A 72,089-nucleotide genomic window follows, 5' to 3' on the forward strand; every position below is an offset into this window, starting at 1 on the left:
ATACACTATCATTTCTTTCCATAATATGTTTTGCTTTCTTCTACAAATTTTCTAAACAAAATTTCTGAGTAGTTACATAAGGCATCGTCCAAATATTTTTGGATTAGTATAAATGTGCCTACAAATAAAAGTAGAAAATGACGATAAAATGTTTTCTTAAGAACGAATGAAAGAATTACAGGATTTATATTCAAAAGAATTACCCTTAACTCTGTAGCTTTCCAACGATCAATATGGTCAATGCTCCGAGGGCGGCGGGTGAATTCTGAAGGTACCCAGGATGATGATAATTCCAAATAGATTGATATTAATTTAACTTTTCCTGAATTTAACCGTACTTCTAATGGACCTTTCAGCCATGAATGGAAAAGTCTACGTGTAACGCCAAGGAGTATTAGGTGCATATAATCGAAGGGAAGCTGGGAAACTAGTCCAAAACCTAACTGAACTAATGGTGAAATCCCTGTGTGATGATCTTCTTGACTGCGATTTAGAAAAGATTCGTCGGTACGGGCTAGTGCATTAAGTACAGGAAATACCATTCGTCCTTCATAAGACCCCTCAACACAACATTTCTCACACCCAAAGTATGAATTGTGAGGTTTGATATGTTTTACAAATGAACGAGCAGGGCATCACATACACACACACACACACAAAAAAAAACATTTATGCATTAACAAAGTATATCGTTTACCATCAACTACAAACTCATCTTTAACCAACGACTTTAACTCATGAACAAGGCCACACAAATATTGATCAATATTATGCGGCTTGGAATGACCGTAAAAAGCTGCTACAACGAAAGGTACACAAAGCAACTTTCAGTTATTAAGCACAAAATTGATCAAAATTGACTTCTGGAACGTTTGGTAAGTGGGATTCCATCAATATTAAGTTTCAGAGAAATGCTTCTACTACAGGGCGGTTTCAGTCCAGCACGAATTGCAACTTCAACTCCTTTTCAAAGCCCTTGTATTTGTGCACTACATAGCACAATTTGTGCTCGCACAGTTAATAAGATACAAGGCTTTAATAAGAAGTAGAGAAAAATATCAAAATTTCACCGAAAACCTTTCCTACACTTGAGATAGGAAATTAATGCTTGCGAAGGAAGTGTCTCTCGATGTTTATATTTGTGCAGCACAAAGCAGAATATGTGGTAGCACAATTACCTAGATACAAGGCATTAAAAAAAGAAGCGAAAAATATTTAAATTTCTGCGTCCACCCATTCTATACTTGAAAGAGGAAATTAATGCTTGCGATGGAAGTGTCTCCAGATGCTTGTATTTGTGCACCACAAAGAAGAGTTTGTGCTTGCACAGTTAAGTAGATACCCGGTATTAATAAAAAGTAGAGAAAAATATTAAACTTTCAGCGCCCACTCTTTCTACACTTGCAAGAAGAAATTAATGCTTGGGATGGATGTGTCTCTCGATGCTTGTATTTGTGCAGCACAAAGCAGAATTTGTGCTAGCACAGTTAATTAGATACAAGGCTTTCATAAGAAGTAGAGAGAAATATCAAAATTTTAGCGACCACCCTTTCTACACATGAAAGAAAAAATTAATGCTTCCGATGGATGTGTATTCATATACTTGTATTTGTGCGGCACAAAGCAGAATTTGTGCTCACACAGTTAAATAGATACATTGTATTAGTGAAAACAGAAGGAAATATTGAAATTTCACCAACCACCCTTTCTACACTTGAAAGAGGAAATTAATATTTGCGATGGAAATGTCTCTCGATGCTTATATTTGTGCTGGAGAAAGAAGGATTTGTTCTCGCAAAGGTAATTAGATATAAAGCATTAAAAAAGAAGCGGGAAAAATGAAAATTTCAGCGAGCACCCTTTCTACAGTTGAAAGAGAAGATTAATGCTTGCGATGGAAGTGCCTCTCGATGCTTGTATTTGTGCAGTACAAAACAGAATTTGTGCTCGCACAGTTAACGAGATACAAGGCATTAATAAAAAATAGAGTGAAATATTAAAATTTCAGCTACCACCCTTTCTACACTTGAAAGAGGAAATTAGTGCTTCCGATAGAAGTATCTCCCGATGCATGTAATTGTGCAGAACAAAGCAGAATTTGTTCTCACACAGATAAGTAGATACAAGGCATTAGTGAAAAGTAGAAGGAAATATAAAAAAAATTAAGCGACCACCCTATCTACACTTGAAAGAAGAAATTATTTCTTGGGAATGAAGTGTCTCTCAATGCTTGTAGTTGTACAGCAGAAAACACAATTTTCGGTCGCACAGTTAATTAGATACAAGGCTTTAATAAAAAGTCGAGGGACATATTAAAATTTCAACGACCATCCTCTCGACACTTGAAAGAAGTAATTAATGCTTCCAGTGGAATTGTTTCTTGATGCTTGTATTTGTATAACACAAAGCAGAATTTGTGCTCACACAGTTAATTAGATACAAATCATCAATAAAAAGTAGAAGGAAATATTAAAATGTCAGCGACCACGCTTTCTACATTTGAAAGAGGAAATTAATGCATGCGACAGATGTGTCTCTCGATGCTTATATTTGTGCAGGACAAAGAAGAATTTGTGCTCGCACAGTTAATTAGATTCAAACATAGCAAGAAAAATGAAAATTTCAGCAACCACCCTTTCTACACTTGAAAGAGTAAATTAATGCATGCGATAGATGTGTCTCTCGATGCTTATATTTGCGCACGACAAGGAAGAATTTGTGCTCGCACAGTTAATTAGGTACAAGGCATTAATAAAAAATAGAGCGAAATATTAAAATTTCAGCGACCACCCTTTCTACAGTTGAAAGAGAAACTTAGTGCTTCCGATGGAAGTGTCCTCCGATGTTTGTATTTGTGCTGCACAAAGCAGAATTTGTGCTCGCACAGTAATTAGATACACCGTATTAATAAAAAGTAGAGGGAAATATTAAAATTACAGCGACCACCCTTTGTACACTTAAAAGTGGAAATTAATGCTTACGGTGGAAGTGTCTTTCGATTCTTATATTTGTGCAGCACAAAGCAGAATTTGTACTCGCACAGTTAATTAGATATAAGGCATTAATAAAAACCAAACGGAAATATTAAAATATGGGCGACCCCCCTTTCTACACTTGTAAGGAGAAAATAATGCTAGCGATGGAAGTGACTCCCGATGCTTATATTTGTGCAGGACAAAGGAGAATTTGTGCTCGCACAGATAAATAGATACAAGGTATTAGTGAAAAGTAGAAGGAAATTTTAAAATTTCAGCGACCACCCACACTACGCTTGAAAGATAAAATTAATGTTTGCGATGGAAGTGTCTCTCAATGCTTATATTTGTGCAGGACAAAGAAGAATTTGTGCTCGCTTAGTTAATTAGATTCAAACATAGCGAGAATAACGAAATTTCAGCGACCATCCTTTCTACACTTGAAAGAGTAAAATAATGCTTGCGATGGAAGTGTCTCTCCATGCTTGTATTTGCGCAGTACAAAGCAGAATTTGTGCTCGCACAGTTAATTAGATACAAGGCATTAATAAAAAATAGAATGAAATATTAAAATTTCAGCGACCACCCTGTCTACAGTTGAAATAGGAACTTAGTGTTTCCGATGGAACTGTGTCCCGATGCTTGAATTTGTGCTGCACAAACCAGAATTTGTGTCCGCACAGTTAAGTAGATACAATGCATTATTGAAAAGAAGAAAAAAATATTAAACTTTCAGCGACCACCCTTTTTACACTTGAAAGAAGTAACTAATGCTTGCGATGGAAGTGTATTTCGATGCATGAATTTGTGCAGGAGAGAGCAGAATTTTTGCTCGCACAGTTAATTAGATACAAGACATTAATAATAAGTAAAGGGAAATATTAAAATTTCAGCGACCACCATTCCCACACTTGAAAGAGGAAATTAATGCTTGCGATGGAAGTGTCTCCGGATGCTTGTATTTGTGCAGCACAAAGCACAATATGTCGTAGAACAATTACCTAGATAAAAGGCATTAAAGAAAAGAAGCAAAAAATGTTTAAATTTCAGCGACCACCCTTTCTAAAGTTGAAAGAGAAAATTAATGCTTGCGATGTTAGTGCATCCCGATGCTTGAATTTGTGCAACACAAAGCAGAATTTGTGCTCAAACAGCTAATTAGATACAATTCATTAATAAAAAGTAGAGGAAAAATTAAAATTTCAGCGACCACCCTTTGTATGATCTGTCAGGAAAGTAAATGTACACCTATTTTTCGAGTCTGGCATTCCTGCGCTCCATCCGTGGAGAGTATGAGAATTAAATCAATCAAATATTTACTGAGAGGCAAAAAGAAAAGTTTAATCTGAATAAGACATTGCAGAGGGGCACAAGCTGTGAATACGAATAGTGCATTGTGTAAATAAAGGACGACACCGAAAGAGAAAGCCAGATACAACTGTTAAACTTAGAAAAAAGAGTAAAAACTGTCGAAGTGGGAACAAAAAAACGCAAATACAAAAATACGCCGACAACTAAACATTCACCATGCCATGAGCTTGGTGCAGTTGTTAAGGTGCTGGCTTACAAATGCAAAGGACGCAAGTTCGAATCCTCGGCAAGGACATTTTAAAAAATTTTTGTTAATAATACATACAACTCATGAGAGATGGTAAAAGAGGTCGTATTTAGTTTTTCGTAGCAATTATTATTGGTAATGTTTAGTACTGATAATACTTTTTGTCTTTGCGTATTGCTTTTGTTCTTGTCTTCATTTCGAAAGAGAAGAATATCCGAACAAATGCCACAAAAATTCCTCATATTTTGAATGTAAACGCCATTTGCAATTAGTGAAGAATAAAAATTGAACGTTCCGATGTAGCTGCAAAAAGTAAAAAGAAAAAGATGGAAGTCGACCATTCTCATGGTTACTAAAAATACAATTTCTACATGCCTTACACCTCCCGACCACGTTTCTACGTTAGCAAGTAAGAGGCTTGTGTTTAGGTTAGGCTCGTCAATACGTTTTGCAAAGGGGCCCGGTTTAGTTCTGACGCACCACAGGTGCGAGAAGGGAGAAAAACACTTTTTCTCTCTCCCTCTGTGTGTCTATCTATCTGCATATATATATAACGCTATTTGTGAATGCCATAACCACCCTAATTTTCAGCGGACTGAGACGAAACTTGGCACAAACATTAATTGTTGAAATATCTTGATGAGTTCGTTAACCAGAATAATCAGATGAAAATGTTCAAAATGGTGGCCCTTCAAACTCTTAAAAAGTTCCAAGGGAACCAAATTTCGCCCATAAATAAGTATCCAAAAAGTTTGAATAAATTTTCCTCTTTTACTGAAATATTTGTGTGCAGGGACTTATTGAAATATTGGACCCGATTAATCGCCTAAAGAAGGTTCACGCGCTTTCGCTACGATCAGTTTTTTTCTTTTTTTCTTTTTTTTTGCAGGAGGGGTTATTTTCCTATCGGAACAAGATGATTGTTAGTGATGATATGAAATTACACATTGAAAGTGAAGTAACTTGTGTAACGTGTTATTTGAAAGAATAATATAATAAATGTGCTTTCCTCTAACACAGAGAACTGTAAATCATGTATTTCGAGTTCGGGAGCCTGAATGGCGAGGAGTGTTATTTGATTTGCTTTTTAGTAACACATTGCATTGCAAATAGGCAACATTAGTGGTAAGTAAAATAATAATAATAATAATAATAATAATAATAATAATAATAATAATAATAATAATAATAATAATAATAATAATAATAATAATAATAATAATAACAGGTGTTGTTTGTGGCAAGGCAATATCTTCCTCAGTTCTTCAAACCTAATGATTGTAACGCCATATCTCCCTTACAAACAAAATATTAGCAATTTATATCGAGAGAACGGGAAACTGTAGAGCGATGGGACCAATGTGTGACAGTATGCACTCATAGTACTCAGAAAAGTAAGCGATTTCAATGCAAAAGGAACGAAGAGTCATTGTCATGGGTAGTCATGGAGCCACGGCAGAGCCCTCTTTAGACAAAATGTCGATAGCTTATATCGAGAAAACAGGAGGTGATAGTGGGATGGGACCAACGTTGGACACCGTGGACCCATAAGGCGCATCGAAAAAATTAGAAAGGCGGGCGCTAGCCAGCCTTACTTATTTCCACATAATAATATAAAATTATATTGTCGAAATACACACACGAGTTAGCTACTAATATTTCATATTATTATTATTATTATTATTATTATTATTATTATTATTATTATTATTATTATTATTATTATCTACAGCATCTTTTCATTAAGTGAGCATGTTTGACATGAAACCAAAGAAATAATCCATCCTGTAGCCAAAAGAAACAATACTTTCTCTCAAGTGGATAAAAAATCAAGCCGAGATTGATTCGAACTCGCATGGACGGCGCGAAAAGCCAGTACTTTGTCCACTATTTTTATAACTGACTCACCGAACGCGTTTCAGTAACTTACTTATTGCTAATTTTACTTGCTTCACTCGTTTAACTTGCTTTTTCTAATAACTTATAACGACAGGGACGCGAACACAGAAACATCGAGAACAGTTAAAAATGATAGATGCTCTCCCGCCGAGAATCGAACCCGGGACTCCATACACCCAAGGCTCACGTGCTAGCCTCTAGACCAGCGGCAATGGCAACGCTCACTCCCTGTGTCGTTAGGGATTACGACCACTGTATTGCCAGCTATCACTTCTGTGGGTTGTATACTATGATCACATGTTTCTTTTTTGCTGGAAGAGTAAAACCTACATTATATGTAATACATGAGGTATTTAGACCTACATGCTCTTCATATAATGTAATAAAAGGGTCATGCTGTCGGATTTTAATACATGACGTATTGCAGGATACAACATGCTTTGCATTACTTGTTTGTTTGTAGACAGCTACTAGCTTAGTGTTCTGAAAGGTTGTGTATAAACTAGGGATAGCCCGTTCCGGAATTATTAGTTTTCGGACTCCCGAAAGTAAAGCCGAACAAATTCCGGAATTCGGAAAATTCCAATTTTGTAATAATTTCGGAATTCGGAAAAATCCGGAATTTAGAAATTTCTGATTTCGTTAACATTCCGGAATTCGGAAAATCCGGATTTTTTCGAAAGTCGGAGTTTTTCTCAATTCCGGAATTTTCTAAATTCCGGATTCTTTCCGAGTTCCGAAATTCTTCTGAATTCCGGAGTATAACTGAATTCCATAATTTTGCGAAATCCGGAAAGTGAAAGTTCCGCTTCCGAAAAATGAATTTATTTTGGTTAATATGAATCGTGGCGGAAATAAGTCTTTGACCAGGTAATGGCGACTGCTTTGAAAGAAATGGGGAGTATGAGAATTCAATCTGTCATATTTGTAGTTTCGTGTGGAGAAAGAACGAACTTGTGAACCAGTGGTTTAAGAAAAACTCAAGTTATTAATGAAAACTTTGCCGACTTCAAAAAAGAAATACGAAAGACATTTTGAATCGAAAAATATAACATACAAGTTTGCAAGCGGAGACAAAGAAACCTAACGTAACCAGACTAATGACGAATCGTTTACCGCGTAGCGATCGCGGTTCAGTGGTCAAGGTGCTTCTGCGAATGCACGTTGCAATTTTTTTTTTAACTTTAGAATTTTTGATGGCGATTGATCAGCGATAACATACGTTTTATTATATTCAGATATTTGAATACTCGGATGTTTCAATACTTGAACTATCAAATCTTCAGGAATAATAATAGTAATAATAATTATTATTATTATCTCGTAGAAGATTAAAAGCTAGAAGCTAAATTATCGCTCAGGTCATACCATTACAAGGAGAAACGTGACATTTGGAAAGAATATTTCGGTTTGGTTTAATGTTGCTCACGAGAAGAGGAGTTTCTCATCTCGTTTCTAAAACAAATAAAATAACATGAGAATTAACATTTTGCATTCGAGACGGGTCAGGGCTAAATCAAAATTTTCGTCTCTCTTTGGAGATGAGAATCGAGACGAGACGAAAAGTATCGTAAACATTTCCCGTCTTGTCTCGATTCTCGAAATAGTGTATGTCCATTCTTTAAGTAACAATTGCTCTGTAGACTGAATCTCATAGGCTATTTCGTTACATTGTATTTCAGAGCTCATTGAATTATGCTCTGTGTAGGTATTTTTGTAGCAAAGCTTTTATATTTACCTCTGCATATTCTAAAAATTAGTTTATTATATGCCTTACAGTCGCGTGATATTCAGTTATATTTATTACAGTTATTTTCCACAAAACATACTTTCTACATGAAACTTCAATGAAAGGTTCTAGTTTAAAATGTTGGTAGTTGCAGATGTGTGTCTTGAAGGTACGGAACCCTTTCCACGAAATCTCTATTTTTAAGTAAGTTTTGCCAAATTTCAGGGCAAGTTTAAAACTATTATTATTATTATTATTATTATTATTATTATTATTATTATTATTATTATTATTATTATTATTATTATTATTATTATTATTATTATATCAACACCATGTATAATCTTTAAAAGATATACGGTTTGTATCTGAATAGTAAAAGCTAATTGACTGTCGATCTCGGTCGTCTGGAAGTCTTCAGGAGGCAAGGACATCGGTCACGTTCTGGGTTTGAGTTCCGAAGGGGCAAGTATTCGGGCTCGAGCAAAAAATTGTTAAAAGTTATAGGCTTCAGCCAAACATATTCAAAACAGCTGGGACCGGGTTTGGGCTTCTCAACGGCTCGAGCGGCTCGGCTTACAGCTCATTCAACATCGAACCGAATCGAGAATTGAGCCGAGCCAACAGCTCACCCAACCGAGCCGATTTGAGCCATCGGCTTAGTTCAGCTGAGTCGAAACGTGCTGATGAACTAGTTTCAACTTAGCTGGCTCGAACCGGTTCACATGAGCCGAGTAGGTGACCCATCCCAACCGAGAAAGCTGGAGCCATCGGCTTAATTGAGCTGAGTCGATGGCTTGTTCCAACTAAGCCGGCTCGGGTCATCGGCTCATCCCAACCGAGCCGACTCGAGCTGTTCGCTCAGTTGATACGAGCCAAGCCGGTTGATATCACTACCCGAGTTGGTATTCTGCTTAGGCTCAAGAATTCGACCGTGCAGATCTCAGCCTTGATTTTAAGAACTACAGTATATACTTATATTGGTGATTACGACATTGAGGCTGTCTCGTAATAATAATAAAAAAAACTCTTGTCTTCTCGTTATCTAGACGAGACGAGATACACTAAAATTGCCCCACGAGATGCACTAAAATTACGAGATGAGACGCACCTCTGTCGTGAGCAACGCTAAAAGTATTCCACATTACTGCTTACATTTCTCATGGCTTTTGCTTTCCATCTGATCAGGCCAATATTTCAAAACGAGTTAAAACGAGCTGAACGAGCGAGCGAGCCATTATCAAACTCAACTCAACTCGAAACTCGACCTCGAAAACAGCGACTTGGCTCGGAACTCAATTCAAGCAAATTACCTTTGACTCGACTCAAATTGTACTCGAGTCGAATTGAATTTTGGCTCGACTTGTGCTCATCCCCATTCGTGTTTGTATTTTATGTTTCCACTTCAACAATGTCTACTCTTTTTTCTCCTTTTACCTGTTGTTTCTGGATTTCTCTTTCGGTGTCGTCCTTTATTTACACCGTGCACTATTCTTATTCCCAGCTTGTGACCCGCTTCAATGTCTTATTCAGTTTAGGCTTTTGTCCTTACCTTGACTACACATGTGATTGATTTAATTCTCACTTTCCGCGCAGGACCGATGAAAATTTTTTATTATTATTATTATTATTATTATTATTATTATTATTATTATTATTATTATTATTATTATTATTATTATTATTGGTATTATTATTATACTATTGAACTTGCACGGCGAAATTACTGTATAATACGATATCATTTCTGTAATTTTACTCCATTGTATGTTATTTAGTTTATTAATGGGCACTAAATTGTCTCCAGATCAACGAATAAATTAACTACGGCATGCACTTTGATGGAAATATCATTACAATAAGATTATTGGTTCGTTCCAAACATGTTCATGTAATGATATTTCCACCAAAGTGCATGCCGTAGTTAATTTATTCGTTGATCTGGAGACAATTTAGTGCCCATTAATAAATTAAATAACATACAATGGAATAAAATTACTGAAATGATATCGTATTATACAGTAATTTCGCCGTTCAAGTTCAATAGTATAATAATAATAATAATAATAATAATAATAATAATAATAATAATAATAATAATAATAATAATAATAATAATAATAATAATAATAATAATAATAATAATAAAACATTTTCATCGGTCGTGCGCGAAAGTGAGAATTAAATCAATCACATGTGAAGTCAATGTAAGGAGGAAAGCCTAAACTGAATAAGACATTGAAGCGGGTCACAAGCTGGGAATAAGAATAGTGTATGGTGTTAATAAAGGACGACACCGACAGAGAAATCCAGAAACAATAGGTAAACGAAGAAAAAAAAGAGTAGAAATTGTTGAAGTGAAAACAAAATACAAATACGAATAGGGATGAGCAGGAGTCGAGCCAAAATCCAATTAAACTCGAGTACAATTTGAGTCGAGTCAAAGGTAATTTTCTTGAATTGAGTTCCGAGCCAAGTCGCTGTTTTCGAGGTCGAGTTTCGAGTTGAGTTGAGTTTGATAATGGCTCTCTCGCTCGTTCAGCTCGTTTTAACTCGTTTTGAAATATTGGCCTGATCAGACTGGAAAGCAAAAGCCATGAGAAATGTAAGCAGTAATGTGGAATACTTTTAGTGTTGCTCACGACAGAGGTGCGTCTCATCTCGTAATTTTAGTGCATCTCGTGGGGCAATTTTAGTGTATCTCGTCTCGTCTAGATAACGAGAAGACAAGAGTTTTTTTATTATTATTATTATTATTATTACGAGACAGCCTCAAATGTCGTAATCACCAATATAAGTATATACTGTAGTTCTTAAAATCAAGGCTGAGATCTGCACGGTCGAATTCTTGAGCCCAAGCAGAAGACCAACTCGGGTAGTGATATCAACCGGCTCGGCTCGTATCAACTGAGCGAACAGCTCGAGTAGGCTCGGTTGGGATGAGCCGATGACCCGAGCCGGTTTAGTTGGAACAAGCCATCGACTCAGCTCAATTGAGCCGATGGCTCGAGCTTTCTCGGTTGGGATGGGTCACCTACTCGGCTCATGTGAACCGGTTCGAGCCAGCTAAGTTGAAACTAGTTCATCAGCACGTTTCGACTCAGCTGAACTAAGCCGATGGCTCAAATCGGCTCGGTGTGGTGAGCTGTTGGCTCGGCTCACTTCTCGATTCGGTTCGATATTGAATGAGCTGTAAGCCGAGCCGCTCGAGCCGTTGAGAAGCTCAGACCCGGTCCCAGCTGTTTTGAATATGTTTGGATGAAGCCTATAACTTTTAACAATTTTTTGCTCGAGCCCGAATACTTGCCCCTTCGGAACTCAAACCCAGAACGTGACCGATGTCCTTGCCTCCTGAAGACTTCCAGACGACCGAGATCGACAGTCAATTAGCTTTTACTATTCACATCAGGGGCGGATCCAGGGGGGGGGGTGATCGGGGCGATCGCCCCCCCCCCAGAAGAGGAAACTTTTTTATTTTATATATAAATAAAATATACAGTTTATTTTTTGACGCTCTTAAAAGTAGCTCTAAGCAGCAGTATTACAACCCACCGCCCCCCCAGAAGTCCGTCCTGGATCCGCCCCTGATTCAGATACAAACCGTATATCTTTTAAAGATTATACATGGAGTTGATATAATAATAATAATAATAATAATAATAATAATAATAATAATAATAATAATAATAATAATAATAATAATAGTTTTAAACTTGCCCTGAAATTTGGCAAAACTTACTTAAAAGTAGAGATTTCGGGGAAAGGGTTCCGTACCTTCAAGACACGACTCTGCAACTACCAACATTTTAAACTAGAACCTTTCATTGAAGTTTCATGTAGAAAGTATGTTTTGAGGAAAATAACTGTAATAAATATAACTGAATATCACGCGACTGTAAGGCATATAATAAACTAATTTTTAGAATATGCAGAGGTAAATATAAAAGCTTTGCTACAAAAATACCTACACAGAGCATAATTCAATGAGCTCTGAAATACAATGTAACGAAATAGCCTATGAGATTCAGTCTACAGAGCAATTGTTACTTAAAGAATGGACATACACTATTTCGAGAATCGAGACAAAACGAGAAATGTTTACGATGCTTTTCGTCTCGTCTCGATTCTCATCTCCAAAGAGAGACGAAAATTGTGATCTAGCCCTGACCCGTCTCGAATGCAAAATGTTAATTCTCATGTTATTTTATTTGTTTTAGAAACGAGATGAGAAACTCCTCTTCTCGTGAGCAACATTAAACCAAACCGAAATATTCTTTCCAAATGTCACGTTTCTCCTTGTAATGGTATGACCTGAGCGATAATTTAGCTTCTAGCTTTTAATCTTCTACGAGATAATAATAATTATTATTATTACTATTATTATTCCTGAAGATTTGATAGTTCAAGTATTGAAACATCCGAGTATTCAAATATCTGAATATAATAAAACGTATGTTATCGCTGATCAATCGCCATCAAAAATTCTAAAGTAAGAAAACAAAAATTGCAACGTGCAATCGCAGAAGCACCTTGACCACAGAACCGCGATCGCTACGCGGTAAACGATCCGTCTTTAGTCTGGTTACGTTAGGTTTCTTTGTCTCCGCTTGCAAACTTGTATGTTATATTTCTTCGATTCAAAATGTCTTTCGTATTTCTTTTATGAAGTCGGCAAAGTTTATATTAATAACTTGAGTTTTTCTTAAACCACTGGTTCACAAGTTCGTTCTTTCTCCACACGAAACTACAAATATGACAGATTGAATTCTCATACTCCCCATTTCTTTCAAAGCAGTCGCCATTACCTGGTCAAAGACTTATTTCCGCCACGATTCATATTAACCAAAATAAATTCATTTTTCGGAAGCGGAACTTTCACTTTCCGGATTTCGCAAAATTATGGAATTCAGTTATACTCCGGAATTCAGAAGAATTTCGGAACTCGGAAAGAATCCGGAATTTAGAAAATTCCGGAATTGAGAAAAACTCCGACTTTCGAAAAAATCCGGATTTTCCGAATTCCGGAATGTTAACGAAATCAGAAATTTCTAAATTCCGGATTTTTCCGAATTCCGAAATTATTACAAAATTAGAATTTTCCGAATTCCGGAATTTGTCCGGCTTTACTTTCGGGAGTCCGAAAACTAATAATTCCGGAACGGGCTATCTTTAGTTTATACACAACCTTTCAGAACACTAAGCTAGTAGCTGTCTACAAACAAACAAGTAATGCAAAGCATGTTGTATCCTGCAATACGTCATGTATTAAAATCCGACAGCATGACCCTTTTATTACATTATATGAAGAGCATGTAGGTCTAAATACCTCATGTACTACATATAATGTAGGTTTTACTCTTCCAGCAAAAAAGAAACATGTGATCATAGTATACAACCCACAGAAGTGATAGCTGGCAAGACAGTGGTCGTAATCCCTAACGACACAGGGAGTGAGCGTTGCCATTGCCGCTGGTCTAGAGGCTAGCACGTGAGCCTTGGGTGTATGGAGTCTCGGGTTCGATTCTCGGCGGGAGAGCATCTATCATTTTTAACTGTTCTCGATGTTTCTGTGTTCATGTCCCTGTCGTTATAGGTTATTAGAAAAAGCAAGTTAAACGAGTGAAGTAAGTAAAATTAGCAATAAGTAAGTTACTGAAGCGCGTTCGGTGAGTCAGTTAAAAAAATAGTGGACAAAGCACTGGCTTTTCGCGCCGTCCATGCGAGTTCGAATCAATCTCGGCTTGATATTTTATCCATTTGAGAGAAAGTATTGTTTCTTTTCGCTACAGGCTGGATTTTCTCTTTGGTTTCATGTCAAACATGCTCACGTAATGAAAAGACGCTGTAGATAATAATAATAATAATAATAATAATAATAATAATAATAATAATAATAATAATAATAATAATAATAATAATAATATGAAATATTAGTAGCTAACTCGTTTGTGTATTTCGACAATATAATTTTATATTATTATGTGGAAATAAGTAAGGCTGGCTGGCGCCCGCCTTTCTAATTTTTTCGATGCACCTTATGGGTCCACGGTGTCCAACGTAGGTCCCATCCCAGTATCACCTCCTGTTTTCTCGATATAAGCTATCGACATTTTGCCTAAAGAGGGCTCTGCCGTGGCCCCATGAGTACCCATGACAATGACTCTTCGTTCATTTTGCATTGAAATCGCTTACTTTTCTGAGTACTATGAGTGCATACTGTCCAACGTTGGTCCCATCGCTCTACAGTTTCCCGTTCTCTCGATATAAATTGCTAATATTTTGTTTGTAAGGGAGATATGGCGTTACAATCATTACGTTTGAAGAAGAACTGAGGAAGATATTGCCTTGCCACAAACACCACCTATTATTATTATTATTATTATTATTATTATTATTATTATTATTATTATTATTTTATATTATTATTATTGTTTTACTTACCACTAATGTTGCCTTCCTTTATTTGCAATGCAATGTGTTACTAAAAAGCAAATCAAATAACACTCCTCGCCATTCAGGCTCCCGAACTCGAAATACATGAGTTCTCTGTGTTAGAGGAATGCACAATTATTATATTATTCTTTCAAATAACACGTTACACAAGTTACTTCACTTTCAATGTGTAATTTCATATCATCAGTAACAATTATCTTGTTCCAATAGGAAGATAACCCCCTCCTGCAAAAAAAAAAAAAAAAAAAAAAAACTGACCGAAGCGAAAGGGCGTGAACCTTCTTTAGGCGATTAATCGGGTCCAATATTTCAATAAGTTTCTGCACACAAATATTTCAGTAAAAGAGGAAAATTTATTCAAACTTTCTGAATACCTATTTATGGGCGAAATTTGGTTCCCTTGGAACTTTTTAAGAGTTTGAAGGGCCACCATTTTGAACATTTTCATCTGATTATTCTGGTTAACGAACTCATCAAGATATTTCAACAATTAATGTTTGTGCCAAGTTTCGTCTCAATCCGCTGAAAATTAGGGTGGTTATGGCATTCACAAATAGCATTATATATATACAAATAGATAGATAAGTAGACACACAGAGGGAGAGAGAAAAAGTGTTTTTCTCCCTTCTCGCACCTGTGGTGCGTCAGAGCTAAACCGGGCCCCTTTGCAAAACGTATTGACGAGCCTAACCTAAACACAAGCCTCTTACTTGCTAACGTAGAAACGTGGTCGGGAGGTGTAAGGCATATAGAAATAAATAGAAATTGTATTTTTAGTAACCATGAGAATGGTCGACTTCCATGTTTTTCCTTTTACTTTTTGCAGCTACATCGGAACGTTCAATTTTTATTCTTTACTAATTGCAAATGGCGTTTACATTCAAAATATGAGGAATTTTTGTGGCATTTGTTCGGATATTCTTCTCTTTCGAAATGAAGACAAGAACAAAAGCAATACGCAAAGACAAAAAGTATTATCTGTACTAAACATTACCAATAATAATTGCTACGAAAAACTAAATACGACCTCTTTTACCATCTCTCATGAGTTGTATGTATTATTAACAAAAATTTTTAAAAATGTCCTTGCCGAGGATTCGAAATTGCGTCCTTTGCATTTGTAAGCCAGCACCTTAACCACTACACCAAGATCATGGCATGGTGACCGTCTAGTTGTCGGCGTATTTGTTGTATTTGTGTTTTATGTTCCCACTTCGACAAATTTTACTCTTTTTTTGTAAGTTTAACAGCTGTTTCTGGCTTTCTCTTTCGGTGTCGTCCTTTATTTACACAATGCACTATTCGTATTCACAGCTTGTGCCCCTCTGCAATGTCTTATTCAGATTAAGCTTTTCTTTTTGCCCCTCAGTAAACATTTGATTGATTTAATTCTCATACTCTCCACGGATGGAGCGCAGGAATGCCAGACTCGAAAAATAGGTGTACATTTACTTTCCTGACAGATCATACATTTGAAAGAAAAAATAATGCTATCGATGGAAGTGTCTCCTGATACTTGTATTTGTGCAGCACAATGCAGAATTTGTGCTGACACAGTTAAATAGATACAAGGAATTAGTGAAAAGTAGAAGGAAATATTGATATTTTAGCGACCCCCCTTTCTACACTTGCAAAAGGAAATTAATGTTTACGGTGGAAATGTCTCCCGATGCTAATATTTGTGCAGGGCAAAGGAGAATTTGTGCTCGCACAGTTAATTAAATACAAAGCATTAAAAAGAAGCGGGAAAAATGAAAATTTCGGCGAGCACCCTTTCTACATTGGAAAGAGAAAGTTAAGGCTTGTGATGGAAGTTCCTCTAGATGCTTGTATTTGTGCAGTTCAAAGCAGAATTTGTGCTCGCACAGTTAAGTAGATACAAGGCATTAGTGAAAAGTAGAAGGAAATATTAAAATTTCAGCGACCATCCTTTCTACACTTGAAAGAAGAAATTAATGCTTCCGATGGAAGTGTCTTCCGATCATTGTGTATGTGCAGCACAAAGCAGAACTTGTGCTCGCACAGTTAATAAGATACAAGGCATTAATAAAAAGTAAAAGGAAATATTATAATTTCAGCGACCACCCTTTCTACACTTTAAAGAGAAAATTATTGCTTGCGACAGAAGTGTCTCCAGATGCTTGAATTTGTGCAGCACAAAGCAGAATTTCTGCTTGCACAGTTAAATAGATACCCTGTATTAATAAAAAGTAGAGGGAAATATTAGAATTACAGCGACCACTTTTTCTGCACTTAAAAGAGGAAAACATGCTTGCCACGGAAGTGTCTCTCAATGCTTATATTTGTGCAGCCCAAAGCAGAGTTTGTGCTCGCACAGTTAATTAGATAGAAGGCTTTAATAAGAAGTAGAGAAAAATATCAAAATTTTAGCGACCACCCTTTCTACACTAGAAAGAGGAAATTAATGTTTGCGATGGAAATGTCTCTAGATGCTTATTTTTGTGCAGGACAAAGAAGAATTAGTGCTCCCACAGTTAATTAGATACAAAGCATTAAAAAAAGAAGCGAAAAAATGAAAATTTCAGCGAGCACCCTTTCTATACCCTAAAGAGAAAATTAATGCTTCCGATGGAAGTGTCTCCAGATGCTTGTATTTGTGCTGCACAAAGCAGAACTTGTGCTCGCACAGTTAATTAGATACAAGGCATTAATAAAAAGTAAAGGGAAATATTAAAATTTCAGCGACCACCCTTTCTACACTTGAAAGATAAAATTAATGCTTGCGATGGAAGTGTCCCCGGATGCTTGTATTTGTGCAGCACAAAGCAGAATATGTCGTAGAAAAATTACCTAGATACAAGGCATTAAAGAAATGAAGCAAAATATATTTAAACTTCAGCGACCACCCTTTCTAAAGATGAAAGAAGAAATTAATGCTTGCGATGTTAGTGCATCCCGATGTATGTTTAGAACTGGAGCGTTAATAGTATGAAACCATAACAAGTGATATCGAAATGTGTATGATTACCAAAGCCCAAATGTTTTCACTACCCTCGCTTACGCGTATACCCACCGTCGCTGACGTACTTGTTCCCTTCGAACACCCCCCCCCGCGCGGGCCCACCAGCGTTGCCCTGCTTGACTCAGTTATATAGAATTCGTGGTTTTTAGTGGCCAACTAGCACCAGGGGCCGATCCAGGGGGAGCGATCGGGGCGATTGCCCCCCTTCCAAATGAGGAAACTTTCTCATATATAAATAAAACCCATTCCAGAGTTTGGAGTACTCAAAAGTAGCTCCAAGTAGTAGAATTACAACCTCCCCCCAGAAATCCGCCCCTGACGAGTAGAGGTTGGTTTGTGTTTTTTGCACTGTAGTTTTTATGCCCCTAATCTAATATAAAGTAATCGAACGTAACTTAATCTAATCCAACCAAGTATAACCGATCGGAGTACGTTTTGCTACTTTTTTTTTTCGATTTTCAAATTGGTTCTGCGATACAACAGTAAATCCCTAAATTTAGGTTAGGTTAGATTAGATAATTTTTAGATTAAGTGCTCTGACGTACTACTAGAGGTGATAGCTTGATTTTGTCTTTTGTGAATAGTTGTTGCATAATAGAGTGAGAAAGTGACCCGCAACATTTTCTTATAGCTAAAATACTTAATAAAGCGAGGTGGTATACAGGCTGCACTTTTATAATACAATCAAAGGAACGTTATTTCCAAGCAGAAATTCTACTCCAGGGGAAACGTCAGCGCGATGAGTGGTACACTGAGAAAATTAATCGGTAACCAACTGGAGGTTAAAGGATAACTTGGCTGCTAGAAGCAGTTAATAATTTTATCTATGCCAGGTGTGATATTTTCATGTCACCCAGTGGAAATATTTTAGAAGTAATAAGAAGGAAATTGGTGAAATAATTAAAATTTTTCATCAATTATTCCGGGTGGTGCGCCGAAAATAAACCTGAACGAACACAAATTCGGATTTGTACATAAGTTTTAAGCCGAAATACCAAAAAGGAAGATAATTATGTTAGAGAAACGTGGACAATTTGTCATAATGCTTGTGCCATGATAAGGTTTGTGTTCCTTTAGTATTCTCTAGTATTTAGTGTATCTTTAGTAACCTAATAAGATCCACTAGATTATATAGGCCCTACTGCAGGACTTGTTTCACACGTTAGCGAAAACTTCCAATTAAAAAAAAAAAGAAATGAGGTAGTGGTTAAACGCTCTTGTGTACAGGTTTACTTGTGGCGCAATACTAAAAAAAAATTGAAAAATTATAATTCTTTCACCAGTTTCTTTTTTATTGTCCCCTAGTCGGTTTCAAATGGGCGGAATATATTTTACTTGGCATAAATAAAATTCAAGGGGACCTCTAGAAGTAATTGTTGAAAAATTATAATTCTTTTACGATTTGCGTATAAATAAGGCTTCCAGATGTCTAGCATAAAAACAGCACAAAAAAGCACAAAACAATCTGTGCTGGGTGGCCACTAAATAGCACGAATGCTATCGAATCGAGTGAGATAGGGCGAAGCTGGTGGGCCCGCGCGGGAATACGTCCGAAGGGAGCAGGCACGTGAGCGATAGTGTGTATGCGCAGAAGTGAGGGTAGTAGAAGGAAGTGCGTTTAGAGAATAATACAAGTTTTAACAACACTTGTTGTTTCATACTAGTAACTCTCCACTTGTAAACAAAATACAGGTTCTGCACACTGTGCAGAAATATGATGCCGGTGTAGACGGCGCAGAAATAAGCCGCCCGTGGAAAATAACATCTAATAGAGCCATTTTTCATATGCACTCATTTGTTTTATTCGTCGTAAAGCACTTGTAATGATTTAACATTAGTAAACCTAAGACACAGTTGTATTACATTGTATGTAATTAAGTTACCTGTAGAAATTCGTTCCTTATAAACATGTCTTTTCATGGAAAGTATTGAATTTTACCTGTAAATCTTTCAAAATGTAGTGCACCAAAACTACACCTGCACCAGTGAACTTTGTGGTGGACAAACACCGTGTGCGTGGGTTTTCTCGCCGTTTCCTCCCACTTTCTTCATTCCACCATTTTCATTCATCTCTCATCATCACCATCTCCTTTAGCCTAACCGGCATAACCGTGGGACATAAAACTCAAATATTTCATTTTCATTTTCCGAGTGTTTACCCTTTCTCCTGACACTGTTTCACGATGTGTAGGTACAAAAACTTGGACATCGGAAGTTTGAAAAAATTAAACAATTTAACATTAACATCTGTAGAAAACCATTAGCGACTACTATTAAAACTTTTTTGAGGAGAAAAGCTCATCATGAACGAGGGTTTGAAAAAACCCGGGCTTTTTTGAAAAAGCCAAACCCACCTGGGCGCATTTTTTCGGGTATTTTCGGGTTTAATTGGTTTTTATGGTTTAATCTTTTTTTTTCGAAATATTTCAATGTCTTTGGGGTAAAAGTGTTAAAATGTGATTTATATTTCAATATTGTCATTGTCACAACTTGCAACAATTTTCTACTCACTGCCGTTTTGAAAAAAATGGCCGCCATTTTGATTTTTTTTTTACATTGGACCGCCGAGAAAATTTACACAGCAAATATAGCATATCTTGTGCTTCTACCGTCAAAATTTCAACTTAAAAGACTGAAAACTGCGCTTCGTAGCGTAGATACTCGTTCATTTGACAAAATGGCCGCCATTTTGATATTTTACGTTGGTATGCCGCCAAAATCTAAACAGGAAATTTAGAGTGTCTCGTGCTTGTACTCTGAAAATTTTAACTTAAAAGGCCGAAAGTTGAGTTGATTTTGTGTTTAACGTCCCTTTCAGCAGCGAGGCTATATAAGACGGGACCTACTGATTAAAGTGGAATCCGAACCACGTGAGCTCCCTCCGGGAAGCAAACCCGGGTCACCGACGCCGAAGACGCGTACACAAACCGCTTAGCCATAAAGGAGCTCGGCAGACAAACGAACAAATGTATAGTTTTGTGATTTTTTTTATAGCGTTTCTCAACGTTATGTTCATTCGATTGAATTCTTATTACAGATGGTTTGTGTTTTAGATATGTTACTCAAATTGACTCCTAGGAGAACATAAAATGTATTTGTTTTGAAACTTTTATCATTTTTGCCCACCTGATCGATTTTACCTGTAGTTTATTTAAGTATATGTGCATTTTATTTGTTACACTAACAAGGTTTTATTTTAAGATGTAATATTTTGATTTCAGCCGAATACAAAATTCTCAATTGCCAATACAATAGTGTCGCAAAACCCTGACGCGTATCGAAGTTCTATTTCAAAGTAATATAATGCTATCTTCACTAAATATAATATTCTATTTTAATACATCTTTTTGTCTGGTGAGGGACTTAGGGATTTATTGTTTAACTTGCAGCTTCAAGGTAATGTTTCAAAGATTTCTCAAGAAACTCCGATTCCTACCATTGGATATACGACAGGATTTCTTTTCTTTTCAGATTCTCGCTTGGGGGGGCGACCGTACTGTTGTAATAAAGATTAAGTAAAAGTTAACTGTTTCGTCGTAATTGAATTCTTCATCGGTGACCATAGTTTTGATTACTCTTACAGGTTTTCTTGTTCATTTTTAAATGTTGATTAGTATCAAAGTAACTTATCAGTCTATTCGGTTCTCCGTGTTCTTCGCGTATCACTGTCATAGTAAAGCTGCTTTGTAAACATTTTGTAACATCCATTAAAATTAGATACTATAAATAGCTAATATGTTTATTAGAGAATTTAGAAGCAAATGACTGCTTCCATTTTAAGAATGAAATATCTAGTTTAACGTCTCACGATCACGCACTAAGGCTAATGTAGACAGTGATGATGAGATGGTGGAATGAAGAAAGGGGGAGGAAACAGAAGAACTCCGAGAAAACCCTATGCGCACGGTGCTTGCTCACCACAAAGCTCACTTGGTCTAGGATCGGCGCTTTAGTTGAGAACCGTCCAAGTTGAGAACCGGTGCTTTAATTTACAAAGGATAAAATTGAAATAATAATCAGTACGTCAAAGGGCCAAAACTTTTTTCTGCTTCTAATGTGACTACTAGAGGGGGCGCGGTGGCTCAGTGGTAGAGCGTTCACCTCTGGTGCTTGGGGTCCCGGGTTCGATCCCAGCCCCCGCCAAGTGAACTTTGTGGTGGACAAACACCGTGCTCGTGGGTTTTCTCGGGGTTCTCCCGTTCCCCCCACTTTCTTCATTCCATCATCTCACTCATCTCTCATTATCACCGTCTCCTTTAGTCTAACCGGCATAACCGTGGGACGTAAAACTCAAAGATTTTTTTTTCATTTTTGTGACTACTGGCTCAAACACGTTTTACACTCAGTTAGCTACTCTGATTTCACTCAAGGTAAATGCGCAGTTATGCATCTCGCTGCCCACTAGCTCCGAAGAATATAAAAATGTCTCACTCAGTTGACGATCTCTGGTTTAGGGCTTAGAGCGTTGGACTCATGTATGTATAGTCCCGGGTTCAATCTCCTGATGGAGTACCCCAAATTTTCGCAATCTACCCAGCGTCGTGATGTACACTGGGATCATTTAAATAAAAGACGTATCGGCTATTTGGTCTAGAATTTCCCCGGTACACCTGTTGGAGGTAGGTAACACAATGGGTTGACTACATATTCGTCACTCAGGTACACGTAGTTCCTGCAATCTCTAACATATAGCGTTGAAGACGGTTCATTGCAACAAGGTCTATTACACTGTGTAGTTTGGTTTGGTTTTGGTGTGATGAAGTATATATTCGAATGTAATTAATATACGTGATGTGCTACCGCCGTACACATTGAAGAGTATATTTTACAAAGCATTATATTTGTTCTATTTTAGATACTTCATTTATTTCTGGAAGCAAGGGGAAATGTTGCTCAAGAAAGACAGAAGTGTTGCAATGGAAGAAGACCCACAGAGAGCAGTAGCGTACCCAGGATGTGTGTTTGGAGGGGGGGGAGCAAGTGCTGTTATAGGTACATATAGAAAAATACCAAACAAAAAATACTTTTCTGATTTTACATACTGTATGAAGGCTATCTGTGTTAAAACTCAATGTTATGAAATGCTACAAATTTTTCTTTAAAAAAAAATTAGTAGAACATCCGAAGGTATATTATATATAACTTCTATTGAATGATAAGATTCATTACATAGGCTAATGTATATAAGTTAATACGATGTGCATTTCTTTTTGTTAATACAATTTGGTGTGTTTTTAGTGCTAATATAGGCCAGAAAAAATGTGATCTTCCCTTCATTTATTCTCTTAAAGAATTCCTTTAAAACAAAGGATCTTTGCAAAGAATTATGTTAAAACTTCTCATTTTTGATGTAAATGACTTCATTAACCTTTTTTCTATATATAATGGGTATGCACTATGAGTATACTGTACATGTGGCTGTTTCATTTACGATATAAATTATTTTCTCACATTTTTTTGTTTCATTGTATACAATTAATGTATAAATCATATAGAAACGAATTAAGTGAATCAAATCCATTTTACAAAGCTAAATTCTTTCCCTTTTATGAAACTATACATTTTTCGTCTTTCTTCAAATGATACAGAAAGGTAGTAACAATTTTATGGATTATTAAATAGACCCTCTACTGTACTTTTAGAAATCTGTTATGTTGCAGCCGAAATAATTTTTCAAATTTCAATTAGCAAATTACTATAGGAAATTAAGGATTTACCATTTCGCATTGCATTGATAACCCTTTTCTATACTATTATTAATTAACATTTCCAATTATTCATTCTGAATCATTCTAAACAATGCTTTTACCTTTCTGTATAAGACACCGTCCTCAGATTCATATTGAAAATAAGTACGTCACTTTATGTGGTTTTATAAACTAGAGAAAAATTTAGTTTTGTACATAAACGTTTATTTCACATCGCTACGTTAAGTGGTTCAAAAATTATAAAGCGAGAACAATTCTGAATTGGGCATAAACTTTTAACCTTCAGAAAGGTTAAACAGAATTTTAACCCTGGAAACTTTGTCAATATATGGACAACAAAGCAAAAGAGGTTATAACAAATTGAGTCATGGTTATTTCAACTAAGAAAGGAGGTTATATGAGACGAGATACTCGGTTACTACAATTAACTTACCCTATTACATTAACCGAGTAAACGGGTTATTTCAATTAACTGAACAGGTTAAATTAACCGATCTACTCGGTTAAACATTTGCCCTACCTTATTACATTAATCGAGTAAATATGTTATCTTAACTAATTTAATTTATTATATTAACCGATCTATTTGGTTATACTTTTGTCCTACCGTATTACTTTAACCCAGTAAATGGGTTACTTTCAGTAATTGAATATGTTATATTAACCAAAATACTCGGTTACTGCATTTGATGCACCCTGTTTCATTAACCGAGCAGTCTGTTATTCCAACATACTAACTAGGTTACCGGTTACAGGCTATGATTGATAGTGGTAACTACGTGATCGGTTAGCGTACCCCTGTGAGTTATTACACTGTAACCTAGCAATATTAACCTGTAACGCAAGGTTGCTATCACCTTCTCTCGTTAACCTTTTTGGCTTGGCTGATTGGACACACGTCTCTGTTTTCCATCTATTGACAAACTAACTTGGTTTCTGTCCACCTTTTTCTTGTTTACTAGTAACTTTTTTTTTTTTGCGTGTAGGCTCGGTTTGAATCTCTCCGCCACCATATACCTTTTATTACAGTATTTTTATTTATAATTTTTACTTCATTAATTTTTATTTAAATCTCATTTTCCATTGGGAGTGTGACCCCTGTACTTTAAAAAATTTAGAAAATCATTGACCTTTAAAGTTCTTTTTCCAATAGTTGATGGGAAAACGACAACCTGAAAAGACCGTATTCAGAGGGATTCCTGCGGCATTTTTTTTTTCCGAAGAAAGCGTTTGCAAGTAGCGAATTTCGACTGCATAGAACAGTGTTGTTCCTAGTAGTCGTGATAGTGAAAAATGTGCTTTCAGGGGGAAAATCACTGACTGTTATAAGTTTTTCACATTAGGCCCACAGACGTGTTAATTGAATTATTTTTAGCGTTCATTATTAGCTGCTCAGTTGTTATTTTTAGGTCGCTTCTAAGCATTTGTAAGTCATTCACAGATACTTTCCCTCTATATAGCACTTAAATCGTACTGAGAATTGTAGAAATGTACTGCGTATGTACCGAGTGCAACATTACTGGTGGGAATCCGCCATGATTTTCATTGCAGTGCTACGCATCTTTTGTGCTGTCTATCGACTGGTCGGAAAGGCAACTTTCCACCGGCGGGGCCGGAGCATTTTATGCGCCTTTCCGGTTGTTTGCCGACTGCTCGAAAGGACCTCTTTTCGATGTCAGCTTCTCAATTCTCCCACAGCCGGCATCCGACCTCTTGCCGCAGTCGAAAAGTAGCCCTTTGCCGACTGGATATCAATCATTCAGGAAGGCAAAATTTTCACCACCTTTTACAGTAGCTTTGCCTAAGTTTGCCTCCGTGCTATGATTTCTCATGAGGGGCACAATTGCTAGTTCTGAAAGTATATAATACTTCCATGTCCCATTCAATTTCTTCTTTTTTGGCTGCGAGTGCTGCAAAAAAAGGAACAAATTTTATACTGGGACACACAAAAAAATGCAAGTATTATACTTCAAGAACTTCCAAGGGTGCTCCTTGTCGAGAAATCATAGCATGGAGGAAGACTTAGGCAAGACTAATGTAAAAGCTGATGAAAATTTTGCCTTCCTAAAGCGTTGATTTCCAGTCGGCAAAGGGCCACTTTTCGACGGCGGCAAGGAGTCGGACGCCGCCTGTGGGAGAATCGTGAAGCCGACGTCGAAATGAGGTCCTTCCAGCAGTCGGCAAACAGCCGGAAAGGTGCATAAAATGCGCCGGCGTCGCCGTCGAATAGTTGCCTTGCCGAGCAGTCGACAAACAGCCGGAAATGAGCATTAAATGCGCCGGCGCCGCCATCGGAAAGTTGCCTTGCCGAGCAGTCGGCAAACAACCGGTAATGAGCATTAAATGCGCCGGCGCCGCCGTCGGAAAGTTGCCTTGCCGAGCAGTCGGCAAAGAGCCATAAAGGTGCAGTAAATACGCCGGCGCCGCCGTCGAAAAGAGGCCGGCATAAGGAGTCGGCAGAGGGTCGGAAAGAGGTCTTTCCGACTGTTTTGCCGACTCTGGCTGTCGGCAACTGTCGGCAAAGGGCATTTTTTTTGCGATTTTCGACCGCTTGCCGCCTCGGCAAAAGGTCGGCAATTTTGAACAAGTAGATCGTCGTGCCGCCGCGGACGGGTGCCGGCAGCCTACCGGCGGCCTGCCACCTTCGGCGGCGGCAATCCCTCTTGCCGACCGCGGCATCCTGATGGGGTACACTTGAAAGAATAAATTAATGCTTGGGATGGAAGTGTCTCTCGATGCTTGTATTTGTGCAGCACAAAGCAGGATTTGTGATTACACAGTTAATTAGGTAGAAGGCTTTAATAGGAAGTAGAAGGAAATATTAAAATTTCAGCTACCACTCTTTCTACACTTGAAAAAGGAAATTAGTGCTTCCGATGGAAGTATCTCCCGATGCTTGTATTTGTGCAGTACAAAGCAGAATTTGTGCTCGCCCAGTTAACTAGATACAAGTCATTAATAAAAAATAGAATGAAATATTAAAATCTCAACGACCACCCTTTCTACACTTCAAAGAGAAAATTATTTTTTGCGATGGAAGTCCCTAATAGCATTCAATATCCTCAGGATGTCCAATGGGATGTCCCGATGGGATATTTGCGATGTCCATGCGACATACCACGATATCAGCAGGACGTCCTGTAGCTGTTGATCAGATGGCCGAATGTCCGCTTCATAGATATCCCATGGACGTCCCGCGAGACGTCCGTGTGATGTCTGGGAGACGTGCTTTGTACATCGCGATGGGACGTCCGGTGGATGTCACATGGATATCTCAAATCGCCTAGCTGGACGGAGAAGGAAGGGAGCACACTTTGCCCTTCCTTATATTACTAAACGAAGATATAAATGTCCTTTATGATGCTTGAATACCCTGCTTCCGAGAGACGGAATTTCCATCGTCAAGAGTCCTAGTTGAATGTCCATCCAACTATGACTCCTAATATGAAGTCCGTCACTCATTTCCCGCACCATAAAGGAAATTTAATTAGATCTTCATTTAGTAATAAAAGAAAAGACAAAGGGCGCAAACAATGTAATTTCTGTAATACTTATGTAATTAATTTCGACGTAGCATTCTAGTGGACGTACTAATTCAGAACAGAGAAAAAAGTTTCTAAGAAAACTGACTTAACCATACCAGCTTCGTGGAAATGTGGTGTTATTATATAATATACCAAAAGATAAAAAAAAATAGTTGCGGGTTCAAAATATATGTCGTGATAAACCACGAAAGCAGCTCTGCAACCATACGCCCAATGCATTTCCATGGCTGAGCGATAATAGTGAACGGTTTTTTTAAATTTTAGATTAGTGTCGACAGGATTTTAGTTTGCGTACTATCAGTCACCGGTACCGAATCCTATCAGCTGGGCAACAAAGTTACAGATAATTAATGAAGGGAAACGGAACAATCAAATATCAGAAGATTTTATATGTACAGTATGTAATACTTATTAATTGAAAAATTGATTAAAATTTTGTTTTCAATTTCATAATTTACATTGAGGATAAAACCCAAATAGAGTAGATTGTCTTTCTTTATTTCAATAAATGCTAAAACTATGCTAAATTACTCAGTACAATGATTGCTTCCATATAGTGTTATTTACATATGCAAATAATGATACAAACAAAATATGACATATATCACGAAAGGTTTTTCAGTATAAAAATAAATGCAACATGAATCCAAGAGACTGGTTCTCAACCTTTTCAATCCAACACCTCGATTACCAAAGTTGTTGAAAAAAAATGCAAAATTCTGAGTGAATTTCAAAACTTACAAAAAAGCAGTTACATACAGTACCACTACGCACTGAATCTCATAAAAAAGTCTTGTAATTCAAGTTTAATCCATTTAAATCCTACACTTTCATTAAAAATAAAAAAAGAGGATATGTAACCTTATAAAAGGTTATCCCAAAGTATTTGCCTTGAGCGACGAATGCTTTTTTTTTTTTTTTTAAAAAAAAAGGGGGGTTCAATATAATCAGTTTGTGACAGGTATAAGTTGTAAGGAGGAGAAGACGACCGACATTAATTTAGAATAAATAACTTGCGTATTATTATCACTCAAACACATTTCTTTAAAAACTGTTGTATTTTGTTCCTACAAAAAAAAAATCACCGTTAACTGCAGATTTCACAGATTTTTAAATCTGCATGACAGAACATCAAAACGATGCGTTTTTAGTTTTATTTTACACTTTTTCTTTCATAACTAATCATTGTTAGTGTTGTTCTTCTGCCTACAATAAAAAAAAATCACCGTTAGCTGTAGATTTCACAGATCGTTAAATCTGTATGACAGAACATCAAAACAATGCGTTTTTAGTTTTATTTTACACTTTTTCTTTCATAACTAATCATTGTTAGTGTTGTTTTTCTGCCTACAATAAAAAAATCACCGTTAGCTGTAGATTTCACAGATCGTTAAATCTGTATGACAGAACATCAAAACAATGCGTTTTTAGTTTTATTTTACACTTTTTCTTTCATAACTAATCATTGTTAGTGTTGTTCTTCTGCCTACAATAAAAAAAATCACCGTTAGCTGTAGATTTCACAGATCGTTAAATCTGTATGACAGAGCATCAAAACAATGCGTTTTTAGTTTTATTTTACACTTTTTCTTTCATAACTAATCATTGTTAGTGTTGTTCTTCTGCCTACAATAAAAAAAATCACCGTTAGCTGTAGATTTCACAGATCGTTAAATCTGTTTGACAGAACATCAAAATAATGCGTTTTTAGTTTTATTTTACACTTTTTCTTTCATAACTAATCATTGTTAGTGTTGTTCTTCTGCCTACAATAGAAAAAATCACCGTTAGCTGTAGATTTCACAGATCGTTAAATCTGTATGACAGAACATCAAAACAATGCGTTTTTAGTTTTATTTTACACTTTTTCTTTCATAACTAATCATTGTTAGTGTTGTTCTTCTGCCTACAATAAAAAAAATCACCGTTAACTGTAGATTTCACAGATCGTTAAATCTGTATGACAGAACATCAAAACAATGCGTTTTTAGTTTTATTTTACACTTTTTCTTTCATAACTAATCATTGTTAGTGTTGTTCTTCTGCCTACAATAAAAAAATCACCGTTAACTGTAGATTTCACAGATCGTTAAATCTGTATGACAGAACATCAAAACAATGCGTTTTTAGTTTTATTTTACACTTTTTCTTTCATAACTAATCATTGTTATTATTGTTCTTCTGCCTACAATAAAAAAAATCACCGTTAACTGCAGATTTCACAGATCGTTAAATCTGTATGACAGAACATCAAAACAATGCGTTTTTAGTTTTATTTTACACTTTTTCTTTCATAACTAATCATTGTTAGTGTTGTTCTTCTGCCTACAATAAAAAAAATCACCGTTAACTGTAGATTTCACAGATCGTTAAATCTGTATGATAGAACATCAAAACAATGCGTTTTTAGTTTTATTTTACACTTTTTCTTTCATAACTAATCATTGTTAGTGTTGTTCTTCTGCCTACAATAAAAAAAATCACCGTTAACTGTAGATTTCACAGATCGTTAAATCTGTATGACAGAACATCAAAACAATGCGTTTTTAGTTTTATTTTACACTTTTTCTTTCATAACTAATCATTGTTATTATTGTTCTTCTGCCCACAATAAAAAAAATCACCGTTAACTGCAGATTTCACAGATCGTTAAATCTGTATGACAGAACATCAAAACAATGCGTTTTTAGTTTTATTTTACACTTTTTCTTTCATAACTAATCATTGTTAGTGTTGTTCTTCTGCCTACAATAAAAAAATTCACCGTTAACTGTAGATTTCACAGATCGTTAAATCTGTATGACAGAACATCAAAACAATGCGTTTTTAGTTTTATTTTACACTTTTTCTTTCATAACTAATCATTGTTAGTGTTGTTCTTCTGCCTACAATAAAAAAAATCACCGTTAACTGTAGATTTCACAGATCGTTAAATCTGTATGACAGAACATCAAAACAATGCGTTTTTAGTTTTATTTTACACTTTTTCTTTCATAACTAATCATTGTTAGTGTTGTTCTTCTGCCTACAATAAAAAAAATCACCGTTAACTGTAGATTTCACAGATCGTTAAATCTGTATGACAGAACATCAAAACAATGCGTTTTTAGTTTTATTTTACACTTTTTCTTTCATAACTAATCATTGTTAGTGTTGTTCTTCTGCCTACAATAAAAAAAATCACCGTTAACTGTAGATTTCACAGATCGTTAAATCTGTATGACAGAACATCAAAACAATGCGTTTTTAGTTTTATTTTACACTTTTTCTTTCATAACTAATCATTGTTAGTGTTGTTCTTCTGCCTACAATAAAAAAAATCACCGTTAACTGTAGATTTCACAGATCGTTAAATCTGTATGACAGAACATCAAAACAATGCGTTTTTAGTTTTATTTTACACTTTTTCTTTCATAACTAATCATTGTTAGTGTTGTTCTTCTGCCTACAATAAAAAAAATCACCGTTAACTGTAGATTTCACAGATCGTTAAATCTGTATGACAGAACATCAAAACAATGCGTTTTTAGTTTTATTTTACACTTTTTCTTTCATAACTAATCATTGTTAGTGTTGTTCTTCTGCCTACAATAAAAAAATCACCGTTAACTGTAGATTTCACAGATCGTTAAATCTGTATGACAGAACATCAAAACAATGCGTTTTTAGTTTTTTTTTACACTTTTTCTTTCATAACTAATCATTGTTAGTGTTGTTCTTCTGCCTACAATAAAAAAAATCACCGTTAACTGTAGATTTCACAGATCGTTAAATCTGTATGACAGAACATCAAAACAATGCGTTTTTAGTTTTATTTTACACTTTTTCTTTCATAACTAATCATTGTTAGTGTTGTTCTTCTGCCTACAATAAAAAAAATCACCGTTAACTGTAGATTTCACAGATCGTTAAATCTGTATGACAGAACATCAAAACAATGCGTTTTTAGTTTTATTTTACACTTTTTCTTTCATAACTAATCATTGTTAGTGTTGTTCTTCTGCCTACAATAAAAAAAATCACCGTTAACTGTAGATTTCACAGATCGTTAAATCTGTATGACAGAACATCAAAACAATGCGTTTTTAGTTTTATTTTACACTTTTTCTTTCATAACTAATCATTGTTAGTGTTGTTCTTCTGCCTACAATAAAAAAAATCACCGTTAACTGTAGATTTCACAGATCGTTAAATCTGTATGACAGAACATCAAAACAATGCGTTTTTAGTTTTATTTTACACTTTTTCTTTCATAACTAATCATTGTTAGTGTTGTTCTTCTGCCTACAATAAAAAAAATCACCGTTAACTGTAGATTTCACAGATCGTTAAATCTGTATGACAGAACATCAAAACAATGCGTTTTTAGTTTTATTTTACACTTTTTCTTTCATAACTAATCATTGTTAGTGTTGTTCTTCTGCCTACAATAAAAAAAATCACCGTTAACTGTAGATTTCACAGATCGTTAAATCTGTATGACAGAACATCAAAACAATGCGTTTTTAGTTTTATTTTACACTTTTTCTTTCATAACTAATCATTGTTATTATTGTTCTTCTGCCTACAATAAAAAAAATCACCGTTAACTGCAGATTTCACAGATCGTTAAATCTGTATGACAGAACATCAAAACAATGCGTTTTTAGTTTTATTTTACACTTTTTCTATCATAACTAATCATTGTTAGTGTTGTTCTTCTGCCTACAATAAAAAAATCACCGTTAACTGTAGATTTCACAGATCGTTAAATCTGTATGACAGAACATCAAAACAATGCGTTTTTAGTTTTATTTTACACTTTTTCTTTCATAACTAATCATTGTTAGTGTTGTTCTTCTGCCTACAATAAAAAAAATCACCGTTAACTGTAGATTTCACAGATCGTTAAATCTGTATGACAGAACATCAAAACAATGCGTTTTTAGTTTTATTTTACACTTTTTCTTTCATAACTAATCATTGTTAGTGTTGTTCTTCTGCCTACAATAAAAAAAATCACCGTTAACTGTAGATTTCACAGATCGTTAAATCTGTATGACAGAACATCAAAACAATGCGTTTTTAGTTTTATTTTACACTTTTTCTTTCATAACTAATCATTGTTAGTGTTGTTCTTCTGCCTACAATAAAAAAAATCACCGTTAACTGTAGATTTCACAGATCGTTAAATCTGTATGACAGAACATCAAAACAATGCGTTTTTAGTTTTATTTTACACTTTTTCTTTCATAACTAATCATTGTTAGTGTTGTTCTTCTGCCTACAATAAAAAAAATCACCGTTAACTGTAGATTTCACAGATGTGGTGGACAAACACCGTGTGCGTGGGTTTTCTCGCCGTTTCCTCCCACTTTCTTCATTCCACCATTTTCATTCATCTCTCATCATCACCATCTCCTTTAGCCTAACCGGCATAACCGTGGGACATAAAACTCAAATATTTCATTTTCATTTTCCGAGTGTTTACCCTTTCTCCTGACACTGTTTCACGATGTGTAGGTACAAAAACTTGGACATCGGAAGTTTGAAAAAATTAAACAATTTAACATTAACATCTGTAGAAAACCATTAGCGACTACTATTAAAACTTTTTTGAGGAGAAAAGCTCATCATGAACGAGGGTTTGAAAAAACCCGGGCTTTTTTGAAAAAGCCAAACCCACCTGGGCGCATTTTTTCGGGTATTTTCGGGTTTAATTGGTTTTTATGGTTTAATCTTTTTTTTTTCGAAATATTTCAATGTCTTTGGGGTAAAAGTGTTAAAATGTGATTTATATTTCAATATTGTCATTGTCACAACTTGCAACAATTTTCTACTCACTGCCGTTTTGAAAAAAATGGCCGCCATTTTGATTTTTTTTTTACATTGGACCGCCGAGAAAATTTACACAGCAAATATAGCATATCTTGTGCTTCTACCGTCAAAATTTCAACTTAAAAGACTGAAAATTGCGCTTCGTAGCGTAGATACTCGTTCATTTGACAAAATGGCCACCATTTTGATATTTTACGTTGGTATGCCGCCAAAATCTAAACAGGAAATTTAGAGTGTCTCGTGCTTGTACTCTGAAAATTTTAACTTAAAAGGCCGAAAGTTGAGTTGATTTTGTGTTTAACGTCCCTTTCAGCAGCGAGGCTATATAAGACGGGACCTACTGATTAAAGTGGAATCCGAACCACGTGAGCTCCCTCCGGGAAGCAAACCCGGGTCACCGACGCCGAAGACGCGTACACAAACCGCTTAGCCATAAAGGAGCTCGGCAGACAAACGAACAAATGTATAGTTTTGTGATTTTTTTTATAGCGTTTCTCAACGTTATGTTCATTCGATTGAATTCTTATTACAGATGGTTTGTGTTTTAGATATGTTACTCAAATTGACTCCTAGGAGAACATAAAATGTATTTGTTTTGAAACTTTTATCATTTTTGCCCACCTGATCGATTTTACCTGTAGTTTATTTAAGTATATGTGCATTTTATTTGTTACACTAACAAGGTTTTATTTTAAGATGTAATATTTTGATTTCAGCCGAATACAAAATTCTCAATTGCCAATACAATAGTGTCGCAAAACCCTGACGCGTATCGAAGTTCTATTTCAAAGTAATATAATGCTATCTTCACTAAATATAATATTCTATTTTAATACATCTTTTTGTCTGGTGAGGGACTTAGGGATTTATTGTTTAACTTGCAGCTTCAAGGTAATGTTTCAAAGATTTCTCAAGAAACTCCGATTCCTACCATTGGATATACGACAGGATTTCTTTTCTTTTCAGATTCTCGCTTGGGGGGGCGACCGTACTGTTGTAATAAAGATTAAGTAAAAGTTAACTGTTTCGTCGTAATTGAATTCTTCATCGGTGACCATAGTTTTGATTACTCTTACAGGTTTTCTTGTTCATTTTTAAATGTTGATTAGTATCAAAGTAACTTATCAGTCTATTCGGTTCTCCGTGTTCTTCGCGTATCACTGTCATAGTAAAGCTGCTTTGTAAACATTTTGTAACATCCATTAAAATTAGATACTATAAATAGCTAATATGTTTATTAGAGAATTTAGAAGCAAATGACTGCTTCCATTTTAAGAATGAAATATCTAGTTTAACGTCTCACGATCACGCACTAAGGCTAATGTAGACAGTGATGATGAGATGGTGGAATGAAGAAAGGGGGAGGAAACAGAAGAACTCCGAGAAAACCCTATGCGCACGGTGCTTGCTCACCACAAAGCTCACTTGGTCTAGGATCGGCGCTTTAGTTGAGAACCGTCCAAGTTGAGAACCGGTGCTTTAATTTACAAAGGATAAAATTGAAATAATAATCAGTACGTCAAAGGGCCAAAACTTTTTTCTGCTTCTAATGTGACTACTAGAGGGGGCGCGGTGGCTCAGTGGTAGAGCGTTCACCTCTGGTGCTTGGGGTCCCGGGTTCGATCCCAGCCCCCGCCAAGTGAACTTTGTGGTGGACAAACACCGTGCTCGTGGGTTTTCTCGGGGTTCTCCCGTTCCCCCCACTTTCTTCATTCCATCATCTCACTCATCTCTCATTATCACCGTCTCCTTTAGTCTAACCGGCATAACCGTGGGACGTAAAACTCAAAGATTTTTTTTTTCATTTTTGTGACTACTGGCTCAAACACGTTTTACACTCAGTTAGCTACTCTGATTTCACTCAAGGTAAATGCGCAGTTATGCATCTCGCTGCCCACTAGCTCCGAAGAATATAAAAATGTCTCACTCAGTTGACGATCTCTGGTTTAGGGCTTAGAGCGTTGGACTCATGTATGTATAGTCCCGGGTTCAATCTCCTGATGGAGTACCCCAAATTTTCGCAATCTACCCAGCGTCGTGATGTACACTGGGATCATTTAAATAAAAGACGTATCGGCTATTTGGTCTAGAATTTCCCCGGTACACCTGTTGGAGGTAGGTAACACAATGGGTTGACTACATATTCGTCACTCAGGTACACGTAGTTCCTGCAATCTCTAACATATAGCGTTGAAGACGGTTCATTGCAACAAGGTCTATTACACTGTGTAGTTTGGTTTGGTTTTGGTGTGATGAAGTATATATTCGAATGTAATTAATATACGTGATGTGCTACCGCCGTACACATTGAAGAGTATATTTTACAAAGCATTATATTTGTTCTATTTTAGATACTTCATTTATTTCTGGAAGCAAGGGGAAATGTTGCTCAAGAAAGACAGAAGTGTTGCAATGGAAGAAGACCCACAGAGAGCAGTAGCGTACCCAGGATGTGTGTTTGGAGGGGGGGGAGCAAGTGCTGTTATAGGTACATATAGAAAAATACCAAACAAAAAATACTTTTCTGATTTTACATACTGTATGAAGGCTATCTGTGTTAAAACTCAATGTTATGAAATGCTACAAATTTTTCTTTAAAAAAAAATTAGTAGAACATCCGAAGGTATATTATATATAACTTCTATTGAATGATAAGATTCATTACATAGGCTAATGTATATAAGTTAATACGATGTGCATTTCTTTTTGTTAATACAATTTGGTGTGTTTTTAGTGCTAATATAGGCCAGAAAAAATGTGATCTTCCCTTCATTTATTCTCTTAAAGAATTCCTTTAAAACAAAGGATCTTTGCAAAGAATTATGTTAAAACTTCTCATTTTTGATGTAAATGACTTCATTAACCTTTTTTCTATATATAATGGGTATGCACTATGAGTATACTGTACATGTGGCTGTTTCATTTACGATATAAATTATTTTCTCACATTTTTTTGTTTCATTGTATACAATTAATGTATAAATCATATAGAAACGAATTAAGTGAATCAAATCCATTTTACAAAGCTAAATTCTTTCCCTTTTATGAAACTATACATTTTTCGTCTTTCTTCAAATGATACAGAAAGGTAGTAACAATTTTATGGATTATTAAATAGACCCTCTACTGTACTTTTAGAAATCTGTTATGTTGCAGCCGAAATAATTTTTCAAATTTCAATTAGCAAATTACTATAGGAAATTAAGGATTTACCATTTCGCATTGCATTGATAACCCTTTTCTATACTATTATTAATTAACATTTCCAATTATTCATTCTGAATCATTCTAAACAATGCTTTTACCTTTCTGTATAAGACACCGTCCTCAGATTCATATTGAAAATAAGTACGTCACTTTATGTGGTTTTATAAACTAGAGAAAAATTTAGTTTTGTACATAAACGTTTATTTCACATCGCTACGTTAAGTGGTTCAAAAATTATAAAGCGAGAACAATTCTGAATTGGGCATAAACTTTTAACCTTCAGAAAGGTTAAACAGAATTTTAACCCTGGAAACTTTGTCAATATATGGACAACAAAGCAAAAGAGGTTATAACAAATTGAGTCATGGTTATTTCAACTAAGAAAGGAGGTTATATGAGACGAGATACTCGGTTACTACAATTAACTTACCCTATTACATTAACCGAGTAAACGGGTTATTTCAATTAACTGAACAGGTTAAATTAACCGATCTACTCGGTTAAACATTTGCCCTACCTTATTACATTAATCGAGTAAATATGTTATCTTAACTAATTTAATTTATTATATTAACCGATCTATTTGGTTATACTTTTGTCCTACCGTATTACTTTAACCCAGTAAATGGGTTACTTTCAGTAATTGAATATGTTATATTAACCAAAATACTCGGTTACTGCATTTGATGCACCCTGTTTCATTAACCGAGCAGTCTGTTATTCCAACATACTAACTAGGTTACCGGTTACAGGCTATGATTGATAGTGGTAACTACGTGATCGGTTAGCGTACCCCTGTGAGTTATTACACTGTAACCTAGCAATATTAACCTGTAACGCAAGGTTGCTATCACCTTCTCTCGTTAACCTTTTTGGCTTGGCTGATTGGACACACGTCTCTGTTTTCCATCTATTGACAAACTAACTTGGTTTCTGTCCACCTTTTTCTTGTTTACTAGTAACTTTTTTTTTTTTGCGTGTAGGCTCGGTTTGAATCTCTCCGCCACCATATACCTTTTATTACAGTATTTTTATTTATAATTTTTACTTCATTAATTTTTATTTAAATCTCATTTTCCATTGGGAGTGTGACCCCTGTACTTTAAAAAATTTAGAAAATCATTGACCTTTAAAGTTCTTTTTCCAATAGTTGATGGGAAAACGACAACCTGAAAAGACCGTATTCAGAGGGATTCCTGCGGCATTTTTTTTTTCCGAAGAAAGCGTTTGCAAGTAGCGAATTTCGACTGCATAGAACAGTGTTGTTCCTAGTAGTCGTGATAGTGAAAAATGTGCTTTCAGGGGGAAAATCACTGACTGTTATAAGTTTTTCACATTAGGCCCACAGACGTGTTAATTGAATTATTTTTAGCGTTCATTATTAGCTGCTCAGTTGTTATTTTTAGGTCGCTTCTAAGCATTTGTAAGTCATTCACAGATACTTTCCCTCTATATAGCACTTAAATCGTACTGAGAATTGTAGAAATGTACTGCGTATGTACCGAGTGCAACATTACTGGTGGGAATCCGCCATGATTTTCATTGCAGTGCTACGCATCTTTTGTGCTGTCTATCGACTGGTCGGAAAGGCAACTTTCCACCGGCGGGGCCGGAGCATTTTATGCGCCTTTCCGGTTGTTTGCCGACTGCTCGAAAGGACCTCTTTTCGATGTCAGCTTCTCAATTCTCCCACAGCCGGCATCCGACCTCTTGCCGCAGTCGAAAAGTAGCCCTTTGCCGACTGGATATCAATCATTCAGGAAGGCAAAATTTTCACCACCTTTTACAGTAGCTTTGCCTAAGTTTGCCTCCGTGCTATGATTTCTCATGAGGGGCACAATTGCTAGTTCTGAAAGTATATAATACTTCCATGTCCCATTCAATTTCTTCTTTTTTGGCTGCGAGTGCTGCAAAAAAAGGAACAAATTTTATACTGGGACACACAAAAAAATGCAAGTATTATACTTCAAGAACTTCCAAGGGTGCTCCTTGTCGAGAAATCATAGCATGGAGGAAGACTTAGGCAAGACTAATGTAAAAGCTGATGAAAATTTTGCCTTCCTAAAGCGTTGATTTCCAGTCGGCAAAGGGCCACTTTTCGACGGCGGCAAGGAGTCGGACGCCGCCTGTGGGAGAATCGTGAAGCCGACGTCGAAATGAGGTCCTTCCAGCAGTCGGCAAACAGCCGGAAAGGTGCATAAAATGCGCCGGCGTCGCCGTCGAATAGTTGCCTTGCCGAGCAGTCGACAAACAGCCGGAAATGAGCATTAAATGCGCCGGCGCCGCCATCGGAAAGTTGCCTTGCCGAGCAGTCGGCAAACAACCGGTAATGAGCATTAAATGCGCCGGCGCCGCCGTCGGAAAGTTGCCTTGCCGAGCAGTCGGCAAAGAGCCATAAAGGTGCAGTAAATACGCCGGCGCCGCCGTCGAAAAGAGGCCGGCATAAGGAGTCGGCAGAGGGTCGGAAAGAGGTCTTTCCGACTGTTTTGCCGACTCTGGCTGTCGGCAACTGTCGGCAAAGGGCATTTTTTTTGCGATTTTCGACCGCTTGCCGCCTCGGCAAAAGGTCGGCAATTTTGAACAAGTAGATCGTCGTGCCGCCGCGGACGGGTGCCGGCAGCCTACCGGCGGCCTGCCACCTTCGGCGGCGGCAATCCCTCTTGCCGACCGCGGCATCCTGATGGGGTACACTTGAAAGAATAAATTAATGCTTGGGATGGAAGTGTCTCTCGATGCTTGTATTTGTGCAGCACAAAGCAGGATTTGTGATTACACAGTTAATTAGGTAGAAGGCTTTAATAGGAAGTAGAAGGAAATATTAAAATTTCAGCTACCACTCTTTCTACACTTGAAAAAGGAAATTAGTGCTTCCGATGGAAGTATCTCCCGATGCTTGTATTTGTGCAGTACAAAGCAGAATTTGTGCTCGCCCAGTTAACTAGATACAAGTCATTAATAAAAAATAGAATGAAATATTAAAATCTCAACGACCACCCTTTCTACACTTCAAAGAGAAAATTATTTTTTGCGATGGAAGTCCCTAATAGCATTCAATATCCTCAGGATGTCCAATGGGATGTCCCGATGGGATATTTGCGATGTCCATGCGACATACCACGATATCAGCAGGACGTCCTGTAGCTGTTGATCAGATGGCCGAATGTCCGCTTCATAGATATCCCATGGACGTCCCGCGAGACGTCCGTGTGATGTCTGGGAGACGTGCTTTGTACATCGCGATGGGACGTCCGGTGGATGTCACATGGATATCTCAAATCGCCTAGCTGGACGGAGAAGGAAGGGAGCACACTTTGCCCTTCCTTATATTACTAAACGAAGATATAAATGTCCTTTATGATGCTTGAATACCCTGCTTCCGAGAGACGGAATATCCATCGTCAAGAGTCCTAGTTGAATGTCCATCCAACTATGACTCCTAATATGAAGTCCGTCACTCATTTCCCGCACCATAAAGGAAATTTAATTAGATCTTCATTTAGTAATAAAAGAAAAGACAAAGGGCGCAAACAATGTAATTTCTGTAATACTTATGTAATTAATTTTGACGTAGCATTCTAGTGGACGTACTAATTCAGAACAGAGAAAAAAGTTTCTAAGAAAACTGACTTAACCATACCAGCTTCGTGGAAATGTGGTGTTATTATATAATATACCAAAAGATAAAAAAAAATAGTTGCGGGTTCAAAATATATGTCGTGATAAACCACGAAAGCAGCTCTGCAACCATACGCCCAATGCATTTCCATGGCTGAGCGATAATAGTGAACGGTTTTTTTAAATTTTAGATTAGTGTCGACAGGATTTTAGTTTGCGTACTATCAGTCACCGGTACCGAATCCTATCAGCTGGGCAACAAAGTTACAGATAATTAATGAAGGGAAACGGAACAATCAAATATCAGAAGATTTTATATGTACAGTATGTAATACTTATTAATTGAAAAATTGATTAAAATTTTGTTTTCAATTTCATAATTTACATTGAGGATAAAACCCAAATAGAGTAGATTGTCTTTCTTTATTTCAATAAATGCTAAAACTATGCTAAATTACTCAGTACAATGATTGCTTCCATATAGTGTTATTTACATATGCAAATAATGATACAAACAAAATATGACATATATCACGAAAGGTTTTTCAGTATAAAAATAAATGCAACATGAATCCAAGAGACTGGTTCTCAACCTTTTCAATCCAACACCTCGATTACCAAAGTTGTTGAAAAAAAATGCAAAATTCTGAGTGAATTTCAAAACTTACAAAAAAGCAGTTACATACAGTACCACTACGCACTGAATCTCATAAAAAAGTCTTGTAATTCAAGTTTAATCCATTTAAATCCTACACTTTCATTAAAAATAAAAAAAGAGGATATGTAACCTTATAAAAGGTTATCCCAAAGTATTTGCCTTGAGCGACGAATGCTTTTTTTTTTTTAAAAAAAAAAAGGGGGGTTCAATATAATCAGTTTGTGACAGGTATAAGTTGTAAGGAGGAGAAGACGACCGACATTAATTTAGAATAAATAACTTGCGTATTATTATCACTCAAACACATTTCTTTAAAAACTGTTGTATTTTGTTCCTACAAAAAAAAATCACCGTTAACTGCAGATTTCACAGATTTTTAAATCTGCATGACAGAACATCAAAACGATGCGTTTTTAGTTTTATTTTACACTTTTTCTTTCATAACTAATCATTGTTAGTGTTGTTCTTCTGCCTACAATAAAAAAAAAATCACCGTTAACTGCAGATTTCACAGATCGTTAAATCTGTATGACAGAACATCAAAACAATGCGTTTTTAGTTTTATTTTACACTTTTTCTTTCATAACTAATCATTGTTATTATTGTTCTTCTGCCTACAATAAAAAAAATCACCGTTAACTGCAGATTTCACAGATCGTTAAATCTGTATGACAGAACATCAAAACAATGCGTTTTTAGTTTTATTTTACACTTTTTCTTTCATAACTAATCATTGCTAGTGTTGTTCTTCTGCCTACAATAAAAAAAATCACCGTTAACTGTAGATTTCACAGATCGTTAAATCTGTATGACAGAACATCAAAACAATGCGTTTTTAGTTTTATTTTACACTTTTTCTTTCATAACTAATCATTGTTAGTGTTGTTCTTCTGCCTACAATAAAAAAAATCACCGTTAACTGTAGATTTCACAGATCGTTAAATCTGTATGACAGAACATCAAAACAATGCGTTTTTAGTTTTATTTTACACTTTTTCTTTCATAACTAATCATTGTTAGTGTTGTTCTTCTGCCTACAATAAAAAAAATCACCGTTAACTGTAGATTTCACAGATCGTTAAATCTGTATGACAGAACATCAAAACAATGCGTTTTTAGTTTTATTTTACACTTTTTCTTTCATAACTAATCATTGTTAGTGTTGTTCTTCTGCCTACAATAAAAAAAATCACCGTTAGCTGTAGATTTCACAGATCGTTAAATCTGTATGACAGAACATCAAAACAATGCGTTTTTAGTTTTATTTTACACTTTTTCTTTCATAACTAATCATTGTTAGTGTTGTTCTTCTGCCTACAATAAAAAAAATCACCGTTAGCTGTAGATTTCACAGATCGTTAAATCTGTATGACAGAACATCAAAACAATGCGTTTTTAGTTTTATTTTACACTTTTTCTTTCATAACTAATCATTGTTAGTGTTGTTCTTCTGCCTACAATAAAAAAAATCACCGTTAGCTGTAGATTTCACAGATCGTTAAATCTGTATGACAGAACATCAAAACAATGCGTTTTTAGTTTTATTTTACACTTTTTCTTTCATAACTAATCATTGTTAGTGTTGTTCTTCTGCCTACAATAAAAAAATCACCGTTAACTGTAGATTTCACAGATCGTTAAATCTGTATGACAGAACATCAAAACAATGCGTTTTTAGTTTTATTTTACACTTTTTCTTTCATAACTAATCATTGTTAGTGTTGTTCTTCTGCCTACAATAAAAAAATCACCGTTAACTGCAGATTTCACAGATCGTTAAATCTGTATGACAGAACATCAAAACAATGCGTTTTTAGTTTTATTTTACACTTTTTCTTTCAAAACTAATCATTGTTATTATTGTTCTTCTGCCTACAATAAAAAAATCACCGTTAACTGCAGATTTCACAGATCGTTAAATCTGTATGACAGAACATCAAAACAATCCGTTTTTAGTTTTATTTTACACTTTTTCTTTCATAACTAATCATTGTTAGTGTTGTTCTTCTGCCTACAATAAAAAAAATCACCGTTAACTGTAGATTTCACAGATCGTTAAATCTGTATGACAGAACATCAAAACAATGCGTTTTTAGTTTTATTTTACACTTTTTCTTTCATAACTAATCATTGTTAGTGTTGTTCTTCTGCCTACAATAAAAAAAATCACCGTTAACTGTAGATTTCACAGATCGTTAAATCTGTATGACAGAACATCAAAACAATGCGTTTTTAGTTTTATTTTACACTTTTTCTTTCATAACTAATCATTGTTATTATTGTTCTTCTGCCTACAATAAAAAAAATCACCGTTAACTGCAGATTTCACAGATCGTTAAATCTGTATGACAGAACATCAAAACAATGCGTTTTTAGTTTTATTTTACACGTTTTCTTTCATAACTAATCATTGTTAGTGTTGTTCTTCTGCCTACAATAAAAAAAATCACCGTTAACTGTAGATTTCACAGATCGTTAAATCTGTATGACAGAACATCAAAACAATGCGTTTTTAGTTTTATTTTACACTTTTTCTTTCATAACTAATCATTGTTAGTGTTGTTCTTCTGCCTACAATAAAAAAATCACCGTTAACTGTAGATTTCACAGATCGTTAAATCTGTATGACAGAACATCAAAACAATGCGTTTTTAGTTTTATTTTACACTTTTTCTTTCATAACTAATCATTGTTAGTGTTGTTCTTCTGCCTACAATAAAAAAAATCACCGTTAACTGTAGATTTCACAGATCGTTAAATCTGTATGACAGAACATCAAAACAATGCGTTTTTAGTTTGATTTTACACTTTTTCTTTCATAACTAATCATTGTTAGTGTTGTTCTTCTGCCTACAATAAAAAAAATCACCGTTAACTGTAGATTTCACAGATCGTTAAATCTGTATGACAGAACATCAAAACAATGCGTTTTTAGTTTTATTTTACACTTTTTCTTTCATAACTAATCATTGTTAGTGTTGTTCTTCTGCCTACAATAAAAAAAATCACCGTTAACTGTAGATTTCACAGATCGTTAAATCTGTATGACAGAACATCAAAACAATGCGTTTTTAGTTTTATTATACACTTTTTCTTTCATAACTAATCATTGTTAGTGTTGTTCTTCTGCCTACAATAAAAAAAATCACCGTCAACTGTAGATTTCACAGATCGTTAAATCTGTATGACAGAACATCAAAACAATGCGTTTTTAGTTTTATTTTACACTTTTTCTTTCATAACTAATCATTGTTAGTGTTGTTCTTCTGCCTACAATAAAAAAAATCACCGTTAACTGTAGATTTCACAGATCGTTAAATCTGTATGACAGAACATCAAAACAATGCGTTTTTAGTTTTATTTTACACTTTTTCTTTCATAACTAATCATTGTTATTATTGTTCTTCTGCCTACAATAAAAAAAATCACCGTTAACTGCAGATTTCACAGATCGTTAAATCTGTATGACAGAACATCAAAACAATGCGTTTTTAGTTTTATTTTACACTTTTTCTTTCATAACTAATCATTGTTAGTGTTGTTCTTCTGCCTACAATAAAAAAAATCACCGTTAACTGTAGATTTCACAGATCGTTAAATCTGTATGACAGAACATCAAAACAATGCGTTTTTAGTTTTATTTTACACTTTTTCTTTCATAACTAATCATTGTTAGTGTTGTTCTTCTGCCAAGAATAAAAAAAATCACCGTTAACTGTAGATTTCACAGATCGTTAAATCTGTATGACAGAACATCAAAACAATGCGTTTTTAGTTTTATTTTACACTTTTTCTTTCATAACTAATCATTGTTAGTGTTGTTCTTCTGCCTACAATAAAAAAAATCACCGTTAACTGTAGATTTCACAGATCGTTAAATCTGTATGACAGAACATCAAAACAATGCGTTTTTAGTTTTATTTTACACTTTTTCTTTCATAACTAATCATTGTTAGTGTTGTTCTTCTGCCTACAATAAAAAAAATCACCGTTAACTGTAGATTTCACAGATCGTTAAATCTGTATGACAGAACATCAAAACAATGCGTTTTTAGTTTTATTTTACACTTTTTCTTTCATAACTAATCATTGTTAGTGTTGTTCTTCTGCCTACAATAAAAAAAATCACCGTTAACTGTAGATTTCACAGATCGTTAAATCTGTATGACAGAACATCAAAACAATGCGTTTTTAGTTTTATTTTACACTTTTTCTTTCATAACTAATCATTGTTAGTGTTGTTCTTCTGCCTACAATAAAAAAAATCACCGTTAACTGTAGATTTCACAGATCGTTAAATCTGTATGACAGAACATCAAAACAATGCGTTTTTAGTTTTATTTTACACTTTTTCTTTCATAACTAATCATTGTTAGTGTTGTTCTTCTGCCTACAATAAAAAAATCACCGTTAACTGTAGATTTCACAGATCGTTAAATCTGTATGACAGAACATCAAAACAATGCGTTTTTAGTTTTATTTTACACTTTTTCTTTCATAACTAATCATTGTTAGTGTTGTTCTTCTGCCTACAATAAAAAAATCACCGTTAACTGCAGATTTCACAGATCGTTAAATCTGTATGACAGAACATCAAAACAATGCGTTTTTAGTTTTATTTTACACTTTTTCTTTCAAAACTAATCATTGTTATTATTGTTCTTCTGCCTACAATAAAAAAATCACCGTTAACTGCAGATTTCACAGATCGTTAAATCTGTATGACAGAACATCAAAACAATGCGTTTTTAGTTTTATTTTACACTTTTTCTTTCATAACTAATCATTGTTAGTGTTGTTCTTCTGCCTACAATAAAAAAAATCACCGTTAACTGTAGATTTCACAGATCGTTAAATCTGTATGACAGAACATCAAAACAATGCGTTTTTAGTTTTATTTTACACTTTTTCTTTCATAACTAATCATTGTTAGTGTTGTTCTTCTGCCTACAATAAAAAAAATCACCGTTAACTGTAGATTTCACAGATCGTTAAATCTGTATGACAGAACATCAAAACAATGCGTTTTTAGTTTTATTTTACACTTTTTCTTTCATAACTAATCATTGTTATTATTGTTCTTCTGCCTACAATAAAAAAAATCACCGTTAACTGCAGATTTCACAGATCGTTAAATCTGTATGACAGAACATCAAAACAATGCGTTTTTAGTTTTATTTTACACTTTTTCTTTCATAACTAATCATTGTTAGTGTTGTTCTTCTGCCTACAATAAAAAAAATCACCGTTAACTGTAGATTTCACAGATCGTTAAATCTGTATGACAGAACATCAAAACAATGCGTTTTTAGTTTTATTTTACACTTTTTCTTTCATAACTAATCATTGTTAGTGTTGTTCTTCTGCCTACAATAAAAAAAATCACCGTTAACTGTAGATTTCACAGATCGTTAAATCTGTATGACAGAACATCAAAACAATGCGTTTTTAGTTTTATTTTACACTTTTTCTTTCATAACTAATCATTGTTAGTGTTGTTCTTCTGCCTACAATAAAAAAAATCACCGTTAACTGTAGATTTCACAGATCGTTAAATCTGTATGACAGAACATCAAAACAATGCGTTTTTAGTTTGATTTTACACTTTTTCTTTCATAACTAATCATTGTTAGTGTTGTTCTTCTGCCTACAATAAAAAAAATCACCGTTAACTGTAGATTTCACAGATCGTTAAATCTGTATGACAGAACATCAAAACAATGCGTTTTTAGTTTTATTTTACACTTTTTCTTTCATAACTAATCATTGTTAGTGTTGTTCTTCTGCCTACAATAAAAAAAATCACCGTTAACTGTAGATTTCACAGATCGTTAAATCTGTATGACAGAACATCAAAACAATGCGTTTTTAGTTTTATTATACACTTTTTCTTTCATAACTAATCATTGTTAGTGTTGTTCTTCTGCCTACAATAAAAAAAATCACCGTTAACTGTAGATTTCACAGATCGTTAAATCTGTATGACAGAACATCAAAACAATGCGTTTTTAGTTTTATTTTACACTTTTTCTTTCATAACTAATCATTGTTAGTGTTGTTCTTCTGCCTACAATAAAAAAAATCACCGTTAACTGTAGATTTCACAGATCGTTAAATCTGTATGACAGAACATCAAAACAATGCGTTTTTAGTTTTATTTTACACTTTTTCTTTCATAACTAATCATTGTTATTATTGTTCTTCTGCCTACAATAAAAAAAATCACCGTTAACTGCAGATTTCACAGATCGTTAAATCTGTATGACAGAACATCAAAACAATGCGTTTTTAGTTTTATTTTACACTTTTTCTTTCATAACTAATCATTGTTAGTGTTGTTCTTCTGCCTACAATAAAAAAAATCACCGTTAACTGTAGATTTCACAGATCGTTAAATCTGTATGACAGAACATCAAAACAATGCGTTTTTAGTTTTATTTTACACTTTTTCTTTCATAACTAATCATTGTTAGTGTTGTTCTTCTGCCAACAATAAAAAAATCACCGTTAACTGTAGATTTCACAGATCGTTAAATCTGTATGACAGAACATCAAAACAATGCGTTTTTAGTTTTATTTTACACTTTTTCTTTCATAACTAATCATTGTTAGTGTTGTTCTTCTGCCTACAATAAAAAAAATCACCGTTAACTGTAGATTTCACAGATCGTTAAATCTGTATGACAGAACATCAAAACAATGCGTTTTTAGTTTTATTTTACACTTTTTCTTTCATAACTAATCATTGTTAGTGTTGTTCTTCTGCCTACAATAAAAAAAATCACCGTTAACTGTAGATTTCACAGATCGTTAAATCTGTATGACAGAACATCAAAACAATGCGTTTTTAGTTTTATTTTACACTTTTTCTTTCATAACTAATCATTGTTAGTGTTGTTCTTCTGCCTACAATAAAAAAAATCACCGTTAACTGTAGATTTCACAGATCGTTAAATCTGTATGACAGAACATCAAAACAATGCGTTTTTAGTTTTATTTTACACTTTTTCTTTCATAACTAATCATTGTTAGTGTTGTTCTTCTGCCTACAATAAAAAAAATCACCGTTAACTGTAGATTTCACAGATCGTTAAATCTGTATGACAGAACATCAAAACAATGCGTTTTTAGTTTGATTTTACACTTTTTCTTTCATAACTAATCATTGTTAGTGTTGTTCTTCTGCCTACAATAAAAAAAATCACCGTTAACTGTAGATTTCACAGATCGTTAAATCTGTATGACAGAACATCAAAACAATGCGTTTTTAGTTTTATTTTACACTTTTTCTTTCATAACTAATCATTGTTAGTGTTGTTCTTCTGCCTACAATAAAAAAATCACCGTTAACTGTAGATTTCACAGATCGTTAAATCTGTATGACAGAACATCAAAACAATGCGTTTTTAGTTTTATTATACACTTTTTCTTTCATAACTAATCATTGTTAGTGTTGTTCTTCTGCCTACAATAAAAAAAATCACCGTTAACTGTAGATTTCACAGATCGTTAAATCTGTATGACAGAACATCAAAACAATGCGTTTTTAGTTTTATTTTACACTTTTTCTTTCATAACTAATCATTGTTAGTGTTGTTCTTCTGCCAACAATAAAAAAAATCACCGTTAACTGTAGATTTCACAGATCGTTAAATCTGTATGACAGAACATCAAAACAATGCGTTTTTAGTTTTATTTTACACTTTTTCTTTCATAACTAATCATTGTTAGTGTTGTTCTTCTGCCTACAATAAAAAAAATCACCGTTAACTGTAGATTTCACAGATCGTTAAATCTGTATGACAGAACATCAAAACAATGCGTTTTTAGTTTTATTTTACACTTTTTCTTTCATAACTAATCATTGTTAGTGTTGTTCTTCTGCCTACAATAAAAAAAATCACCGTTAACTGTAGATTTCACAGATCGTTAAATCTGTATGACAGAACATCAAAACAATGCGTTTTTAGTTTTATTTTACACTTTTTCTTTCATAACTAATCATTGTTAGTGTTGTTCTTCTGCCTACAATAAAAAAAATCACCGTTAACTGTAGATTTCACAGATCGTTAAATCTGTATGACAGAACATCAAAACAATGCGTTTTTAGTTTTATTTTACACTTTTTCTTTCATAACTAATCATTGTTAGTGTTGTTCTTCTGCCTACAATAAAAAAAATCACCGTTAACTGTAGATTTCACAGATCGTTAAATCTGTATGACAGAACATCAAAACAATGCGTTTTTAGTTTTATTTTACACTTTTTCTTTCATAACTAATCATTGTTAGTGTTGTTCTTCTGCCTACAATAAAAAAAATCACCGTTAACTGTAGATTTCACAGATCGTTAAATCTGTATGACAGAACATCAAAACAATGCGTTTTTAGTTTTATTTTACACTTTTTCTTTCATAACTAATCATTGTTAGTGTTGTTCTTCTGCCTACAATAAAAAAAATCACCGTTAACTGTAGATTTCACAGATCGTTAAATCTGTATGACAGAACATCAAAACAATGCGTTTTTAGTTTTATTTTACACTTTTTCTTTCATAACTAATCATTGTTAGTGTTGTTCTTCTGCCTACAATAAAAAAAATCACCGTTAACTGTAGATTTCACAGATCGTTAAATCTGTATGACAGAACATCAAAACAATGCGTTTTTAGTTTGATTTTACACTTTTTCTTTCATAACTAATCATTGTTAGTGTTGTTCTTCTGCCTACAATAAAAAAAATCACCGTTAACTGTAGATTTCACAGATCGCTAAATCTGTATGACAGAACATCAAAACAATGCGTTTTTAGTTTTATTTTACACTTTTTCTTTCATAACTAATCATTGTTAGTGTTGTTCTTCTGCCTACAATAAAAAAAATCACCGTTAACTGTAGATTTCACAGATCGTTAAATCTGTATGACAGAACATCAAAACAATGCGTTTTTAGTTTTATTATACACTTTTTCTTTCATAACTAATCATTGTTAGTGTTGTTCTTCTGCCTACAATAAAAAAAATCACCGTTAACTGTAGATTTCACAGATCGTTAAATCTGTATGACAGAACATCAAAACAATGCGTTTTTAGTTTTATTTTACACTTTTTCTTTCATAACTAATCATTGTTAGTGTTGTTCTTCTGCCTACAATAAAAAAAATCACCGTTAACTGTAGATTTCACAGATCGTTAAATCTGTATGACAGAACATCAAAACAATGCGTTTTTAGTTTTATTTTACACTTTTTCTTTCATAACTAATCATTGTTATTATTGTTCTTCTGCCTACAATAAAAAAAATCACCGTTAACTGCAGATTTCACAGATCGTTAAATCTGTATGACAGAACATCAAAACAATGCGTTTTTAGTTTTATTTTACACTTTTTCTTTCATAACTAATCATTGTTAGTGTTGTTCTTCTGCCTACAATAAAAAAAATCACCGTTAACTGTAGATTTCACAGATCGTTAAATCTGTATGACAGAACATCAAAACAATGCGTTTTTAGTTTTATTTTACACTTTTTCTTTCATAACTAATCATTGTTAGTGTTGTTCTTCTGCCAACAATAAAAAAAATCACCGTTAACTGTAGATTTCACAGATCGTTAAATCTGTATGACAGAACATCAAAACAATGCGTTTTTAGTTTTATTTTACACTTTTTCTTTCATAACTAATCATTGTTAGTGTTGTTCTTCTGCCTACAATAAAAAAAACAGCGTTAACTGTAGATTTCACAGATCGTTAAATCTGTATGACAGAACATCAAAACAATGCGTTTTTAGTTTTATTTTACACTTTTTCTTTCATAACTAATCATTGTTAGTGTTGTTCTTCTGCCTACAATAAAAAAATCACCGTTAACTGTAGATTTCACAGATCGTTAAATCTGTATGACAGAACATCAAAACAATGCGTTTTTAGTTTTATTTTACACTTTTTCTTTCATAACTAATCATTGTTAGTGTTGTTCTTCTGCCTACAATAAAAAAAATCACCGTTAACTGTAGATTTCACAGATCGTTAAATCTGTATGACAGAACATCAAAACAATGCGTTTTTAGTTTTATTTTACACTTTTTCTTTCATAACTAATCATTGTTATTATTGTTCTTCTGCCTACAATAAAAAAAATCACCGTTAACTGCAGATTTCACAGATCGTTAAATCTGTATGACAGAACATCAAAACAATGCGTTTTTAGTTTTATTTTACACTTTTTCTTTCATAACTAATCATTGTTAGTGTTGTTCTTCTGCCTACAATAAAAAAAATCACCGTTAACTGTAGATTTCACAGATCGTTAAATCTGTATGACAGAACATCAAAACAATGCGTTTTTAGTTTTATTTTACACTTTTTCTTTCATAACTAATCATTGTTAGTGTTGTTCTTCTGCCTACAATAAAAAAAAATCACCGTTAACTGTAGATTTCACAGATCGTTAAATCTGTATGACAGAACATCAAAACAATGCGTTTTTAGTTTTGTTTTACACTTTTTCTTTCATAACTAATCATTGTTAGTGTTGTTCTTCTGCCTACAATAAAAAAATCACCGTTAACTGTAGATTTCACAGATCGTTAAATGTGTATGACAGAACATCAAAACAATGCGTTTTTAGTTTTTTTTTACACTTTTTCTTTCATAACTAATCATTGTTAGTGTTGTTCTTCTGCCTACAATAAAAAAAATCACCGTTAGCTGTAGATTTCACAGATCGTTAAATCTGTATGACAGAACATCAAAACAATGCGTTTTTAGTTTTATTTTACACTTTTTCTTTCATAACTAATCATTGTTATTATTGTTCTTCTGCCTACAATAAAAAAAATCACCGTTAACTGCAGATTTCACAGATCGTTAAATCTGTATGACAGAACATCAAAACAATGCGTTTTTAGTTTTATTTTACACTTTTTCTTTCAATACTAATCATTGTTAGTGTTGTTCTTCTGCCTACAATAAAAAAAAAATCACCGTTAACTGCAGATTTCACAGATCGTTAAATCTGTATGACAGAACATCAAAACAATGCGTTTTTAGTTTTATTTTACACTTTTTCTTTCATAACTAATCATTGTTAGTGTTGTTCTTCTGCCTACAATAAAAAAAATCACCGTTTGCTGTAGATTTCACAGATCGTTAAATCTGTATGACAGAACATCAAAACAATGCGTTTTTAGTTTTATTTTACACTTTTTCTTTCATAACTAATCATTGTTAGTGTTGTTCTTCTGCCTACAATAAAAAAAATCACCGTTAGCTGTAGATTTCACAGATTGTTAAATCTGTATGACAGAACATCAAAACAATGCGTTTTTAGTTTTATTTTACACTTTTTCTTTCATAACTAATCATTGTTAGTGTTGTTCTTCTGCCTACAATAAAAAAAATCACCGTTAGCTGTAGATTTCACAGATCGTTAAATCTGTATGACAGAACATCAAAACAATGCGTTTTTAGTTTTATTTTACACTTTTTCTTTCATAACTAATCATTGTTAGTGTTGTTCTTCTGCCTACAATAAAAAAAATCACCGTTAGCTGTAGATTTCACAGATCGTTAAATCTGTATGACAGAACATCAAAACAATGCGTTTTTAGTTTTATTTTACACTTTTTCTTTCATAACTAATCATTGTTAGTGTTGTTCTTCTGCCTACAATAAAAAAATTCACCGTTAACTGTAGATTTCACAGATCGTTAAATCTGTATGACAGAACATCAAAACAATGCGTTTTTAGTTTTATTTTACACTTTTTCTTTCATAACTAATCATTGTTAGTGTTGTTCTTCTGCCTACAATAAAAAAAATCACCGTTAACTGTAGATTTCACAGATCGTTAAATCTGTATGACAGAACATCAAAACAATGCGTTTTTAGTTTTATTTTACACTTTTTCTTTCAATACTAATCATTGTTAGTGTTGTTCTTCTGCCTACAATAAAAAAAATCACCGTTAGCTGTAGATTTCACAGATCGTTAAATCTGTATGACAGAACATCAAAACAATGCGTTTTTAGTTTTATTTTACACTTTTTCTTTCATAACTAATCATTGTTATTATTGTTCTTCTGCCTACAATAAAAAAAATCACCGTTAACTGTAGATTTCACAGATCGTTAAATCTGTATGACAGAACATCAAAACAATGCGTTTTTAGTTTTATTTTACACTTTTTCTTTCAATACTAATCATTGTTAGTGTTGTTCTTCTGCCTACAATAAAAAAATCACCGTTAGCTGTAGATTTCACAGATCGTTAAATCTGTATGACAGAACATCAAAACAATGCGTTTTTAGTTTTATTTTACACTTTTTCTTTCATAACTAATCATTGTTATTATTGTTCTTCTGCCTACAATAAAAAAAATCACCGTTAACTGCAGATTTCACAGATCGTTAAATCTGTATGACAGAACATCAAAACAATGCGTTTTTAGTTTCATTTTACACTTTTTCTTTCAATACTAATCATTGTTAGTGTTGTTTTTCTGCCTACAATAAAAAAAAATCACCGTTAGCTGCAGATTTCACAGATCGTTAAATCTGTATGACAGAACATCAAAACAATGCGTTTTTAGTTTTATTTTACACTTTTTCTTTCATAACTAATCATTGTTAGTGTTGTTTTTCTGCCTACAATAAAAAAAATCACCGTTAACTGCAGATTTCACAGATCGTTAAATCTGTATGACAGAACATCAAAACAATGCGTTTTTAGTTTTATTTTACACTTTTTCTTTCATAACTAATCATTGTTATTATTGTTTTTCTGCCTACAATTAAAAAAAATCACCGTTAACTGCAGATTTCACAGATCGTTAAATCTGTATGACAGAACATCAAAACAATGCGTTTTTAGTTTTATTTTACACTTTTTCTTTCATAACTAATCATTGTTATTATTGTTCTTCTGCCTACAATAAAAAAAATCACCGTTAACTGCAGATTTCACAGATCGTTAAATCTGTATGACAGAACATCAAAACAATGCGTTTTTAGTTTTATTTTACACTTTTTCTTTCATAACTAATCATTGTTAGTGTTGTTCTTCTGCCTACAATAAAAAAAAATCACCGTTAACTGCAGATTTCACAGATCGTTACATCTGTATGACAGAACATCAAAACAATGCGTTTTTAGCTTTATTTTACACTTTTTCTTTCATAACTAATCATTGTTAGTGTTGTTCTTCTGCCTACAATAAAAAAAAATCACCGTTAACTGCAGATTTCACAGATCGTTAAATCTGTATGACAGAACATCAAAACAATGCGTTTTTAGTTTTATTTTACACTTTTTCTTTCATAACTAATCATTGTTATTATTGTTCTTCTGCCTACAATAAAAAAAATCACCGTTAACTGCAGATTTCACAGATCGTTAAATCTGTATGACAGAACATCAAAACAATGCGTTTTTAGTTTTATTTTACACTTTTTCTTTCATAACTAATCATTGTTAGTGTTGTTCTTCTGCCTACAATAAAAAAAAAATCACCGTTAACTGCAGATTTCACAGATCGTTAAATCTGTATGACAGAACATCAAAACAATGCGTTTTTAGTTTTATTTTACACTTTTTCTTTCATAACTAATCATTGTTATTATTGTTCTTCTGCCTACAATAAAAAAATCACCGTTAACTGCAGATTTCACAGATCGTTAAATCTGTATGACAGAACATCAAAACAATGCGTTTTTAGTTTTATTTTACACTTTTTCTTTCATAACTAATCATTGTTAGTGTTGTTCTTCTGCCTACAATAAAAAAAATCACCGTTAACTGTAGATTTCACAGATCGTTAAATCTGTATGACAGAACATCAAAACAATGCGTTTTTAGTTTTATTTTACACTTTTTCTTTCATAACTAATCATTGTTAGTGTTGTTCTTCTGCCTACAATAAAAAAAATCACCGTTAACTGTAGATTTCACAGATCGTTAAATCTGTATGACAGAACATCAAAACAATGCGTTTTTAGTTTTGTTTTACACTTTTTCTTTCATAACTAATCATTGTTAGTGTTGTTCTTCTGCCTACAATAAAAAAAATCACCGTTAACTGTAGATTTCACAGATCGTTAAATGTGTATGACAGAACATCAAAACAATGCGTTTTTAGTTTTATTTTACACTTTTTCTTTCATAACTAATCATTGTTAGTGTTGTTCTTCTGCCTACAATAAAAAAAATCACCGTTAGCTGTAGATTTCACAGATCGTTAAATCTGTATGACAGAACATCAAAACAATGCGTTTTTAGTTTTATTTTACACTTTTTCTTTCATAACTAATCATTGTTATTATTGTTCTTCTGCCTACAATAAAAAAAATCACCGTTAACTGCAGATTTCACAGATCGTTAAATCTGTATGACAGAACATCAAAACAATGCGTTTTTAGTTTTATTTTACACTTTTTCTTTCAATACTAATCATTGTTAGTGTTGTTCTTCTGCCTACAATAAAAAAAAATCACCGTTAACTGCAGATTTCACAGATCGTTAAATCTGTATGACAGAACATCAAAACAATGCGTTTTTAGTTTTATTTTACACTTTTTCTTTCATAACTAATCATTGTTAGTGTTGTTCTTCTGCCTACAATAAAAAAAATCACCGTTTGCTGTAGATTTCACAGATCGTTAAATCTGTATGACAGAACATCAAAACAATGCGTTTTTAGTTTTATTTTACACTTTTTCTTTCATAACTAATCATTGTTAGTGTTGTTCTTCTGCCTACAATAAAAAAAATCACCGTTAGCTGTAGATTTCACAGATCGTTAAATCTGTATGACAGAACATCAAAACAATGCGTTTTTAGTTTTATTTTACACTTTTTCTTTCATAACTAATCATTGTTAGTGTTGTTCTTCTGCCTACAATAAAAAAAATCACCGTTAGCTGTAGATTTCACAGATCGTTAAATCTGTATGACAGAACATCAAAACAATGCGTTTTTAGTTTTATTTTACACTTTTTCTTTCATAACTAATCATTGTTAGTGTTGTTCTTCTGCCTACAATAAAAAAAATCACCGTTAGCTGTAGATTTCACAGATCGTTAAATCTGTATGACAGAACATCAAAACAATGCGTTTTTAGTTTTATTTTACACTTTTTCTTTCATAACTAATCATTGTTAGTGTTGTTCTTCTGCCTACAATAAAAAAATTCACCGTTAACTGTAGGTTTCACAGATCGTTAAATCTGTATGACAGAACATCAAAACAATGCGTTTTTAGTTTTATTTTACACTTTTTCTTTCATAACTAATCATTGTTAGTGTTGTTCTTCTGCCTACAATAAAAAAATCACCGTTAACTGTAGATTTCACAGATCGTTAAATCTGTATGACAGAACATCAAAACAATGCGTTTTTAGTTTTATTTTACACTTTTTCTTTCAATACTAATCATTGTTAGTGTTGTTCTTCTGCCTACAATAAAAAAAATCACCGTTAGCTGTAGATTTCACAGATCGTTAAATCTGTATGACAGAACATCAAAACAATGCGTTTTTAGTTTTATTTTACACTTTTTCTTTCATAACTAATCATTGTTATTATTGTTCTTCTGCCTACAATAAAAAAAATCACCGTTAACTGCAGATTTCACAGATCGTTAAATCTGTATGACAGAACATCAAAACAATGCGTTTTTAGTTTTATTTTACACTTTTTCTTTCAATACTAATCATTGTTAGTGTTGTTTTTCTGCCTACAATAAAAAAAAATCACCGTTAGCTGCAGATTTCACAGATCGTTAAATCTGTATGACAGAACATCAAAACAATGCGTTTTTAGTTTTATTTTACACTTTTTCTTTCATAACTAATCATTGTTAGTGTTGTTTTTCTGCCTACAATAAAAAAAATCACCGTTAACTGTAGATTTCACAGATCGTTAAATCTGTATGACAGAACATCAAAACAATGCGTTTTTAGTTTTATTTTACACTTTTTCTTTCAATACTAATCATTGTTAGTGTTGTTCTTCTGCCTACAATAAAAAAAATCACCGTTAGCTGTAGATTTCACAGATCGTTAAATCTGTATGACAGAACATAAAACAATGCGTTTTTAGTTTTATTTTACACTTTTTCTTTCATAACTAATCATTGTTATTATTGTTCTTCTGCCTACAATAAAAAAAATCACCGTTAACTGCAGATTTCACAGATCGTTAAATCTGTATGACAGAACATCAAAACAATGCGTTTTTAGTTTCATTTTACACTTTTTCTTTCAATACTAATCATTGTTAGTGTTGTTTTTCTGCCTACAATAAAAAAAAATCACCGTTAACTGTAGATTTCACAGATCGTTAAATCTGTATGACAGAACATCAAAACAATGCGTTTTTAGTTTTATTTTACACTTTTTCTTTCATAACTAATCATTGTTAGTGTTGTTCTTCTGCCTACAATAAAAAAAATCACCGTTTGCTGTAGATTTCACAGATCGTTAAATCTGTATGACAGAACATCAAAACAATGCGTTTTTAGTTTTATTTTACACTTTTTCTTTCATAACTAATCATTGTTAGTGTTGTTCTTCTGCCTACAATAAAAAAAATCACCGTTAGCTGTAGATTTCACAGATCGTTAAATCTGTATGACAGAACATCAAAACAATGCGTTTTTAGTTTTATTTTACACTTTTTCTTTCATAACTAATCATTGTTAGTGTTGTTCTTCTGCCTACAATAAAAAAAATCACCGTTAGCTGTAGATTTCACAGATCGTTAAATCTGTATGACAGAACATCAAAACAATGCGTTTTTAGTTTTATTTTACACTTTTTCTTTCATAACTAATCATTGTTAGTGTTGTTCTTCTGCCTACAATAAAAAAAATCACCGTTAGCTGTAGATTTCACAGATCGTTAAATCTGTATGACAGAACATCAAAACAATGCGTTTTTAGTTTTATTTTACACTTTTTCTTTCATAACTAATCATTGTTAGTGTTGTTCTTCTGCCTACAATAAAAAAATTCACCGTTAACTGTAGGTTTCACAGATCGTTAAATCTGTATGACAGAACATCAAAACAATGCGTTTTTAGTTTTATTTTACACTTTTTCTTTCATAACTAATCATTTTTAGTGTTGTTTTTCTGCCTACAATAAAAAAAAAATCACCGTTAACTGCAGATTTCACAGATCGTTAAATCTGTATGACAGAACATCAAAACAATGCGTTTTTAGTCTTATTTTACACTTTTTCTTTCATAACTAATCATTGTTATTATTGTTTTTCTGCCTACAATAAAAAAAATCACTGTTAACTGCAGATTTCACAGATCGTTAAATCTGTATGACAGAACATCAAAACAATGCGTTTTTAGTTTTATTTTACACTTTTTCTTTCATAACTAATCATTGTTATTATTGTTCTTCTGCCTACAATAAAAAAAAATCACCGTTAACTGCAGATTTCACAGATCGTTAAATCTGTATGACAGAACATCAAAACAATGCGTTTTTAGTTTTATTTTACACTTTTTCTTTCATAACTAATCATTGTTAGTGTTGTTCTTCTGCCTACAATAAAAAAAAATCACCGTTAACTGCAGATTTCACAGATCGTTAAATCTGTATGACAGAACATCAAAACAATGCGTTTTTAGTTTTATTTTACACTTTTTCTTTCATAACTAATCATTGTTATTATTGTTCTTCTGCCTACAATAAAAAAAATCACCGTTAACTGCATATTTCACAGATCGTTAAATCTGTATGACAGAACATCAAAACAATGCGTTTTTAGTTTTATTTTACACTTTTTCTTTCATAACTAATCATTGTTAGTGTTGTTCTTCTGCCTACAATAAAAAAAAATCACCGTTAACTGCAGATTTCACAGATCGTTAAATCTGTATGACAGAACATCTAAACAATGCGTTTTTAGTTTTATTTTACACTTTTTCTTGCATAATTAATCATTGTTAGTGTTGTTCTTCTGCCTACAATAAAAAAAATCACCGTTAACTGCAGATTTCACAGATCGTTAAATCTGTATGACAGAACATCAAAACAATGCGTTTTTAGTTTTATTTTACACTTTTTCTTTCATAACTAATCATTGTTAGGGTTGTTCTTCTGCCTGAGTGCCCGCTCTTTAGCATGACGAAGCCATTTCCTTATTACATCTGATATCTCTGCATCTGTTGATGCTTTGCAATGCTTGTGATACCGCACAGTGCCTGCAATAATAAAAACAAACTATGAAGTAAATGATTATGTACAATATAAAACATGTTCAGAAAAAAGAGTCACAAACTTCCAGGTAGGGATGCGCACGAGTCGAGACATGTCTCGAATCTCGACTCGACTCGACTCGAATTCGAGTCGAGACACACTTTGTAAAATTCGAGACGAGTCGAGACACACGTATTTCTCGACTCGAATTTTCGAGTCGAGACTCGAGTCGAGTCGAGACATCTGGTAAAAATCTCGACTCGACTCGAATGTCTCGAAAATTTTTCTATAATTTTTAATATTATTTTGAAAAAAGTGCTCGATCAGAAACACTCGGCACGAGAATTTCGGAAACTGCAGGACTTGTCAGGTGTTCGAGGAGTGCTATGGTGATTGTCTTTAGCAAGTGTCGAAACCAAGGGGAAAAGACGTCCAAATGTCGAGGGGTTGGGTGCCCCCACCTCATTACAGATGTCGAACGTCGTAGGCTGGGCAGACTGGTAAAACAGAACAGGCGGCGAACTGCGTCGGAACTAAGATCAGAGTTTAATGCTGGGCAAAGTACAAGTGTGTCTGAACTAGTGTTGTCAAATTTCCGGAAATTTTGAACCTTTTTTTTTAAAAAAAAACGTTTTTTTTCGATTTTCCGGAAAAATTGAAAAAATAAATATGTTTGTATTAGGTTAATTTTACTAGTAATGATATCTCTTTTTTTTTCAAACACGCGAAAAATTTAAGTTCAAAAATTTCAATATTGCGAATATTAAAAAATAGCACTCGAAAATAAAACTATTCCAATTATTATCTATATATTAAAATACTAGATTTACGCGTATATGTTTCTCCTCACAGAAAAGTTTATATGTTTGTCTCCAATCCTTTCAACAATGAGATCTCGAACCCACAAGTGCTAGAAACGTGCCGTTTTCATTTGTCGATTCCAAATTTTATGTAAATTGTCCAGTTCTAATTGAATATTTTTATATTAAAAAAATATGACCATTAGTTCTTTATTACATTTATAGGGGTATACAAGAACTACTGTGGGGGCGCGGTGACTCACTGGTAGGGCGTTCACTTCCGGTGCATGGGGTCCCTGGTTCGCTCCCAGATCGCGCCGTGTGGACTTTGTGGTGGACAAACACCATGCTCGTGGGTTTTCTCGGGGTTCTCCCGTTTCCTTCCACTTTCTTCATTCCACCATTTCATTCATTTCTCATCATCACCGTCTCCTTTAGCCTAACCGCAATAACCGTGGGACGTAAAACTAAAGATTTCATTTCACTAGAAGTACTGAAATTTCTGAAAAAGTAAAGCATACCCTACTATCCATTTCATAAAGATAGGCCCCTGACTTCGCGGTGCTGCCGTGACGTTCACTCAAAACTTATATTGCATTGTCGTACCTCGTTGGAATTGCTGGAGTGTTGTCTTTTAAATACTTTAGACATATAAATTTTCCTTGTACTATGTAGTGAGAAAAAAGTAAAAATTAATGAAAAAGTGTGTACTTTTTCGTACTTTTTTGGTAGATCAATGTTTATAGGACTATATCTCAGAAAAGAGATCACGTGAAATAATTTCCTGTGTACAATATGTAGATGCATCCATTAGCTGTAAGTTGTGAAAAGTTCAATTTTCATCACTTGATACTTTTTGTGTAATTAAAACAAATGTACGACGCTCTGATCTCCTTTACCATGGTAGGTAGAGAAACGTACAAAACACTGTTCGAAAATTTAGAAGTCTAGTGTTCCAAATATTTGGAACTATTAACAAAAAAGGGTTTAGTTGGTAGAGTATTTATTTTTTTAAAAAAAATGTTTACTTCAACATATTCTCTGCGTTAAGCGGTGAGCCATGTTGCAGTCCAATCTTTAAATTCCCCGCGCTTATATGAAGAAACAGCATACAGTAATTGGAAGTGCGGCAACGCTGTCGTGCAGTGTTGTCGCGTTCAGGAAGCTTGTAGCGCAAAGCCTACTTCATAAGAATGTAATATTTATTATAACCTTTCACAACATCATAAAAATAATAGTAATGCATGTACACTCATGTCGAAAATTATTGTCGCATGTCTATAAATATGTTATTGTAGGAATATAATTTGATAACGAATTCTCCTGGTATTTCTTATAATGTTAGTATGTGTATGATCGGCAAAGACATGTATGTGGCAAATTTCATGTCAAAAGAGCAGTAAATAAGAACAATAAAACGAAAATATTTTTTAAAAAAATCCATTTAGCAAACATTTTGTTTTACTCATGCTAATTTTCGTATTTATAATTCTTTTCCTATGAAATTTACCATAAATATACATTTCCCGACTCCACATATAGTATCAGTATTAAAAGTACCCTGCAAAATCATTATAAAATTATATTCTTACAAGAAGACAGTTATAGATATGCGACAATAATTTTGGACATGAGTGTACACATCTCAATGTAATCGAAATAAAATATTGAAGTAACACATCCAAAAACTCATCTCTTAATCTATTTACTTCATTCACTTTTGTCATGGCTTTGTTGACTCATCGCTGCTCCTGCTATCTTCCTGAATATTTATTAACAATGGCTCCATTTCTACCTCAAGATCTAGCTTACGAACATGTTAAAGGTTAAAAAGAAATGTAGCCTTGGCAATCACGTGTTCACCCAAGTTCTGCGATCAATTACCCTGCCGAATGTACAGTAACACAGAATGGGTCCTTTTTGTTTTTTGTTTTTTTTCAATGAAAGAAAACAAAACAATGAGTAGGTGACGAGGGCTGTATTTGCGTCTAATCACGTCGCACTGATTACGTCTTCAACACTTCCCTTCGGTTCGTAGGCATCAAAAACTTACAGACGCACTCAACATCATATGGGTTCATTGCAATGAGACGTACGAATGGGCATTTATATTTTCCTGAGTATATATCGTGCTTTTTGATTGAATATATATATATATATATATATATATATATATATATATATATATATATATATATATTCAATCCGACTCAGACGATTATGAGTTATTAATTAATAGTAATGACATTGATTATTCTGTGCTCAGTAGCGTATCCGGGAGTGAACCTTGTTTCAAGTAAACCTGAGGCTGCGCCGGGAAAGAGAAAGAAAAAAAACGCGTCATTCCTATTCAAAGGCAGATTCTGATGTAGCTTGGAGTGATAAAATTCAATTAAATGCAAAACCCCTGTTTAGTGGGATTCCAAGAATTCATCAAAATGCTGGGCTATCTACAGAGTATTCCGTATATAAAGTGTTTCAGCTGTTTTTACCGATGAAGTTTTATAGTAAAAAGAAAAGTTGAGTTGTTTTTGAGTTTAACGTCCTGTTCAGCAGCGAGGCTATATGATACGTGGACCTACTGATTAATGTGGAATCCAACTACAAACTACAACACTAAAGAGAAGTACTGGGACTCTAGATCTGAAAACAGATTTTCTGTGAAATTTAAACTCAATATTACATATCAACTAAGGTTGTATCATATAATAAACTTTGTGCGTGTATTTGTTTCTGTGCAAGCGTATTTTGCACTGCGTGCAATAGGTGAAAAACTGACAAAAAGCAACAAATTTTCGAGGACCCTCACATGCAAAATCCAAATACGATAAGAGTTCGCTTTTCTAATTTTGAACATTTGGCACATTTACCGTATGTCCTGTTAATTTCTAAGAAATTGGTTTAAAATCTGTGGAGACATTAAATTTTAAAAATATCTCTAAGAAGTGCCGGACAGTGTGCGTGACAAGTTTAAATACCCGCCCGGCTGAGAGTGTATACGCGCCAGGAAAATGTGGCAACGTAGCACCCCGTATAAACTGCGATAGCGAAGGGCGCAAAGCAGAGAAAATCATAATGTCATATTTGTAATTGTTTATCTTTTAAAACAAGTCAAAACAGTTTGGTTGAAAAAGCTACTTTCAGATCTTTCTAAACGTTTTTTTAGATTGTTAATACACCGCAGCAATTCAGAGATAATGATGTCTCACTTTTTACTGAATAACAAGAAAATTACGACGTGTTGAGTAATGAAATTTTTAGAACTTACAGGTAATATATGCATCTACATATCGTGCAAAGGAAATTATTTTATGTTATCTCCTTTCCGAGATATAGTCCTCTAAAAATTGATTTACCAAAAAAGTACGTAAAAATACGCACTTTTTCATTAATTTCTATTTTTTTCTCACTACACAGTACAAAGAAAATTTGTATGTCTAAAGTATTTAAAAGACAACATTCCAACAATTCCAACGAGGTACGACAATACAATATGAGGTTTGACTGGACGTCACGGCAGCACCGCGAAGTCAGGGGCCTATCTTTATGAAATGGATAGTAGTTGTATATAGGGGTTGTATATCTGTCAGGCGTTTGTTTCATGGCCAAATGATAATGAAAACGAAGGATAACCATTTCTCCACTCTAAGATTAATCTTCATTGTTTGGAGAGGGTTTTTTTCAATAAACACCGTTTATCACTGACATAATTAATTGTGTATGTACTTTATTTACTTATTAAATAATGCATGCAAAGGCATGCATACACGATATGGGCGTTCAGTAAATGGATACTTGAATATTTGAATTCAATTATCTATACAAGCCGGCTACGAGTCTTTTGTCCAAACTACTCTTTGGGATGAGCTTCTTACCAGATGTGTAGCCTACCGAAGGACCACACATATGTTATCGAAACTATTGTGCTATTGTTTTTTTATGCTTTGGCAGAAAGTTCTGTAGATATCGAAGCCCGCCAGTGAAGCCATGTCTAGCATCTTGGTGCTAGATCTAGCATAATTCACTCCCATTTAGCATATAACATCTTGACTTTACCATCTTGGCAAAATCTCATTCTTTCCTCTGGAGAACAGAAAAAGAACGAAAATTTATATGGCTCACTGACCGTTGGGAATTATCCCTTAGTTGAAGCGATGGTTGGAGTAATAAAACCAGTTAGTATTTCCGCTGTTGTATTGTTGAATTCAGAAAAATGTTCAAAAATAAGCAAAACGTGACTCTGTACAAGATGTTTACTTACCCATAGTTTTATTATTGTCAACTGAACCCTGAGTGTCTGGGATGTTTCAGTCCCTTCTCACTTTACAACTTGAGAGGGGAGGGGGTATGACCGCTAAAAGAAATGCTTCAGTGCTGCGTCGGAAGCGGCATGTTTTGTATATATTTCTTAAAATGTTATCCATTCTTAAAGTATAAATTCCCCCTTCCTCCCCTGATTTTCTTTACAATACAGAGAACCGACTCTTTAAATGAAGAAAGAACCCTGAACCCTCCCGAAAATGCAAAAATGAATGATGCGTACAAATAACAAATTTATGGATGAATCAAATAATGCAAATACATGAAATGATGACGAAGATATGTAAATAGATTTGAAGGGTTCATATTTGTGTATGTGTACGTGTGTATGTACTTGTTTCTGAGTATTTATTTGCGCGTGTGTCTTGTAATTGTTATATTAATATCCACTGGATTAAGTGAAAGTATAAAATGGATTTGATGACTGCCAAATTGACGTCACCTTGGTAAGTCATTATTTTTTAATATTTAGTAATATTAAATTAGATTATAGTTTAGCGTCGTTTTCAGGAGCAAAGCTCTACAAGACGTGAACGTACAGTTTAACATCGGATTTGAAACACATGAGCTCCTACCATGAATCAAACCTCGTTCGAGAAAGGCGCATACGCTAACCACATAGCAACGCAACGGGAAGCTCAACATTTAGTGATATGTATATTAAGTTGTAAAATTATATTCCTTTAATTTTCACTAATATAATCTTCACAATGTAAAGCATTCGCTAGGCACGTTATCTTGTTTAAAAACAAAAAGCCTATCTCTTATGTTTCAGTCTCGGGGTTGGACTGCGGAATGATAGAAATCCGAAAGAGATGTTTTTATTGTATTTTGTACAGTAGATCTGCTCCTTCATAATCTCCGTGTTTGATAAGAATGAACCTCCCTGGCTCACGTATACGTAATATAACAAACCATGCACATTAAATGCAAGACTAATATAGCAAACATTGAAGATGTCCCCTAGAAAATTTTCTTCGACCGCCCATATCTGGAGGTACACAATTTCGCAACTCAGTGGATACGATGTGGATGTATTCAAAGTCTACTGATTTACCCATAAAATTTAAATTTTATAACAATATTCTCAGTGAATACTAACCTGAGGAGAACTATTTTTTTTAATTCGATCGCTAAAGGAGTTTTTTTTTCACCAGGTCTCGGTAATCGTCTGGCACGAAAACTGAAGTTTCTACAAGTGTTTCCCCAGCATTTTTTTTAGAAAGGGGTCCTCCAGGAGCGTTATTTAGGGTGTAATTCCTGCGTTTGTTATATAAATATATATATATATATATATATATATATATATATATATATATATATATAAAGATAAGTAGGAGCACGGAATAGTTCGGAAAGATAATATGAAAATCTGGCATAATTTGCAAGAATCTATATAAATAGTTTGTGTTTGTCTGACTCTATGCAGCCTGGGGACCAGACGAGTGGACCGAGAGTTACCAAATTTTAGTCAGGGGTACCCTGACCCAGGCCCCAGATCAAGACGAATCTTTTTTTTTAATTCGAACCAGGGGGTCTCAGGGTGTGCTTACAGGGACATGTAAAAGTGGTAGAAAATGGCCGATATTACTGTCGAATTCATAGTTTTCGCGGTCGCTGAAATCAATGGTGAAACTGTGATCACATTAACTTACAAATTCACCCTATTCGGGCCGATGGTCACCGGGGGGGGGGTCGGATACCGAGACATGTAAAAGTAATCCAAAATGACAGATATTAGTGTCAAATCCATAATTTTCGCCATCACTAATATCGATGGTGACACTTCCATTGAGATGATTTGCAAATTAAGCTATAATTGTATGCGGGCCGGGAAAAAATCTTTAAGTTTTGCGTCCCACGGTTATGCCGGTTAGGATAAAGGAGACGGTGATGATGAGAGATGAGTGAAAGGATGGAATGAAGAAAGTGGGAGGAAACGAGAGAACCCCGAAAAAACCCACGCACACGGTGTTTGTACACCACAAAGTTCACTTGCAGGGGCTGGGATCGAACCCGGGACCCCAAGCACCAGAGGTGAACGCTCTACCACTGAGCCACCGCGGCCCTCAATGAGGTTGGAAGCTGGTCAGTCATGGCGGGGGGTGGCACATGCCATAGGAGTGGCACAGAGTGTGATTTCCCGATTGTGGAATCGATTTCAAACAACTGGAAGTGTTCGAAGAAGACAAGGACAGGGTCGTCCACTAGCAACCAAAGCCAGAGACGATCGTTATCTCTTGTTAACAGCCCGTCGAAACCGGCGTCAGTATACAACTCTGCTGCCGCGAGCCTTCCGAACAACTACAGGACGCACAGTATCTACTCAAACGGTCCGCATCGAGTAAACTCATTTTCACGTGTTTTTGTAGAGTGAGTTTTTTATTTATTTATTTTTTCAAATCCTAGATAGTTGATGGTGTTCTTTCCGTTTACAGCAGGCTGAGGCAGCTTTCAGCTTTTGAAAAAGGAGTTTATTTGCTTTTTGAATAATGTTCACATTCTTCGTTTTAATTTAACTGTCTACACTAATTCTTCGATTGTACACACTTCGCTTGGAAACTGTAGTATGCGAATGATTTTGTGCTCCAAACCGTGTGCTTTCATATTACAATTTTGTCAATAGTTAAAATACTGCGAAACTATTACTTTTTGAAAGCTTTTTTTAAAGGTAGACCCTTTATTGCACACTTTTGCAGGTTTTCCACAAAAAAGTTTTTTTTTGTGTGTGTGTGTGTAATCAGTTTTGGAAATTTGTCCATTATTTTTAGACCCGCCTCCTTTTCAAATTCAGAAATTCCGCAGTTGAATTTGCTGTACTGCCACGCGCTTACCACTACTAAATGGGGACAAAATTATCTTTCCAAGGGTGAAAAAGTCATTGCTGTATCTTTTAACGATTCTAGTTATGGTCGATTTCTTGTACTTTCATAGGATTAATTTTGTATACACGACGCCATCTTTAAATGTGAATAGCCTTGCTCCGAATGCATTGTTTTACTAAATAATTTGGGATTGTTCATTGCACACATGAGCCATTCACATATGTTTGTGTGAACGACACTGCTCATAGTCACTTGACACATGTTCCGACCAGTGACAGTTCCAGATTATAACTGCAAGGAGCGGGCTACACAAGCCGTACCTCGTGTTGAAGATCGTGGCATACCAAAAAGCACCTTTATTTCCACCACAGGCTATGCTGTATGGGGAATGATGTAGATATCTAGTATAGCATTTTTAAGTACAAGGGCCAAATGGCAGGATTTTAGAATGTGCAGGCTAGTGACTGATGCAATATTAATTTTATATTCTTAAGTACAATGGCTAAAATGTTACTAAATATAACTCCCCGTGTTGACATTATAAGATAGCCCTACCAAATATAGTCCAATATCCAGGTGAAATATGTTTTAAGTAATTGTCAGTGAAGTCAATAGAGAAAATTTATAAGTAATTATGGTGAATGTGCCGTTGCGGGGGTCCAGTGTTTTACGTGCGAAATTTACATTTTTTCCACTTCCCTTGATAGATTAGGTTAACACTGCTTTACTAATAGTAATAATAGTAAATAATCATACTTATGACACAACGAATGACATTTACTAATTTTGGCCTTGTACTTAAGAAATACGTCAGAATACTTAACGCCAACCCACACAGCAATGAAATATTTTCAAAACGTTTTTAAAACGTACCATCATTTTCCTTCAGCAAATGTATCCTACTTCCCTTAAGGAAATATATTCCATATGTTCTTGAAAACATTTTCCAAATAATACTGAAAATATTCTCTGAATACACTCAGAAACGTTGTAGAAATATTTTATACGTCGTTAGAAAAGTTTTCCAAAAAATGTTTTCTGTATGATTTCCAAACATTACTGAAAATGTATTTGAAATGTTTTATACAGTGTTAACGGAATGGTTTTTAAGATGTTTGACATGGAATATTTTAAAATTATTTACCAATAACACAGAAAATATTTTGTCACGAATGAAGAAAATTTTTTCTAAATATTTTCCCAATGTATTGGGTACATTAGTTGAAATGTTTTCTGAAGATTTCTAATTCATTTTTAACAAAGATTAATATTCTGTAAAATAATAATTCTAAAATATTTTCTATACATGACAAAAAATATTTTCTGTACATGACAAAAAGTATTTAGACAATATTTTCTTTATATGACAAAAATATTTAGTGAATATTTTTTGTACATCACAGAAAATATTTAGATAATATTTTCTGTAATGATAGAACCCAGAGCCCGAAGGCCAAATCAGTTACTATTGCAGATATGAAAACAATGTAAGATAAGTAAGGGTATTTTTAAATTCCAACAATTTTTGTTTATATATCAGCATACCGCCCAATAGTAACGAAAAGTACAACGCTGGCACTGTTGGACAACATTGAATGAAACAAAGTATGGTTTGAAATTATTTGGACCAAAGAGAACGGAAAGAAAGACAATGAAATATATATAATGCAGGACTCAATTTCGTGTCTTTCGTATCTGCTCTCTCCCCCAACCCTGTGGTTGCTACGCCACTGGCGTGGATATTGAAGTCGCATGCTTATCTTTTATTGTGTCTCCTTTCAATTCTTCTCGGTGTAACTAATTTCAGGCCACACATTCTTTCATTCATGTAGTGCAACATGACGCGCGGTAACATTTTCTTTATTGGACGATACGCTAGTACACAACAAAACTGTCGCTGGAATTTAAAAATATCCTTACCTTGTTTTTATATCTGCAATAGTAACCGAGTTAGCCTATGGGCTCTGGACTTTTGCGTCACTGAATATATATACCGCCTGCTTGCTTGGAACAAATAGTGGGCTGAAAACAAACCGTCCAGGCAACGACACAGCAGTTGGAAGAAAACATAAGATTCTTCTGTAGAATTTTACTTGCTTAGACACTTTTGCATCACTCTGTCTTCATCACGAGGAAACATTGCGGCCCACAAACTTAAAAAAAAATACAACAATACTAGTGACAATCTCGCTAGAGTTTATTATACAAGGTATATCTGCTAATAACAGTCCAGTGAGGACGTCTTAGGTTCTCGAAATCGCATTGAGGAGAATTCGATGTATTCAAATACTGTGCATAATTATCTCAATTACCTGATTTACAGGGTGTCCGAGAAGTCCTTCCCTGATTACAGAAATTGATAACTCAGGCTAGAAATAAGATAGAAATATGAAAGTAGTGTTGAATTGTTTACAAACTATAAAAGTTTTGGTCACATCAGTACACTTCCACATGAGCACCTTTGGTAGCACGTAGCACATCTAGGCGATATTCAATTTCCATCCACATATTACCCAACATCACTGGAGGGATCGATGCAACGACTGTGGTTATTCGTTGCTGCAGGGTTTCAAGATCTGGTACACGTGGCGATTCACTACTCCACTGACAAAGAATGTCGCTTCGTCAGAAAAGGCAATTCGTCTGAGATAACCATTATCGTCCTCAATACGTGATAGCATTTCGACCGCAAAGTCATATCGACGTGTACCGTCGTCGGGCAACAAGGCCTGAACGAGTTGCACTTTGTAAGCACGAAACAATAAACGTTTGTGTAAAATGTCATGGATAGAGCTTTTTGGCATCTGTAATTCACGTAAAGCCCTGCGCACCGATTTCTTAGGACTTCTCAGAAAAGACTGCCGCACAGCCTCCACCGTGCCTGCTGAGATTCTTGGTCGACCAGACCTCGGAAGGTCAGCAACCGACCCTGTGTTCTTGAACTTCTCATACCAGGCTTTAATGCTCTTGACATCAGGTGAAGTCCTCCCAAATGTTGTCTGGAACTGTCTCTGCACCGTGGTTGGTGATCGTGTCTCATGGTACCACAGGACACACTGTGCCTTCTAATGGTTGGTTGGCATGGCTTCTTACTTACGTACTACACGAAAGAATACATTTTTCAACTATTATTTCGAGTGGTTAGCCAAAAGTAAACCTGCACGGAATTTTATGCATAAAGAAAAATATAAATAAAAAAAGCCTCTGTACCGAATTGGGAAGTCACTCTCATACGGGTAGAATACTTTTTCAAATGTTCAGCAGCTTACAGAAAACGTTCAATATTTAATTCACACGGCATTCGCTATTCCTGTATGAATAAAACATATGCACTCATTTACTTTAACCGCAGAGAATTAAAGTGAACTGAAATATTTTATGATCGTTGTACTTACCCAATTCTTTCTTTCTTCTTCACTATCATTAGTGTTGAAGGAGTGCCTCCGATTTACAGAACGACACTGTAGAACTTTGTATCACACCAACAAAAACTAAAAAAATTACACTTGTCGAAAAATAAACTCGAGTTCGAGATGGGCTGTGCTATAAAGACGCAATATTGCCCCGAACCCTTCTTGTTGTTAGTCATCTCCAATTCAAGTAGCGCGCGGGGAATGCTGGTACTTTTGATAAATTAATGACGGTTGTTGTGGCGATGCTAATTTGCAACCACACAGATGTCTATGTGATGTCACTCAGGATAACATAATTTTCAGATTTTTAACAAAATATATTTGTTTGATGCTGCTACAATTAGTACAGTGATTGCTAATGTTACTAGGATATTCTCATGAGAAAATTTATGATGTACACTTGAGGATGTCGCAGTCTTAGATACGTATCATTTGTTATTTTGGAAAAGATTTCTCAGTAATGTACCAGTGACATCTCACAGGGATGTGTCCCGTTGAGATGCAAACGGGCTATGGTGGGACATCCCCAGAACGTCGCGTCTATTAGGGTTTGCAGCTGTCGGCGACTGGCCAACTTCTTTACCACTATTGTGCCGCCATTCTCCCGAGTCGAAAAATGTTCTCATATCGACCGCCCGTTGACTCACTTTTGACTTTCATATACATTCCATTCGACTCACTTTACATTTCAATACATTTGTTTCAACGTATGTCCTACCTGAAGCGCCGACCCGTTCGCTTCAGGTAGGACCAAGCCCGACCCGTGAATGGGATATATATATATATATATATATATATATATATATATATATATATATATATATATATATATATGTGTGTGTGTGCGTGTGTGTGTGTGTGTGTGTGTGTGTATGTATGTATGTATAACAGAGGTTGTATATTTTATCACGATTTTAACTCGACATACCGGCTGTGAATACAGTGGTGGTATGTTGCCTGAACGACTGCACTGCTATTTACATAATAGCTGAAAACCACCGAAGATATTCTTGGGGGGGGGGTATTGAGAGACTTTGATCCTTCGCAAATTACATTCTGAAAAAAAATCTTCTTATGTTGTATTATAGAGAATTATACACGAAAATGCTCAAAAATCGAACTTCTATATTAACAATTTCCTGTAGGAAGCTCCCGGACCCCCCACTCGACTAAAGTGTATTCCAAACTCCCGGAAGAATCACCCCCACAGCAGACAAACACTAAGTACGCTCATGCTCAAAACACGATATTTGTATAAATTAAGACAAGAAGACACACACATTCATACGAAAGAAGCAATTCAATGTGACACATCCTGACTATAAATAAAACTACATGAACTGACATAAATTAAAGAGGTACTTCCGGTTGACGTGGAAAGTTGAATTTTGACATGATTGTAGCTTTCTGGGACTAACGGAAAGGAGAATTGCCAAACGTTAATATTTTTAATTGTTAGGGTGTCTAAAGGGGGTGGCGCGAGTGAAGAATTTCCTCGTGTTATTTAAATCTGTTTTTTTCTTTTTTCTTTTTTTACATATAATCGCATGTTTCAGGCACTTGGAATCGGAATAAAAACTTGAAAGTCGGTATGTTTGTTCGTTTTCGTTAGCATTACCTAACTAGATCACTAAAAATAAAATTTTCCAACTTTGGAGTGGCTTAATGGGGAACTTAAAAATCTTTCCCATGTTGTTTATATGGAACATCTTTTGCGTCCCAAAATTATTGGGCACTTCCTGTAGGGCTAAAATGATTCAATTTGATATGGTTGTAGCTTTTCAGACAGAAAAATTGCAAAAAGTGAATATTTTTAATTTTTAGGGATCTAAAGGGGAGATGAAAAATAGCCCCATGTTATTTTAAATGGTCCTTTTTTGGAACTATAAGCTCATATTTTAGGTACTTGGAATTGGAATACAAACTTACAGGTAAAATGCTGTATGCTTGCTTGTTTTCGTTATCGTTACCTAAGTAAATCGCTAAAAATAAAAATGTTCAACTTTAGAGTGGTTTTATGGGGAACTGAAAAATATTTCCCATGTTATTTATACGGGACATCTTCTACACCCCAAAATGTTTAAGCACTTCCAGCAGGATTAGAATGATGGAATTTGCCACGATTGTAGCCTTCCGGGACGAACCGACAGGAAAATTGCCAAAAGTGAAATATTTATTTTTTAAGGGATTTAAAAGAGATGAAAAAATTTCCATGTTATTTAAATGGTCGTTTTCTTCGGATAAAAAGTCTACCTTTTAGATAATTGAAATAGGAAAACAAACTTGAAGTTCGGAAGAATTGTGGGTTTAAGAGCTGCTAGGCCATAGAGCAGCTGTGTGTGGGGGTGAAGCCCCAGCTGGGCACATTCAGGGA

This window comes from Thermobia domestica, chromosome 7 (genome assembly GCF_964235325.1).
Source record: "Thermobia domestica chromosome 7, izTheDome1.hap1.1, whole genome shotgun sequence".
Taxonomy (NCBI): domain Eukaryota; kingdom Metazoa; phylum Arthropoda; class Insecta; order Zygentoma; family Lepismatidae; genus Thermobia; species Thermobia domestica.